At 40.9% G+C, this 72,089-nt stretch overlaps 3 protein-coding genes across 3 annotated transcripts; 1 reads left to right on the forward strand and 2 right to left on the reverse strand.

Moving 5' to 3' along the window:
* Positions 1–9,806: 9,806 nt before the first annotated feature.
* Positions 9,807–27,578, forward strand: snphb (syntaphilin b; the record flags this gene model as incomplete). Its single annotated transcript, XM_083890846.1, has 6 exons — positions 9,807–9,856; positions 22,630–22,758; positions 24,268–24,369; positions 25,397–25,546; positions 25,625–26,770; positions 27,089–27,578. 6 exons carry the CDS (start codon positions 9,807–9,809, stop codon positions 27,576–27,578), a joined length of 2,067 nt encoding a protein of 688 aa, XP_083746972.1.
* A 7,828-nt stretch (positions 27,579–35,406) lies between these two features.
* Positions 35,407–60,571, reverse strand: sdcbp2 (syndecan binding protein (syntenin) 2). The gene is made up of 9 exons (XM_083891631.1): positions 60,434–60,571; positions 52,617–52,668; positions 51,223–51,319; positions 47,271–47,371; positions 45,081–45,245; positions 41,399–41,574; positions 40,544–40,715; positions 37,884–37,975; positions 35,407–36,786 (listed from the first exon to the last, which is right to left on the reverse strand). Exons 2-9 carry the CDS (start codon positions 52,665–52,667, stop codon positions 36,732–36,734), a joined length of 909 nt encoding a protein of 302 aa, XP_083747757.1. The 5' UTR covers position 52,668; positions 60,434–60,571; the 3' UTR covers positions 35,407–36,731.
* Positions 60,572–62,454: 1,883 nt separating this feature from the next.
* Positions 62,455–68,675, reverse strand: LOC310928990 (peptidyl-prolyl cis-trans isomerase FKBP1A-like). The gene is made up of 5 exons (XM_083891672.1): positions 68,561–68,675; positions 68,401–68,448; positions 65,885–65,997; positions 64,583–64,739; positions 62,455–63,539 (listed from the first exon to the last, which is right to left on the reverse strand). Exons 1-4 carry the CDS (start codon positions 68,595–68,597, stop codon positions 64,611–64,613), a joined length of 327 nt encoding a protein of 108 aa, XP_083747798.1. The 5' UTR covers positions 68,598–68,675; the 3' UTR covers positions 62,455–63,539; positions 64,583–64,610.
* Positions 68,676–72,089: the final 3,414 nt, after the last annotated feature.

Consider the following 72,089-nt stretch of genomic DNA (forward strand, 5'->3'; position numbering starts at 1 on the left):
TATATCTTTTGTAGTGAAATTCTGTCTCATCTGTGTTGTCTCTTATTTGTAGTCTTTTGTTTGCTAGTGTGTGACTTTTTGTAGTGTTTTGTGTCTCTTTAGAGGCGCATCAAGTGTTGTTGTTTTGTTGTTTCTTATAATGTTTGAGTCTTCGTTTTCTCTTATTTGTAGTCTTTTGTTTGTTTATAGTTTGTTAGTGGACAGTTAATCAAATCAATATAAAAGTGACACAAACAGTCACTTTAAATGGATGTTTAGTCCTTGTTGTCTCCTGTCCATGTGACAGTGTGTGCCCATCGGCCTGTTTTCTTACACTTTCATACAGTTGAGGCCAAAATGATTAGCCCCCCTTGTGAAATGAGACGAAACGCTTGATTTCTCTCTTGAAATGACCATTAACAACAAGTGTTCATACTGCATTTATTTCCAAAATAACAAAGACAAAATGTCCACAAAGTTTGATTAGAATATTTTATTGATACACTGAATTGAAACAAGAAAGGGCAAAAATGAGACGTCCGAAATTATTAGCCCCCTACCCATTAATAGTTAATAGTGAACCCTTTCTGAGCCACAACTGACAACAACCTCTAAGATTAGTTCTTTACTAGGTTGGCACAGACCTCCTGAGGGATTTTGGTCCATTCTTCCATTCCAGCTGGTCCAAAGTGCGTGGTTTCCAAGCATCAATATTCACCTTGAGCACCCGCCACAGATTCTCAATAGAATTGAGGTCTGGGCTCTGTGCGGTTCCACTCCAGGACCTTGGTTTTGGTATCCTTCAGGAACTGTTGGACCAATTTCGATGTGTGCTTCGGGTCATTATCTTGTTGGAAGACCCAGAGACGACCTAAGGACAGACTACGAGCAGATTTCTGCATGTTATTCATACTTTTTTATTATCATTTTCTTTTTTCATGATGCCATGCACCTGAACATGGCTCCCTGTGCTTGAGTCTGCAAAACAGCCCCACAGCATGATGCTCCCACCACCATGTTTAACTGTGGAAGCTGTGTTCTTTGTGTTGAAGGCCTCTACCTTTCTTTGCAAAACATATGCCACATCCGTATGCCCAAACAGTTCCAGTTTAGTCTCATCAGACCAAAGCACAGACTTCCAAAACTCATCTTTACCTTTCAAATGTTCACGGGCAAACTTCAGTCTTGCTGTGATGTGCCGCTCTTTGAGTAAAGGGGTTCTTCTCGGACGATGGCCGTGAAGCCCACCACGATGAAGAGCCCTCACAACTGTGTTCCTTGAACCATCAACTCCAGAAGAGGCCAGGTCAGCAACAATCATATTGGCAGATGTCCAGGGGTTCTTGCCGACATCTCTGACGATTTTCCTATTCAGAGTTCTTGAAATCTTGCGTTTACGACCATGCCCAGGTTTGTGTTTTCCTGAATTTGTCTCCTTGTACTTGGCAATGACGCAACGTACAGCGGTTCCAGACACTGTGAAACACTTCAAATGGCAGTATAACCTTCCCCCTCATGAGCCTCCACAGTCTTCTTTCTGAGCTCAAGACTGATTTCCTTTGTCTTGAGCTCATAGGTGTGGTTTGAAACCTGATTGGTTAATTAGGTGTGTTTTGAAAACAAAAATACACATGGGGGCTAATATTTTTGACCACCCTATTTTTTACTATATTTGATATAAAGCAAGCCTAAAAATGTATTTTATATCCAAAATGTACCAAAAGCTACTAAATAGCACTGGTGAATGTTTGATTATATCAAGTTTTATCAATGCTGCAAACACTGGGAAGAATCTTAGGAAAATGTACCATAATTCCTGCGGGGCTAATAATTTTGGCCTCAACTGTTCATATAAAGATTTTTCCACACCACACACAGACGTGTGGAGGCTGTGACTCCACACGTCTCTGTCCTCTGGTTCAGGGTCACTTTTGTCTTTTGCATCAGGGCCATCTTGTCAGCAGCAGTTTCCTCCATCCTGTCCTTCACTGTACACAAGCAATGGCAGCTGTCCTTCTGCTCACATTCCTCACAAGTAGGGACTGACCGTCGCCATGGCGACTTGGCAGTTGTTTGCACAGTGTGGTGTTGGGTGTTGGTAAAATCCTTTTTCTCCTCATAACTGTTACTTTCATCACTTTATTTGTGCAAAGTGTCCAAATGGTTGTTGAAAGGCTGGAGCCTTCAGTCTCCTCTGGGCTGTTGTTGCTGCTCAGACCATTTTCAATTCATGGCTTCATTGCTGCCAGCGAGGAGCGTCATTTTCAACTAAGTGGTTCATCTAAGAGGCAACGCACACACACGCACACACATGCACGCACACACACATACACACGCACGCACACACACACACACACGTTTGCACTTTGTAGAATCAGAGATGATGGTGTTACTCTGAGCTGAGCAGCTATAGAGGAAAGAGTGCTTGAAGGTGTGGTTATTTTGTATTTATCTTCATTGGTCAATTATTATTATTTAATCGGCCAATTGTCACAAATAACACATTTTTGTTCTCAGAATCTTGATAAATGTTGCCAAGTCACATTTTTTCATCCAAAAGGCAATTTACTTTTAGTTTAGGAGAGGCTGAAATTTACAACAAAGAACTGCTCCTCTGCTCACCCCCTCCCTTCCCTGAGCGATACGTGTCAGCAGATGAGGTTCTAGTATTTATTCAGATGTATAAGTGTGTCTTTTGTATATCGCATTAGCACTAGTCTTAGACATGTACGATAGCGAAATTAATTGATATATTTTTTTTCATACTGTGTTAGCGTTCTAATGGCTAATAGCGAGCTAGGTGCATGTTCACACAAACTGTCACCGCAATAACTGGTAATGATAGTTATTTCACATAGCCATTTCGAGTTGAGGTTAGCAGGGAACGTATTTACATTTGCAGAGCCAAGATACGTCCGGTGCTGCTGAGGGTGAACAGACAACGAGAGGGAGGGGGAGAGGGCGAGGGACAGCTCTTCGTGGCCGCGGTGGAGCTGTCAGAAGCCGGCGAGGGAGAGGGCTAGCTATCGCGACCGTAGCAGACGAAGCGGAGAGAGTGGAGGCGGGACTTGCACGACAAGTAAAGAGACGCTTGATTTGTTCTCTCGGGTTTGTCCTTACAGGCTCCCGTAGAAACATGGCGTCTCGCTGCTAACAGTGGCAATGCAGTAGCGGCCCGTGACCATGTTATTTTACATGACTTTTTGAAACACTACGAAAATGAAACAAAAACTATTATACAGCGACTCGACTGCAGGAGCACATAATATGTATACAAAAGTGGATTTTGGGTTATATAAACCCATACATACTACACAGTGTCCCTTTAAGGAGTGACAGTAGCTCAGTGGTAGAGTGTGAAAGTGTGAGTGAATGGCAAACTGTCGTGTAAAGCAGCTTTGAGTGGTCATCAAGACCAGAAAAGTGCTTTATGTATACAGACCATTTACCATTACTGCTGTGCAGACATGACATTTTTGTTTTGCCTTTTATTGCTTTTGTTTTATTATTTATATAATCTTTTAGTTTTGTGCTTTTACCTGATCTTACTGTTTTTTTTTAATCACAGATTTGTTAGTTGTCCTTTATTTGTAGCTGTGTAGCTCTGTTTTGAAAGGCGCTGTATACATAATGATGCAGTACAACTTATATAATCTGCCAATGTTGGCAAATATTGGCCAAATTAATCAGCCCAACCGATTCATGCTGTTATTTTTATGATTATACTTTTTCATAAATGTGACTATTTTCTGGGATAAACAAAAAAACATTTTGTTGCTTATCGTATCCAAATGCATCACATCATCACGCCTTTATGGCATAGATTATGTATAGTAATTCAAGGCTCTTGCTAATACACATCCCTAAAAGGTACCCATTTCTACTGTGTTTGCTATAATTGCTATATTTTGAGGTTATGTAACTATTTTTAGTAAATAATATTGCTGCATCTTCATTCTGAATGGAGTCTGATGTATCGAGTGAAAGAGATGAATGTGGGTTTCACCTCCTGTCTCCTACCATGTGGTTTTAAAGTGATTGAGAATATTGATTTCCTGTGTTTATCTTTGCCTTAGAGGGGAAAAAAGCTCACACAAGCAGTGAAGCTGCAGAGTGACTTTTGCTGCTGCTGCTCGTCTCACTAATGACAAACCAGTGACACAGGATATTTTGAGCCTTTGCCCTAATTAAACGCAGATATGAGGATGTCATTAACATCAGACAGGAGAGTCGTGTAAAAGGCAGTCATTTTATGCTTTTTATCTTGAACTTGCTGCTAAATGAGCTGCTAAATGTTAATTCCTGTCACAAAATCAGAATATATGTTGCAAAAGTCCAAATAAAAATTGTTCACTGGCTTTAAAGTCAAGTAGAGATGATTTGTTTTACAATGTGTTGTTCTGTTTTCCTCCCTCTTTATTTCCTTCAGTACTCTGTCACTGTTGTTGACTGTTGGCATAGTAAAAGCTGTGTTTGTGCTTTATTGCTTTGCTCCTCTGGATCAGAGCTAAGCCACTCTGCGTTTGCTGCAGCACGACGGTGACTCTGCAGAATCTCTGATCTCTGCACACTGTGAACACTGAGTCATTGTGCCCTATGTTTGGCCTCTATTTTCAATTTCAACCTACATTTAGGATGGAAGTGATGAATGTGTGACTATGATGCTCTTGACTTTAGGATACACTCTTTATTCTGCATGTCCACAGAGCAATAGATGCTCAGGAAGGAAAGTGTTTCTCTTGTTACCCATTAGACATGAAGCCACTGTGATGGCTTTTAAAATAAATAAGATAAATTGATTTTCGTCAGCTCAAATTACCACGACCACGGTGTCCATATGTACCAGCATGCATTGCACGACAGCTACTTAAAACCAAACATTATTACCCTGGATTTCCACTGGACGCGTTACAGCCGCGGAAGGTGAGCAGCGCGGTCGCCGTTGCAAATCGCTTCCATTCTAATCAATGAGAGCATTTCCACCAGATGTTCTTGACTTGGGACATAGTGTACAGGAGAAGAAATCCCTCCCTGTGTGCCTATAAACCAAATCTTCATCCAACCAGAGGAACACAAGGCAGAACTGAGTGTTGTAGAGATCCTGAACTGAAGAGATGATGACATAGTATCATATTTACAAATGTAGACCACTTCACTCTAGGGCACAGGTGTCAAACAGGCAGCCCTTTTGACACCGGTGGATATATTTTATTTATGAAAAAAATGTTCACAAGCTTCACAAGCCCTTTGTTGTTGATCGTGTATGTAAATTCCTATGCTAGAAAAACACCTTGAACACACCAGTAACGTGCCTGCAGTTAGCGAGTGACGTGTGGATCAATAATATGAAGAGCACACGTTTGAAAGCACTGCAGAAAGATGTAGATGTTGTCCTACATTTCTTCTCAACCAAAGGCTTCCTTTCTGTCGTGTTTCCACGTTCTCTCCTCATATTATTGATCCACACACGTAACTTTCAGCCGCAGTAACACTGGTGCATTCAAGGTCTTTTTCTAGCATAGGAATTTACATACACGCCGCGCGGTGCGGCACATTAATCGTTTTTCTTCAAGTAATTAATACAAAGAAAAAAGTGGACTTATTATTACTTCAATGTCATTTTGCGATGAGTTTACTGGTCAGGCCCCCTTGAGGTCGGATTAAGCTGGATGCGGCCCCCGGACCAAAATGAGTTTGACACCCCTGCTCTAGGGTAAAAATATGGGGAAGATATATTTTTTAGAATATTTTTTCCAAGTCAATTCACTTTTAAAGAAATTAAAATATTCATATTTAGTACGTAAAGAAAAAAACATTTAAAATAGTATTTTTTTTAACAAGCATCATATTCCAGGTTACCTCACAGTCGTTTCTGAGTGACGTTCCTTGTTGCTCTTCTCTTATGTAACACTGGACGGTGAAAGCAAATGGTCAGGCAACTAGCTCATGACAGGACACTGTTGTTGCAGAGATTTGCGTTTCATGGAGTCAGAGATGATTTAATTTGAAAAATCTTCATTGGAAGCAGCTCAGATCTGAGGAGAACATAAAACAAGTATGTTAACAGTCGGACATCTTCTGTCAGTCTGCCTGTGAGTCCCAGAGTCAGGATATTTAAAGGTGCTTTCTCTGCTGATACATGGAGCTGACCTTGGGGAGGACTAGTGTTGTCAGCCGTCTACCCGAGTCTGGTCAGGCTCAGTGAAAATATGAAGAGACAAATTCTGTAGACAACAGACTGGAGCCAGTGCTGTGATTAGATAGTTGCAGCAGGCACCGTCCTGAGATGTTTAGGCTTGTGCTTAACTTTAGAGAAGGCAGAATAATATGTTTTTCCCTTACACACTGCACTAGTGCACAGCTCTCCACAGCACCCTGACTCCGCACAGTGACTCAGCACATTGTTGTATCCCTGCTGACACAGGCAGGGGGGTTACAAATTCAACATCAGTGTTTGTTTTTCAAAAACAGAGCCAGTTTTAAAAGGTTATAGTTGAGGGTTTTTTCACTGAATGTCCTGTGTTCAACACTGAGGACACAAGAAAAAAAGAATATAGACCTTGTTTGACCCTTTATCTCGCTGTTATACAGCCTTTTTTGACAGGAAACTTAAGTCGGTAAACCGTGTACGCTCCTCCACCAAACTCCATAGAGAAAACCGTTATTTTTAGCTCGCAGGGACATGGGGCTGCAGTCTACTGCTGCACTCTTTTGGAGAATTTGTGTCACTTTTATGTAGCAACTATATTCTAAAGATATTGTAGACTAAAGTGGCCGTATATTTTATCAGGTCAGGCTTTTGTAAAGTGGTTAAAAATTAGTTTTTCCTTGTGTCTCCACCATGTTCAGTGTCTCAAGCTCAAGTTTCCAAAGCACTGGGGGCTCACTTGAGGGAGATTGGGGGAATGAATGTGCGTGTGTGCGTGCATGCATTATCGGGGGCGTTTTATGTAAGCACACTATAATAAAACGCCTTAACCGCATCGCCTACGCCTGCTTAAAGACTGAAAAGCATGCGTCCGATACACGTGCATACAGACACACGTATTGCGACACCAAATAATGAAGGGTGACGGGTGATAAGTGTCATGCCAAGTGTGAACGCACCTGACGCCTGTGCGCACGCTCGTCTCAATGTATATTATTTAAATGATTATTGTACGTGCACACTGTCCTAAAAAACAAAACAAAACAAGAGAGTAGAGTAGAGTTGTTTACTACTGTTGCTAGGCTGCGTACGTTTATCCGGCAGCACAAGTTGAATATTTTGGTTGTGCGCCCCCTGCCGTCTGCGGAGCCCCGCGCCACATCGCACGTGCGGGTATAAACAAGGCTTTAATCAACGCGAGCTTTTGAGCCGTGCCCGTTCCTGTCAAACTAAAACTCATGCACTGAATCAAAAATGTTCACAGCCTCAAACGTATGGTAACAGTGGTAACATACGGTAACAGTAACAGCTAACAGTGTTGTTGTTACAATGTTAAAATGGTTAATGTACTGCAATTGACATTAAATATTTGTGTTGCAGTTAAATATAATTCTTATAATCAGACTTCTTTGTTGGTTTTGCTATTGACATTTAACTCTGAAGATTACCCTGACAGATGACCAGAATTGTAAGTCATCATTATGCAAGTACTTTTAATACTTAAAGTACAATTAAAATCAGGTACTTTTTACTTTTAGGGTTGTCATTTTGGTACTTTTACTAAAGTAAATATTTCTGTGGTTATTTGTACTTTTACTTAAAGGTGAAGTAAGTAGTTTATAGTGCCATCAAGAGGAGAGGCTGAAATTTACAACAAAGACCTGCTGCTCTGCTCACCCCCTCCCTTCCCTGAGCGCGACGGTATCCGCAGCTGGTCAAATGTCGTCCTCGTCGTCTTTCTCCGTGTCAGCAGATGAGGTTCGTGAGGCGAGGGAGAGGGCGAACTACCGCAGCCGTAGCAGACGAAGCAGAGACAGAGGAGGCGGGACTTCCGCTACAAGTAAAGAGACGCTTGATTTGTTCTCTCGCGTTTGTCCTTACAGGCTCCGGCAGAAACATGGCGTCTCGCTGCAAACAGTGGCTATGCAACCGCGGCCCGCGACCATGTTATTTTAAATGACTTTTTGAAACACTACGAAAATGAAACAAAGAATATTATACAGCGACTAGACAATGCAGGAGCACATAATATGTATACAAAAGTGGATTTTGGGTAATATAAACCCATAAATACTACATATTGTCCCTTTAAATACCTCACACACAAAAAGAGTACAGTAAAACCACCCAATAAAAAGGAGTACTTGTGTAGAGAGGTTTGTGCAATTATTGTCCTTCAGACAATGCAATGACATTCATTCATTCATTCATTTAGACAGCCGTGACAAAACCTAACCTAACCTCGACCTGTCTCCACCTGCTCCATGTTTTTCTGTCTCGTCAGCACAGGCGCTTCTGCCTCCATCTTGGTGACATTGAACGCTTTTGTTAGAGGCTAAACTTATTAAAGGTGAAGTAAGTAGTTTATAGTGCCATCTAGAGGAGAGGCTGAAATTTACAACAAAGAACTGCTCCTCTGCTCACCCCTCCCTTCCCTGAGCGCTACGGTATCCTCAGCCGGTCAAATGTCGTCCTCGTCGTCTTTCTCCGTGTCAGCAGATGAGGTTCGTGAGGCGTGGGAGAGGGCGAGCTACCGCGGCTGTAGCAGACGAAGCGGAGAGAGTGGAGGCAGGACTTCCGCTACAAGTAAAGAGACGCTTGATTTGTTCTCTCGCGTCTACAGGCTCCGGTAGAAACATGGCGTCTCGCTGCTAACAGTGGCAATGCAACCGCGGCTCGCGACCATGTTATTTTACATGACTTTTTGAAACACTATCAAAATGAAACAAAAACTATTATACAGCGACTAGACAATGCAGGAGCACATAATATGTATAAGAAAGTGGATTTTGGGTTATATAAACCCATAAATACTACACATTGTCCCTTTAAATCCTGAATGATGATCTGCGTGTGTGTGGTTTCATCTGTTGTGACAGTGGGGCAGAGGTGAAGGACAAGCCGCCTCCATCCAGTTAAAATTAACATTGAAGTTTTTCAGATCAACTCCATGTGTCACAGTTATCAAACACTGATTTTCTCTGTGGACATATCAGTCAAACTGTAAACACAACCATACATCAGCAGCTACTGACGCTCCTCCTCTGTTGTGATGTGGATTTTGGCGCCACCTACTGCTTATTCCAGGCTTTCTGGCAGCCAATGGAAACACAGATAAAATGCACATTTTCCTTTGACCAAAATCTTTGAAAATATACCTTACATTTTGACATACATCTTACAAAGCTGTGCCTCAGCAACCCCTCCTCAAAACAACAACAAAAACATAATTTGTTTGTTGTTAAGGTTGAAAATGTGGATTTTTTTTTCAATTTCTCTGCCATACATTTTAATGGAAATGGTATAAATATCTGTCCTGAGCTGGAAACATGGATGTCATCAAAATAACACAAGGTTAAACAGATTTAAAAAGCCTCAAGAACTGGTGATACGAACTGTCCATGCAGTGCTATATGAACGTTCACAATAATAACACACCAGGTTTTCCAGCTGCCTCTAACTCTGTGTGTGTCTGTTTCTCAGGACGTCACTGCTCCTCGTGTCCCTCGCTCCATGCTCTCTTCATCCCCAGTGGACGTGGTCACATCATGTCTCTCGTCTGTTTCGTCCTCCAGGCTCCAGGCCGTGACCGGACATCTGAGGAACAGAGAGAGAGCGAGAGACAGACAAAGTGAGGACGAGACGTGAGCTTGTGCACAAATAAGGCTGTTTTGGGTCGATGTCTGCTCCTGCTCCAGCCAATCGGAGGTCTGCGTCGGGCTCTCGCCGGTACGTGGACAGTGTCGAGTTGTTATATTACAAATATACAAGCAGATAACTTTTGGTTTTTTTTAGTTACTAAATGAAATGTGTGTTTCTCTGTTTTTGTTTCAAACATGTCCTGGTAACTTGAGTTTCTTTCCTGGTATTTATGGCATAGTTTTAGAGGTTCAGGAAACTCAGAAATGTGTTTACTTTCTGTGCATTTTTCAGTTTCTTTCCATGGAATATTTGCTGAAAGAGCTGTGGTATCATTGCCCAATGAGCTGCTCTTAAAATAACCTGGATACTCTGAGTGGTCGACTGCAAACTGCGACCTGAACACATGTTTTTGATTGTACTGTATATGGATGTGTTTTCTCCCACAGCTTCTGAACTTCCTGGTCAGTTTACTGGACCAGGATAAAGGATAAGACTGATGTTGAGTTTTTATGGACTGAAATGGAACTGTGATTTTTCCAACGTCCATTAAGGCATTTATAGACTCCGATATCAGTGTGAGGGAAAGTCAAATATTTTGTCCCACATTTTATAAGTATATAGAGTTCAGTCTTGTCTATCGATGCTAGGTCCTACACTTCCGAAAAACAAAACTTGTGACTAAATAATACAACTTTATTATTCAACAAGTCGCTCGTAGTTAGTTGAGTTTATGGCAGTTGTGATTTGTTTGCCATTATACCAAAGGAATTCTAATGGTTTAAGGCTCCAGACTGGAACCCATGACCTACATTTGTTTCTTCTCTCACACAGACACAGAAAGAGATTTTTAGGGCTGCAACTAACAATTATTTTCTTTGGTTATTCAAGTACTAGTTTAACATGATGTTCTCCACTGTCTTGTTTTGTCCACAAACCAATAAAAACATCAGTTTTGAAAATATTTACATTTAAGGAGCTGAAAAATCAGAAAACTTTTAATTGAAAAAAATAAATAAATAAAAGATATGTACATCGATAACTGCCATTACAATTGATTTGCCTCGGGTGCACTGTGGAGTCGGTGTGAGTGTTTTTAATGCCATGCTAACTTGTATCATTGACTTGCGCTAGCCATAGCATCAGCGAACTCGGCAACTAGAAGAACTGAATGAAATTTCTTGAAAAACGTCTCCAGACGTCTCCATCACACCGGCTGAATTGGAAAATAGGTCTTATGTTCAAAATTCCGAACTATCCCTTTAAGCAGGTGAGCAGTCAGATTATTTATGCTCAGCTGTGTGACGTTGAGACAGGCTACTTCACCACAAAGACAAATAAATGCAAGTTATAGCTTGGCAACTGAGGCTCAGGGGGCAAACAACACACTCGACTTTATTCATTTACTGTATGTGTTACTTGGCTGGTGGGCAGGGGAGGAGTTGTGTGCGGGCTACAGGCTGTGCACTGTCTGTCTGCTGCTATAATAACGCGTTTGTGTCCGCTCTGCGCGTTCACGTTGACAGAGGTGTGTGTGGGCGGGGTGGGGGATGGAGGGAATATTAATTTGGGCATTATTATCACACGCTTTTAATCGACAAGCACTTATAGATGATCATGTCAGCATGGACCACAAAAAAAAAAAAACTTTCAAAAGGGCACTTGCTTGGTCCAGAGGGCAAAGGGCAGTTGCTTTAGGACCACCTAGTGCAGGGGTCTACAACCTTTAGGGCGAAAAGAGCAATTTTTGTCGTCTCTCCACCCAAATAAAATTCTTTTGGAGCCACAAAAAAACCCACAAAATGAAGATAATAACACGTATAAAGGTTTTTATACAGACATACTATATACAGTAGCAATAGTCTCTTTCATTTATGACATTTAAGAACATGTTCAGTTTATACCCAACATCATATAAAGTGGAGCAAAAACAAAACACATATTGGCGTAGACCTGGTTCTTCCATTGTTTCATTGTTTGTGGCAAATTAAAGAAATTAAAATGAACCCATTTTGAAATAAACGAAGCAAATATTTGGATTGTATGTCGTTCATCTTTGGATCTTTTCGATCCAAAGATGGACAGGACACATCCAAACGTGTACTTAATATTGCATTTTACATCGACGTTGGATGTGATGCACAACATATTGAAACACTTTTATTTGTTGCCTTGATCTCTAAAGCTACAAGGAGCCACTGCAGAGTGGCTGAAGAGCCACATGGCTCTAGAGCCGCAGGTTGCAGACCCCTGACCTAGTGTCTACCTGTGCACGCCACTGACCCTCAGTAGCAAGTATGTCAAGTAATGCGAAGTGTTTTAATATCTAATGGAACCTTGATACTACTTGTATGAACTTTTGCTGCTGACTTTACCATTTAACATTTTGTGTTTTACCTTTTTTGAGAATATGCCGTCAAGTGTCTGCATTTTAAATGTGCAAGAAAAGACGAGATATCCTCCAAGTGTTAAAAGCCAAATTAGAGTTTGTTGATCACAGGAAAAAAAACATTAGAAACAAGAACTCAGAATGGTGGTTCTGGTGGTTTTTTCACCAGGGTCGGCTCAGTCTGTAGCTGTGGTGTCCTCTCTGTCATGTCTCCTCCTCAGATTCAACCCTCTGAAGGTGCTGCAGCCCAAACGCCGTCTGCAGCAGACACTAGCGTCCTCGCCCGTCCCGGTGCCCAAGCCGGCGTCCGGGTCGGATGCTGAGCCAGCGGCTACAGTGGCTACTACGGCTACGGTGGCTACAGTGGCTACGGCGTCCGTGGCCGTTCCTGTGCCTGCGCCTCCTGCGTGAGACACAATTACTGTTCCATGTCTCAAAGAGCATGGTCCATAGCTGAAGCTTTAGCTCCAGCATGCTATGTAGCCACTAAAACAAGGCCATTGGCAACATTATGCTGCCTGTCTGACTTGGACCAGGACTTTTCTCATTTGTAAGTAAGGGCAGCCCTTACTTACAGTACCTCTGCTACACTTGTCAGGCTTTAGATTTTAGTGCTGCATGGCTGCGGTTTATAACAAGGGTGAGTGCAATTTTCCAAAATGAAATTCACGGCTCTTTCTGAAATGGCCGTTTCTTGATTTCAGACATAGAAGCTCCTCGCTTGTCAGTTATGCTAAGTAAAGATTGATTTGTAGTGGCTAAGGAGCTCATTTAGTGTTTTTCTTACTAGAGTTCAGTGTATGAAACTTCAGGTTAAGAAATTTTTTTTTAAAAAACTTATAGGAATACTTCACCGATTAGCATTTAGCTTTGTATCACTAGAATAGGGGTAGTATTTATGAAAAATTGTGTTTCCCAACCTCCCACTCCCAGAATGTAAACAGTGTCCGCCATCTTTGCTAACCGGTACGCTAACAGGACAACGTGTCACTGGTGGTGAGTTGAGAACTAGCTTCATTCTTTTTTTTTTGTTACGTGGCCAACAGTGACACTTGGTCCTGTTAGCGTAACTGTTAGCAAAGATGGCGGACACTATTTAAAGGTCTGCCAGGAGGTCCCGTCCCCTTAAGTGTCAGTCTAAAACGTTTGGAATTAGCGTTGCAGTTTCGACTCAGGGAGAACTGAGGTTGGGAAGCACAATTTCTCAAAAATACTACCCCTAATCGAGTAATACAAAGCTAAATGCAATAGGTGAAGTATTCCTTTAACAGGTTTGTTGTTCCAAAATACAGTAGCTATGATTGGTTTAGTGAGTGATTTAGTGGACAGCTAATTTGTTGACCTGACCTAAGTTCTATGTCACTTTTTATATTTAAAAAGTATTTATATTTATCAGCAAATGTTACTGCCGAACACACCATGTACATCATGACAGTATTTGTAGTAGATTTGTATACTAAAATACTAACTATTTGGTCCTGGTTTTGTGTATCCTTTGGTAGCATGGAGTTGTGTGTTAGCGGCTACATGCATGCTACAAATAGCTCTGCTATTTCACTGTGGAAGCATACTGTGATCACAAGTGATCACTGGTTTCACTACAGCTGCTTGATCAAAAGAACCATGTTTTGTTTTTTTGTTTTTTGTAGAAGGACTAGTTCCAGTCTCACAGCTGGTGACAAACAATGGAATGACATTACAATGGAATCTACACTGTTAAAATGTCCAAAGTGTTTCTCAAACTTCTTATTTGGGGACCCACTTTTTAAAGATGGCAAACAATTGTGACCCAAATTACAATATAAATTGTGACAAAAGCAGATTTATGCATGATGTAGAGACTAATTGGTAAACAAATGATTTCTTAAAAAATCTGTCAATTTGTTTGGGTCCTGACCCAGTCTTTGGGAATCACTGATCACGGATCTTCTCAGAAAAGGAATATTTCTGCTCACAGTTACCAACACCTGACTCCTTGGAAACACAATCACAAACTATATCCACCACATGGATTGGACTGTCACACATTCAACCAGGGGTTTTCAAACTTTTTGGAGCCAGTGGAGACACTCCAACTCACAATCGTAACATTAATTTTGTTAGATTGAATAAAAAACATCAGAAAATAGATGTCTTTTTTTTCTCCTGGAAAAACCCGCTACAAAACTTCAACAGCCATCGCACTTTAGTGCCTCATAGCCAGCTTTCATCTCTCTACAGATTTGTCCCAATAAAAGTTGTCCCCAACTTTACAAAATAAACTGCACTCACAGCTTTTTCCAATCCAAGTAAAGATTAAATAAAGAGAGTAAGTGGAGTTTGTTGCAGACTCACTTGTCCAATCCCCATGTCAGTCATGGAGCTGCAGTGGCCATCAGAAAGAACTTGCTATGAGCAATATGTCTGTAGTAAGGTGGAAGCATCTTTTCTACCGATATCTCTTGCATTCTTTGCCAAGCTACAGACAGATATATTGACGTATCACAATATGATTGAATTATACTGATTATCACAGAATTGTTGTATTGTGATATTATTGGTATCGTGGGCCAGGTATCACGTATTGTATCGTGAGGTACCCTGTGACTCCCACTCCTAATATGTAGTATATTACATTTCTGCCAATAAACACTTCCAAAATGTTACACACTGGATCATAACTCCTTAAACAAACAGCCAAGCATTTTTACCGACTCCGTTTCACATCAGTCACACAGAAGTCTAAATATCCCTTCAAACATTTTTCTGTCTAGTTTTGTCATTTTTTTGTGAAATCATAAAACATTTGTCCCTGGACCCCAACTTTGAGAACCACTGTCCTAAAATCTGTTTATTCTGTCCTTTTCCAGATTCACTGCTTCAGCTGCTTTTTGATTTGTTATTGTCTTGGCTTGTTGTCATGTATTGATCATTGGCGAGCTACTGGGTAATCAATATCTGGCCTCCGTCCCTCCCTCACACAGGACACATGCACTCAGCAAATCTTTTGGCATAAGTTTTGTCAAAGTATGAGATACAAATCTACAGTAGATGTGTGAAAATTTGACGTCATATTTTTCTGCAGAGTAATCGTATCCTGTGTGCAGATCCTCCGTGGCTGCTCTGATTGGTCCTGCTTGTCTCCTCCTCCCACTGTGTAGGCCAGTGAATGTGTAGGCCAACAAGTGATGTCTTTTTAGAGTAAAAGATCGTAGAGTTGGGCGGTATCTAAAATCTGACACCATGAAAACCCTATCCACATTTTCCAATAGTAGTAACAATAATATTAATGACACAACAGAATATAAATACAACACAATAAAATAGCAATAAACAACAAAACCAGTACATGTTCATTTTTAGGATCAAGCAAGGAAAAACCTATGTACGGCACCAGTGCCAATGTCACTAGAATATATGGCGTCCTTATAGTTCCCCCAGGTGATTTGCACGAGTGTGGAAACTGCTGGAGCGAACGTTATTCCAGACCTGCAGCATTAACCACATCTTCAACATTCTGAAAAAGTTTCCTTCATTCTACTCCAGAGAAATTGAACACATCAGACAAATAAACCAACTTAAACTTAAAAAGGACATTTTGGGGAAAACTTCACTAAAAAGATTGTGCCCCTAACCATTTCTCACCAGTATCGTGCACTTTTGTTGTAAGTTGGTTTCCCTTAAGTTTCCCCTTTACTGCCAACCAGGCAAGTTGATTCTGTATCTGATTTGAAGTGACCGCTCTGAGTGGAATCCGTTGTCCGTAGATTCCCAACTCTCGGTCTTCTGCGCTCACTTTGAGTGTTTGTGTTTTATAGCAGTGATCCACATCTGCTGTCCTCAGGTTCTTTGGCGATCCGGTAAAATGTTCTCCTGTTAGCTTAGCCTGTCCCCGACTGTTTCATCATCTGTTCACCATCCTGTGGTTACCTGACATAACTGCCTGGCTAAGATGTTAATACATTAGTTATATACTGTATATCTGTTACGGTTGGTGGCGTGGACCCGAAAGCAGACGATGACGACAGGTTATTTCAAACAAAACTCAGGTCCGATTCCTCCACCGGTTTCAGGAGGGAGACGTGGAAGGTCGGGTGGATCTTTAAGGACCTGGGGAGTCTCAGGCGGGCGGCGGAGGCGTTGACCATCCTCTCCACGACAAATGGACCAATGAACCGGGGCGCCAACTTCCGGGACTCGACCTGTAAGGGGAGGTCTTTAGATGAAAGCCATACCTTCTGGCCGGGTCTGTAGTCGGGAGCCGGGGCGCGGTGGCGATTGGCCTGTCTCTGGCTTCAGTTGGAAGATCGTTGGAGAGACCGGACCTGTCTCCAAACAGCGTGGCACCGTCGGAGGTAAGTCTGGACGGACGGGACGGCCACCTCTTCTTCCTGGAAGTCGAAGAGCGGCGGTTGATAGCCCAGAGTAGCCATGAAGGGGGAGACGCCCGTGGAAGCAGAGACCAGGGAGTTATGGGCGTATTCCACCCACGGCAGCATGGAGCTCCAGGAGGCGGGGTGACGGGCAGCGACACAGCGGAGGGCACTTTCCATGCTTTGGTTAGCACGTTCAGTTTGGCCGTTGGACTGTGGATGGTACCCTGAAGTGAGGCTGGAGGATGCTCCGATCGCCGAGCAGAATGCCTTCCAGACCTGGGAGGTGAATTGGGGACCCCTGTCGGAAACGATGTCCAGTGGGAATCCGTGGAGCCGGAAGACGTGTTCGACCAAGAGTTCCCCCGTCTCTATAGGCGTAGGAAGCTTGGGAAGTGGCACATAGTGTACAGACTTCGAAAACCGGTCCACCACCGTCAGGACCGTGGTGTTGAGGCGAGACGGCGGTAGACCGGTCACGAAGTCCACTGCTATGTGGGACCAGGGGCGACGAGGAATGGAGAGTGGCTGGAGAAGACCTGCAGGAGGATGGTTAGAGGTCTTACCCCGGGCGCAGACGGGACAGGCACAGATGAACTCGGTCGTGTCCTGGATCATGGAGGGCCACCAAAACCGCTGACGGAGGAATTGGAGGGTGCGGTTGTTGCCGGGGTGACCGGTGAGCTTGGAGTTGTGTGCCCACTGTAGGACCTCCGAGCGAACCGCACCGGGCACGAAGAGTCGATTGGCCGGACCGTTCCCCGGGTCCGGTTCCTCCCGTTGGGCCCGCCGAACCCTCTCCTCCACTGGCCAGGAAGCAGCCCCCACGATACAGGAAGGAGACATAATGGGCTCAGGGGATAGAGAAGGTGGATCAGGTGAGAATATTGTAGACAGTGCATCAGGTTTAACGTTCCGGGACCCAGGTCGAAAAGTGAGGGTAAACGAGAATCGCCCCAGAAACAGGGCCCAACGTGCCTGCCTAGAATTTAGGCGTTTAGCGTCTCTTAGGTAGGCTAAATTCTTATGATCGGTCCAGATAATAAAAGGAAGGGACGCACCTTCGAGCCAGTGTCTCCACTCTTGTAGGGCCAGAATGACCGCCAATAGCTGTTGCCCACGTCATAGTTGGCTTCAGCAGGGGATAGGCGACGACTGAAGAAGGCGCATGGGTGAAGCTTCTGGTCGGTAGTGGAGCGTTGTGAGAGGACAGCTCCAACTCCAGTGTCGGAGGCGTCGACCTCGACGACGAACTGTAGAGAGGGGTCAGGGTGTGAAAGGATAGGTGCGGAAGTAAATCGTACCTTGAGTTCTTGGAAGGCTGCGTCGGCTTGGCAGGACCAGAGGAAGGGTTGCCGGGGGGAGGTGAGTTGGGTGAGAGGGTTAGCCACCTTGCTATAGTCTCTCACGAAACGACGGTAGAAGTTGGCGAACCCCAGGAACCGTTGTAACTGTTTGCGGTTGGAAGGTGTGGGCCAGTCCCTCACCGCGCTGATCTTGGCTGGGTCCGGTGATAATTTTCCTCGGTCGACTATGAACCCCAGGAAGGGCACCGAGGAAGCGTGGAAGGTGCATTTTTCTGCTTTGGCATAGAGTTTGTTCTCCAGCAGTCTTTGCAGCACCATGCGGACATGCTGGACGTGTTCCTCCTCGGATTCGGAAAATATGAGAATATCGTCCAAATACACGAAGAGAAATTTGTCCAGCATGTCACGCAGAACGTCATTAACTAGGTGCTGAAAGACTGCTGGAGCATTAGTTAGACCAAAGGGCATGACCATATACTCAAAATGTCCGACAGGGGTGTTGAAGGCCGTCTTCCATTCGTCCCCCTCCTTTATACGAACCAAGTGATATGCGTTGCGTAGGTCGAGTTTGGTGAAGATTCTAGCCTTACAAAGCGGGCTGAATGCGGCGTCCATGAGTGGTAGGGCAAACTTATTATGTACAGTGATCTCGTTGAGACCCCGGTAGTCAATGCAAGGCCGCAGGGAGCCGACAGGGGATGAAGAGGGGCGGATGAGGCCAGCGGCCAGAGACTGGTTAATGTAATCCTCCATGCAGGTACGTTCGGTCTGGGAAAGATTGTAGAGGCGTCGAGATGGTAGTGTAGCCCCCGGAAGGAGGTCGATGTCACAATCATAGGGACAATGAGGAGGAAGGGAGAGAGCCAAGTCTTTAGAGAAGACCTCTCCGAGGTCGTGGTAGGTGGCAGGAACTGAGGAGAGATCCGGCGGCTGGGGACTCGGGACAGGAACCATCGACGGAGCCGGCAGGGCGGAACGGAGACAGCGAGAATGGCACGGGACGCTCCAACTGGATAGCTGCCCAGACGACCAGTCGAACCGCGGGTTGTGGAGCGACAACCAAGGCAGGCCCAGCAGGACCGGAGACGATGAAGACGGAATCAGGAAGAGTTGGATCAGTTCGTGGTGATTTCCAGATAACACCAAGGCGATGGGTTGGGTTCGGTGGGTAACTGTGGCCAGGATTCTGCAGTCGAGGTCGTGGATCTCTTTGGGTCCCTCGAGTGGTGTCGTCGGTATCCCGGCCTGGAGTGCAGTCTCTTGGTCGATGAAGGAGTCGTCGGCGCCGGAGTCCACCAGGCAGGAAAGTGGAAGGGACTGCTGGTCCCACCGGAGTTGCCCAGGGAGGATCACACGCTTCTGGGAGGCACAGGAAACGGCACCGCCCGCCAACACTCCTGCGTGCGTTGGTGGGCTTAGTCTTTTGGGCGAACTGGGCAGGTGGCACGGAGGTGGCCCAGTTCGCCGCAGTAGAGACAGGCTCCGCTCCGAACTCTCACCGTCCGTTCTGCGGAGGTGAGTCGAGTGCGCACCAGCTGCATAGGTTCAGGTGAACCAGGAGAAGTAGGAAGAGAAGGAACCGGATTAGCGGGGCGTGAGTGGTTAGTGGGGTGACGGGCATGAGCTGCTCTTTCGCGGTCTCGTTCCTGAATGCGGTTATCCAAGAGAATACAAAGCTCAATCAGGGAATCGAGATCGTAGGCGTTATTTCGCGTCGCTAACTCATCCCGTATCTCCCTCCTTAGATTGCGTGTGAACATCGCACGTAACGCCGAATCATTCCAGGTACTTTGTGCCGCGTGAATACGAAATTGAATGAAGAAGTCAGCCACAGATGAACGGCCCTGTTCGGTGTTAATTAGTTTAGTGGAGATATCTGATTCTTGGGGTGAATGGTCGAAGACCTTACATAAATTATTGGTGAAGGATGCGTAGCTAACGGAGCCGGGTGCCGCATTGGCGAGAGACGCCGTGGCCCACAGAGCGGCTCGTCCAGACAACAGATTCACAACGAAGGCGATTTTAGCGTGATCATCCGGGTACGTGCGTGGTTGTAAGTTGAAGACTAGAGAGCATTGGAAAAGGAAGCTCGAACACCGCCCTATTTCACCCGAGAAACGCTCGGGAATCGGGACGAACGGCTCCCGTGGCATGCTAGTGGGGGGAGCTACCTGGCTAAGGTTAGCAGTAGTAGCCTGTTCGGGAATAGCGGAAGCGGAAGCAGCTACCGGGGAATTAGCCGACCTAGCGGCGTTAGCAGTTAGCTCTCGGAGGGATTGAGTGATCTCCGAGAGGGCCTGACTATGGCGCCCGATTAACACGCCTTGAGCGGAAATGGCCTGTTTTAAAGTGTCAAAGTCCGCCGGGTCCATTTTGGTCAGATCGTTATGTTACGGTTGGTGGCGTGGACCCGAAAGCAGACGATGACGACAGGTTATTTCAAACAATACTTTTATTACAAAAGGGGGGTAACACAAAACGACTTCCCAAACGGGGAAGTGATAGTGGACAGTGCGTAGAGTGGAAAAGAATAAAGTCTTTGCAGCGGCTGCGAGTGGGAGCTGACTCAGGGCGCAGGGAGAGTCCAGCTTGAGGAAGTCTTAACTCACAATGTGACTTGGAGATTCCAGGGGAGAAGGAAACCAGAGAAGCCAGGAGAAGACGACCGGCAGGAGACGTGACGACCTGGAGCGGAGACGGAGTGGTGAGTATCTTTTCAAGGTAAGTATAGCGAGCGAGCAATGGCATGACTTTACCCATGAAAGTACGAGAACGATCTGACACCGGTGAGGAGGAATGACTCCGCCTTTAAGCTCCGCTGATTGCTCATCCGGAGCAGGTGAGGCGGAGCCGCGCAGGTGTAGACGATCACCGGTGTCTGGCAGTAGATCAGTCACGCCTCCTGCAGAGTCAGAGTGGGAAGGAGAGCAGCAGCCACAACAATACAACAATAATAATAAAATTGAGAGGAAGGTGCAGGTGAGATCGTGACAATATCTTTAGATGTGAATAGCGCTGCTTCCTGCCAAAATGGCTTTGTTTTAGTTCTAAATGTTTGCTTTCACATTCTTGTTCAGCTTGAATCCTTGAATGAATATATATATATATATATATATATTTTGTAGCAGATTTGTATTTTTTTTTATTGAAACTATGAGTATTTGTAGATATGGTGTAATACTGTGTTCACAGATAACACTGCACTGTCACCCGCAATAATGTTATTTCAGCAGGATTGTAGCACTGATTAAAAGTGTTTAAAAGTAGTTATTTAACTTAATTTTTTTTATTTGCTTAATTGCTTTTACTGGTTTACAGAGACCAAATGTTGAAACGCTGAAACAACAGGTGTGGGGGGTTTTTTGTGTTTTTTTTTTTTGTTCTGTTTTTTTACGTATCCACATTCACTACCAATAAATTATTATCATCATACTTATTTACACAAAGGGCTTTACAAGATTTAAACACTTCCATGTAAATGTCACAAATGTGTTCTTTACAAGCTGTACTTTAGTTGTATATGGTTTATTTAAATGTTATGTGCACAATTGTATTTATTTAACCTTGATTTAACCAGATAAAACCCATTGAGATCGAAGGGTGACCTGGCCAAGAGGTCAGCACATGTCATGGAAGTAGTACAGATTTAGGAGACGATTATTTTAGACAAAACACTAGTTTAACACTCTGCAAAGTTAGTTTGACATTTAAAGTGCAGGAGTTGAGGTCACAGTAATAATTAAAAAACACAGGCACTGTTTAACTCCATACAATTCTGTTCTAACACGGAGAACAGACGATGGAGAACGACACACGAACGAAGGACATAGGGCAGTGGTTCTCAAAGTGCGGCTCGGGGGCCAATGGCGGCCCGCAGAAACATTTATGGCGGCCCGCAATGAATTACAGTTGATTGTTTTAATCCAGGAGCTACTAAGGTTGTTAAATGTTTATTGGACATTACTGGATACAGACAAATAAGTGTAAACAAAAATACTGGGTATTTACCTGGTTTCTATATGGTGAATTTTAGTGTATTATTGGGTTATAAGCTGGTAATAAGCAGGTAGCTACAGCCCCCAATTACTAGCTATTTACCCAGTAAATATATGGTAACAGAAATGTGTTACTTGGTATTAACCTGTAATTAGAAGGTAAGAACAATGGCCAAAATACTGGGTAATTACCCAGTAAATTATAAAGCTTTATTATATTAATGCTTAAATTATATTATATTAACGCTTATATTACTTAATATTTACTTAGACTGTAAAACTGAAATCTGGTCATTAAAATGATTAATATGGGATTTCTTTCAGTTTTTTCCCTTTTTTTTTCCTTTGGCGGCCCTCAGTCCAATGTTGGGTTCCTAAATTGGCCCTCAGGTATCAAAACTTTGAGAACCCCTGGCATAGGGGCTTTTTGTTCTTTGAAGAAGAATGAAGCTCTGAGGATAAATGCTAAATGTGTGGCTGGCTCCACTAATCATTGAATCACAGATCATTAGACAATTCTGAAATATATCTCAGGATGCAGTTTTAGTCAATTGTATTCTGTGCCAGTCTCTACAAATGACTTCAGCTACATCCGTTTTATATGAGAATCCATTGAGAAGCCTGTGATATGAAAGCACCATGTCTTTCCTCTGGTAAAAAAACAGCGTTATCGTGTCTTCAGTCTGTGAGTGCTTGTTAATTTTTGGCATCTGCGCTGGCTGCTGCTCAGACTGAATGAATGTGGTTCACACTGTGCACGACGGCTTTATCCAGGCATTCTCCTCTGTGCTTTAACACCCTGTTGTTTCTACCTGGTCAGGTTTGACTACTGCAGGTTGATTGAGCTAGACTACGTTCCCATGGAGACAGGCTATATGGTCTCAATGCGTCCGACTAAAGGCTTTCCATCATCATCGTCGTCGTCAAAGTCGCCAAGTAAAGGATACACGTCCACTAAGTCTCCGGACCGACATGGCCGCTCCACAAACTCTCCCTCCACCTCTCGCTCTCGGTCTGTTCTGAGTCGCTCGGTGTTGTTGATCTTCTGAAGCATGGGAATGATGAGACACTGTTGTGGAAAACAGGCATGGGACGATATCAAAATGTGCTGTCATGATTGTTCGGCACAAAGTAACTGCAAATCATTTTTATAAAGTAAAACGTTTTTGACTGTGCACAAAAATGAATGAATGAGTGAAACTGAAGAACATCAGACAAACATTGCTAAGTTGGGTTCAACATATAAAAATGTTAAGAAACATAATTCAAAATATTTTTCTAACATGACAAAAATTACTTGAGTTAAAAAATGTTAGAACAACATTTTGTAATGTTATAAAAACATGTTACTAACTACAATATTGACAGAATATTCACACAAATGTGTAATGCTACAGGAACATGTAATTTACTTATGTATAAAAAAATACACATCACTTATGCTGCAAAGACATTACTAGCATTACCAAAAAATAATACACCAATTTGTGTTCTATTGTTAAAACACTATAAAGTCACTAATATTCCCTACATACACCCCAATGTTTTGATAGTCAATTATTCAGTTTTCTTTTTTCTTTCACATTTTCCAGCTTCTTAAATGTGAATATTTTCTGGTAACACTGATCAACATTTATCAAAATTTTTTGACAAAATATTTTATGAACAAAATAAGTACTCGATTAACCGAGAAAACGATCGCTAGTTGGGGCTCTAAATGTTACAAAAGCACAATTCTACCAAAAACTTAACAAAAAGTTATTCAGAGTTTTGAGTGAACATTGTGGTTAAAAACAAGAATCTTAACATATATTAGATAACTGTAATTTAAAGATGCAGCTAAAGTAAATCAATAGGCGTTTATATTGGCAAGCAAGACCGCATTTTGAATTCAAATGATTTTTCTTCATGCACAATTCTCCTGATAATGGTTATTCTACAAAATGCACTTATCACAACTATCGCGATACATGATAACATTGTATATTGTCCCATCCCTCGCTGTGATTGTTCCATGATGTTATGAATTGTCTCCACAGCATCATCTAGTCCGACCCATCGCTCTTCTTTTATTTGTTTGTTCACTCTTCTGCTTTTCATTTTATCTCCTGATGAAAGATTTTATTTTTTTTTTTGCTTATGTCACTGAATGTGTAATTTCTACTACTTGGTTTGGTTTCCATCTTTCTCCATCAGAGCACATTGACTTTCTGTGTGTGTTCTTGTTTCTCAGACAGAAGTGTTTTTGTCATGTGTCTGTTAATGGTGTTTGAACATGCATGTTTGAAGATCTGGACAGAAATTGGCTCCATTCATTCATGTATTTATTTTTTTATTTTTTTCCTGCTTATGGACAGCGTTCTTCATGGTGGTTTGGAGTTCAGTGTCACCTCAGTGTGTGCTTCTCTGGTGTCGCTGTGAACAGATTAACATGTCTCTTCCTCTTACTTTGGACCAGGCGGACGCCAGCCACACCCAGCAATAGAGATCCCCATGGCAACGCCTCTGTCAGCAGCAGCTCAGGCTCTTGTAAAGGCAGTGACTGCAGCCCCACCAAAGGGTGAGACATTAGCCTCCTCTGCAATGAACACATGATTTCATGCTTCCAAAATGCAGGATTTAGTGTTCACAAAAACGTGGCCTAGAAATATAAACCATGCTTACAAAATACTGATACTTGGCCATGAAATGGTTATAAGCCGAGTACTAATTACTAATTTATGTATCAGCTATTTTGACCTACTTCATTGAGGGTAAACAAAGCTGCAATATTGGACAGACCGGGGAATGAATGACAAAGATATTCTCAGAGATATATCCAGACCAAGTCCAGACCAAGTTATTGCTGTGTTACATTTATTTCTATTCAGTTCAATTTTGAGCATCAGTGGAGAGAAAAACTCCCCTTAAACATGAAGAAATCTCTGACAGAAGCAGACTCAAAAATGTGCAGCCATCTGCCTAGACAGGTTGGGGTGAAAGGGAAAAAGGGAAAGAACATCAGAACTGAGAGTGACATCACCACGGGGGTGACTAGCAATACCAGTCGATAACAATGCTCTATATTAGTGGTTCTCAAACTTTTTATACCAACTACCACCTGAGAAAATATTAAGCTCTCAAAATAAAACCATTATTATTATTATTATCGCCAATGTTTTATTCCGACATGTTATGTCTGGGGATCTGTACATTTCAAACCAAATGTGAATATATTTCTCTTCCCTTGTGAATTGAACTAGCCTGATAATCAGACTGAAGTGCCTTTTACTTAATTATCTGAATCACTGAACAAGATGTGGGCAGCAGTTCAGAGACCTGGATTATATTACACAAGCAAATGATCTAGCACACGTGTTATCTTACTAAGTGCCCTGGTGTATTTTGTCTGGTCAACGTCAAGTTCGTGATAGCAGCTTTAGCCATGGCTAAACAAGTTATTTGTGCATTACCAAAAATGATGAGTGCGCTTTGGTACCCAGATGTAAAATAGATCCGTGTACCAAAAAATATTGCATACTGATATATGACACAGTTGAATTCAGAGACATGACATATCTCAAAATATCCTGTCCTGTGTGTCCTAGACGCCACCAGAAGTACACATCATGTACAGACAACCATGGTATTCGGCCTCCTCCACCGGAGCAGTACCTCACGCCCCTGCAGCAGAAGGAGGTGTGTATCCGACACCTGCGGGCCAGGCTAAAAGAAACCATCACCACACTGCAAGACAGGTGAGCTACGGAGACTGGAGCAGACATAATCATGAAACATCTTTCACCCTTGTCTCATGCCCATTCCTTCTTTCTCAGGGACACAGAGATAGATGATTTGAGGGGTCGGCTGTACAGGATGCAGGAGGACTGGGTTGAGGAGGAGTGTCACCGTGTGGAGGCTCAGCTGGCTCTGAAGGAGGCGCGTCAGGAGATCCAGCAGCTCAAACAGGCTGTGGACACGGTCCGCTGCAGGCTCAGTGATGCAGGTGGGCTCAGTGGGGACGTGGGGGTTCAGAAGTACTTCCAGGATATCAACACACAGAACCACAAGCTGGAGAACCTCTTGCTCAGTATGGATTTAGCCCAGGCTGGATTAGCCAAAGAGGGGGAAGCCATAGGCTTTCGGACCCGTGTTGGCGGTTCGGCACCGGCGTCGGTGTCAGGGGAAAGTCCTGGAGCAATACCCAAACTGGCAGTAGGAGGGAGAGGGTCTTGTTCCTGTGAAGGTTCCCCTGCTCGGTCTCTTACCCGGAGCTCCACCTACACTAAACTCACTGATCAGGTGTTGGCAGACCAGAATGGCAATGGGCAGGATTTCCCCTGTCTGTCTGGTGATGGCACCCAGGACAGTGGGTTTGTGTGCTGTGGAGAGAGTGGCATTCCCAGCCGGGCTGACCTGCTGCTGGAGGCCGCCTTCCTCTCTGAGGAAACGGCATCTTTACTCAACTCCTACACACAGGCCTTCTCTCAGTCCTTACCCCACTCTCTACCCAACTCTCTCCCTCACACCTACTCCCATACCTTACCTCGTTCTTTCCCTCACAATTTGTCCCAGTCTGTTCCCCACACTATGCCACACTCCTCCACCTATGAGAAGCTCTGCACAGGCGAGCGGCTGGTGCCCTTGCGTTGTGGACTGGGTGGAGTGAGCTGCATGAGTCACCCATGCCTATCTCACCACCACCTGTACCTGCACCCCTTGAGGGAAGCAGGCATTCAGACTGAAAGCTGCCCGATCCCGACTACAGCGGGTTACCCATCTGATCTGGACACCATTGCAGAGCAACGCACTTTCCGCTCCCAGGGCTGCAGCCCCACCTCCACCTGGATTTCTGATGATGGGGGTGAGGAGGATCTGGACTCCATCACCACCACAACTTCAATAACCACAGCGACAATAATGAGTACGGCAACAGAACCAATCCCAGTTTCCAAAACACCTGTAGACCCTCCGTTACCACGGTCTGCTACTGTGGCATGTTCCATGGAGAGACCTTTGTGTAAAGAGATGGAAGACGAAGTGGAGGAAGAGGAAAAACAGGAGATGGAAGACAGAGAGAAAGAAGATGAGGCAAAAGAGGAGAAGCAGAGTGAAGAGTTAGTGATCAATCTGGAGGATGAAGGGCAGCAGAGACAGAGGGACGGCCCAGTGGATGGTGATGAGGTGGAAGATCGATGTGCAGTGGAGGAAGCAACGTCAGTAGAGCTCTGCGATTTCGCAGAGACATCACCAGGGATGCAGGGTGAGCTAAACTTTGCAAATTGTTGTGGAGAAACCAGGCAGAATGGAACAATAATGAGAAACCTCAGCAAGGAAGAAGTTGATCCTTCAGCAGGATCATCTCAGGTCGAGACAATTATTGGAGTATCACCCAGTGTAGAACAGCCTCATACTTCCCAGCCACAAAGATCTACGTCCCACGAGGAGATAGCTGGTGTCACTGTAGTGGAAGTGCACGATGAAGATGAAACTCAAGAACAGGGCACAGCAGGGGGCGCCGCAGCAGAAGAGTCAGAATCAGATCCTGGGATGATCCAGAAAAGCTACTGGAGTCGTCACTTCCTCATTGACCTGCTCGCTGTGGCCATCCCGGTGGTGCCAACGGTGGCGTGGCTCTGCCGCGGTCCGGTCCGTGGCGGTCAGCCCATGTACCACATTGGGTCGCTACTGCGAGGTTGCTGCACTGTGGCACTGCACTCACTGCGCAGGGGAGGAGGGCTGAGGCATTACCCCGCAGGCGGGGGAGACTTGGGCGGATCACTAATATAAGAAAAGAAGCTGTTCAGCAATTCCTTGGTCCTTAAAATGGAACCTGTCCTGTTTTGACTCTTTATCTTCAGCTGGATGGATGCGAGGAGAAGAGGTTGTGGTTGTGAGTTGAGGAAAATGATGAGGCACCAGGAACAGGAAATGAGTTTTTATGATTAAGATTTCTGACCACACCTTAACCTGTTGTCATGTGTAGGGAAGTGTAATAATCTCACGTCAGAAAAATATAGATTAATCAGTAACACATTATAATGTGAACGGTTATTATTTTACACAGAATTCAGTGAGTACAAAGCAATACTAAGAAAGACAAAGAGCATTAATCCACAGGAACAAATGTGCTATATAATGGTCAATCATTTCCGGACTAACATAGATCGGTTAAACTAAAACAAATGATAATAATGGACATATTTTCACATTTCTCTGACCTACCACGTTATAACAAGTACCTAAATAACCTCACTATAGCATGAAATGTTTCACATTATAATGATGCTGAGATGAACTCACCTTTATATGCTGTATTCTGCAGTTGTGAACTAGCTCTTGACATTTTTACAGTGACTTGGTATCAATGTGACCAAAAAAAATATTCCACTGTTGAGATTCACAGTAAATCACTGCGGTCGGACTTTCTGCTACAAAAAAAACACTTGAGATAGTTTCTTGTTATAATGTGATAACGGTTGTGAGTGTTTACAATGTGAAAAACACAGTTTAAGCTCGAAACCTTTCACCTTATTGTGTGACACTGATGAAGTTTTGTTTTTCTGGCGTGGTTGTGATGGTCCTGCTATTGTTGCTAACAAATGTCTGCTAACATTTTATGAAATTAATGATCTTTGCTTGGATGTTTGACGCTGATTGTCTTGTTTTTAAGTCCAGGGGGAAATGTTAATGATCAGGCAAATCCATAAGTCTAGGGAAGAGGATTAGGGATATTGTTTTTTTTGCAAACAACATTTTTAAAAAGACAGAGTCTTGAAAAAAAAAAAAAAGTCAGAATTTTCAGAAAAAAGCCTGAATTGAAGAGTCAGAATTCTGAGAGAAAATCTAAATTCTGAGAAATAAAGTCAGAATTTTGAGGGGGAGGAGTCTTTGAGAAAAGTCTTTATCTCATAAATCAGGCTGTTTTCCAATAGTTTTTTTTTTTTTTTTACATTTGGCCCTAATCCAAATCCATACAAGTCTGACTCAATGATCATGTTGACATGGAGTATGTGAACTATGGGTGTGTGTGTGTACACGATATGTGTGTGTATGTATATGTGCACATGCATGACTAAATAGTCTTGTTTATGTTTGCAGAAAATGTGGGTTTTTCTTTTCTTTTTCGTCGACACAGATGAGGTCATGCCGATTCTTTTTTTTTTTCGTGTTGTGTGTCACTCTGTAAATCGTTTTTTTAAAACACATAATTCCACGACTCGGTTGTGCGTCAGGATTGAGGGATCATATCTGGGATCAGGGTGTTTTTTAGTGCGTGCATGCGTGCGTTTGATGAATGAAGTGTTAGTTTGGTGATCTGATGCAGAAGTTGAACTTTCATTCATTTTCAGGGTCACAGTGGTTCCTGGGGCTAGTGAAGCTAATCAAAGTCTGCATGTGTTGGGACTGTGAGGAGGAAGCTGGAGAAAATACACCCACCCCTGGGATTTAAAAACCGCCGTATAAAAATCAAAAATTTCCGCTGACTATGAAAAAACCTGCAAAAATAATGTTAATCATTACATTTCGCGAGATAATTTTATGTTTATTTAATGTAGTATTTGTTTGGCCTATTTGCACTATTGTTCACTTTAAGAATTTTTACTTGATGTTGAGATTGTATGGAAATCCAATATGTGTGTGTTTTTCCACTGAGTTCAAGTGAGTTGTGTTGGTCTGTGGCGACGAATCACGTTTGAGGCAAAAACGAAGCAGGTTTAACTTAAATAAGACATTTCAGGTAGATAAACATGTACATATATACTATATATATATATATATATATACAATGGATATACAGTAGATGTAAAAAGTAGGACAATAATTCATGTCATTATTTCTGTGAATATTGCAAAGCAGCTGCCTTTCATCTGTAAAACGAGCTTCTGATCCAAACAATTTTGTCCACAGAAAAATGCTGAAAAACTGAAAAACCTAAATGTTGTACATAATGTAAAATCACACATGATATAATGAACAGTGTGTTGTTCACGAGAGATGGGACAAGATCTTTATTTCCTGTTTAAATATCCTCTTTTAAATATATTTTTTAAATGTTTTAATTTAATTAAAGAAAGAAAACAGATGAACCATATGTGAATGCTGTTAGGAAAAGAAAATACTGATGGAACCTAAAATTGTCACACAATGTTGTAAAGGTTCAAAAACATCTTACGAAATGTTGTAAAGCTATAAAAACATCTTACGAAATGTACCGTTATAAAAACATCTTACAACACGTAACATTTTAAAAACTTCTAACAAAATGGTACAAAGTTATAGAAATGTCTTAAACAATGTTGTAAAGTTTCAATAACATCTTACAAAAATGTTATAGTTATAGAAACATTTTACAAAATGTTATTGAAAAAAATACTTACCAAACAAAATCTATATAAAATATAAACTTTACCAAACATAATTTTTAATGAGCATTTTAAAGCGAATCATTTGAATCACCAGTGAGATCATTAAACATCATGTGCTCATAATATCACTGAAAAGGTGAAAAGCTGATTGTGGCATTTTCAAAATAAAGGTAACAACAGTCTGATATGGTCTAGTGCTCCCTGGTTTTCACCCATGTAGTCTGGGTTTGACTCCTGGTGTGGGAACTGAATTGGAACAATGCATTTAACATCCACTGTGCATATGTGCATTCCTTTGCAAAAACATTAAGAGGAAAAATTTGTTAAGAAACGTAACAAATTACATAATGTTTTCTTAATGTTTTAGCATTTAGCATTGAAATGCTTCGGGTAAATTTCACAGTTTGACTGTTATAACATAACAAATCCTCGGTCATTAACATGAAATATTCCTGCTTTTTCCGTCATTATTATCCCAAAATTGTAAATCCATCATGTTTTTCTATGGCAATGTGTGGAAATATTGTAAGAATTGTCCCATCTCTAGTGTAAGAAGATGTGCGTCAGATCCGTGTGATCAGTCAGTGACAATCGTGACGACCCCGTCGTCTGTGTTTGATTTTTCCGCGTCACTAATCTGAAGGAGCCACAAGGACAGAAGCCAATGAGACGTGAGACGAAGACGGACAAATGCCTTACAGCAGCGATACAGCAGCGATTCCCAGACTGGGGATTTGATTAGCAGCAGACACACACACCAGAGGAAGGCCTCTCCTCCACCTCCTCACGCTTCACCCACAGTCAAAGCTAGGAGCTGTGTTTTTCGTCTACTCACTTCACTGCTGAAGAATTACAGAGGTTTCATGTTTTGACAAAAAAAAGCCATATAATCCTGTGAATGAAGTGGTGTGAGAGTGTTGTTGTTGTTGTTGTTGTGGTTGTTAATAATCCCAGTGTAAAATGCTTCTGTGTATCAGGACTGCAACTAACTGTGATTTCGGTCATTTCATCGATTAATCTGTTATTTTCTTTATGTTTCCCAAACTGTTTTGTCCACAAACCAAAGAGGAGAGAAAGTAGAACATGTTGAACATGCAGATTTTAGGGGCTGAAATCACAGGAAATGTGTTCATTTTCTAAATAAAAGCTTCATCTACATTAATCGATTATCAAATTAGTAGCCCCAAAGTTAAGAATACTATGGCTCATTTCAAATGATAGGAAATATCCTTTAATTATATTAAAGGTTTTATGAAGAAATTGATTTCCTAACTAATAAGTCCAGTGTGTGAAATTTGGTTGAAATTGTTTAATTTGGCAGAAATTCAAGATAAAATGAACAATTTTTAATTGAGGGTACAATCACATGATCGTATGACCTGATCTCATTGAAGTAAAATTAAAATGAGACTTTTATATTTATATCAGGAGCAGAGTTGGCTCAACACAGGTGGCCATGGACAAACTACTAATACAACTGTTTTTTTTGTTTTGATGCTAACTGAAGGCTACATAGTTTCTCCAACACACATGGAAGTGAATGGTTTAGTTGCAACATGAAACTTCAAAATTTCACACACTGTACATTTGAACTCTTTTTTTATCTCAAGATGTATGTAAATGTATTTAAATTGTGCTAAAGTGTTCATGTAAGCGTAACGTCTTAATGCCTCTCCTGCAATACTTTCACGGCCCACCAGAGGGCCACAGCCCACACTTATGGACTCACCTTTGTAGTTGATATGGAATGAGTGAATGAATGAATGAAAGGATGAGTAGTTGCAGCCCTGCAATAAATCAGTGGAAGTGTTGAGACTGTGTTTATGTTTGTATCTTCTTCTCCTCAGTGTTTGAGGAGCAGAAACGATGGATGAGGTGTAGTCGTGTGACGTTCAGACACAGATCGTCAAAATCCCCCTTCATTTTTTTCTCTATGCAAAAAAATCTAGATTATATCGCTTCATTACACATTAAGTGTCTGATCAGCTTAATCTGTCGCGGCTCTTCATATAAAGTCATGTACATGGAATGATGTGATTTTTTTTAATGTCTTAAGTTTGCGTCTTGTCTAAAAAAATCTCTTGTATTTTATATTGATTGGTGCAATCGAGTGCAATTGGTTTTCACACATGATCCGAGTTTGCATGAGATTAAAGGGACAGTTCAAGTGTTTGTCAATGAGGCACTAGCACAGTGTTTCTCAATCCTGGTCCTGTGCATGTTCTCCATGTTTCCCTGCTCCAACACACTTGATTCAAATAAATGGGTCATTAAAAGGCGTTTGCAGATGCTTGATGACGAGCTGACCATTTGAATCAGGTGTGTTGGGGCAGGGGAAAACAACAAAAAACATGCACGAAGGTCAGTTCTACAGTTTACACGTATTGGTCTGTATCCAGTAAAGTCCAATAAACATTTAACAAGCTTAGTAGCTCCTGGATTAAAACTATCAACTGTAATTCACTGCGGGGCCGCCAGAAATGTTTCTGCGGGCCGCCATTGGCCCCCGGGGCCGCACTTTGAGAACCAATGATCTAGGATGTCTTAAATAAATAAATAAAAATGTAACAATGTAACAGCCTCATTCTGAGTGGAAACTGAAGTTTGTAAATTGTTCATATTCTCCTGCACCAAACTCCATTGAGAAAATCAGCGATTTTACATCACACCATCCGTGATTTATTAATCCACGACCTCCTCCATCAGTTACTTCAAACATCAAAGTCACAGAATAACACTTTTGAACTAAGACGTACTAAGATTTTCTCAATTACATTTGGTGCTGGAGGGTTAGCAGTAAACAAAGTTCACTTTCCAATGTTAATGTCTGTCTGATGTTCAAATGAAGTTGTGAACTTTTAATTTTTTTAATTTTTTTTTTACATATAATACACTTGTTGGTGTATATTTTATTCATTTAGACTTCATTCAGTCACACTTAGCTATATAGCTACATTGGGGTCTTCAGCTTGTCGTCTTTTGCTTTATCACGTGATGTTTGCTGGAGTTTCTGAACAATGTTTATTTGCGCATTTTAATACCTGTATGTTTTTCACTCACTGGTCCTGACAGGGGTTTGATAAACCATCACATTTCTCATGATTTTTGTCTGCTACATTTTCATGAATAATATCTGATCATACTTTGATAATGTTAATAGTTGTCAATACTTTTCATTTGTGTTCTAGCAAAGGTTTTACACTCATCAGTGTGTCTGATTCATGGGTCTCAAACTCAAATGACAGTGTATCACAATATACCGTCAATAATAATATTTGTGACAGAATTTCCAAATTAGAGTGTTTGTTTTGTACGGAATGATAAATACTATCTAAAAATAACAACAACAAAAAATGACATTTAATGTTAACATTAAATAGCAGGGCCGCATGAAATTTATCGAGGGGCCACATGTGCAGGTTTGAGACCACTGGATTAACTGATACATTCATTCGATTTCAGTTACCTCTCGTTCAGTTTTTTACAGCACAGCACTTTATGAAAAGATTACTTGCGGCGCCAAAAAAAAAAGAGGCCACTTTTCCGTTTCTGTCCCATAATGCACTTGAGCTTCCTGCTGTGGTGTGAGGTCGTCAGTGTAGAGTGTGCGGTGGTGACTGGTTGATTATATACTGCGTATATCCTCACACACACACACACACGCGATGCTGAATATTTGTGGGCGGGGTTAGGAGGAGGTGGGAGGCATGTTTTCTTTTCCGTTATTATTGTTGTTGTCAATATCGAGTGTGTACAACGTAATTTCCTGCTTTACTCCTCGTCCGACTGTGTGTGTTCCATAGAATATGTAACGATAATTAATGTATATCAAGTCTTTGAACACGTGGCGACCATTCAGGGCATCTGATGCAGTGGTTCTGCTGACATCATTAGATAATATACAGTGAGTGAACGTATAATATTGTAAATGAACTATTTTAATGGCAATATTAGCGTGTACAGTAGACGACGTCACAACACTCCCACCACTATGTATAGAGAAAGAGCAGAAGCCCCTATATATTAAACAGCATGGAGGAAACGTCTCTGTTGTCGTCTTCTGTGTGTTTGTCTCTGAAAGTTGTTGTTGTTTTATGTTGTGGGATGTGGTCGGAGCAACGTGGACGGCAAAGCACGTGATTATAGTATGGTAATGACATTATATTGTAATAATATCTTATTTTCAATGTAATATTCAGAGTTAACAAGGTAATAACAATGTTTTAGTGTGTTTAAACAAACCAGAAAGATAAACATTTTCAACCCTGATCAAATATCACATAAAAGAAGATACTAGAACTTCATTACATGTATTAAAGAATGAATTTTGACCTTTATAACTCACGTACCAAGCTATTATCCCTAGAGCTGAAACAATTGCTCAACGTATCAATTATTAATCAATTACTAAATTAATTGTCAACTATTTTGATAATCGACTTATCGGCTTGAAGCTTTTCTCATTATTAAAGCAAGATTTCTTATGGTTTCAGCTTCTTAAATGTGAATATTTTCTGGTTTCTTTGTTCAGAAAGAAATCAAGACATGAATCATTAAAACGGAATCATTTTGGTTTGTGGACAAAAACAAGACATTTGAGAACATCATTTCCAGGTTTGAAAAACACTGATCAACATTTTTTTATGTTTTCTGGACCAAACGCTTACTCGATTAATCGGGAAAATAATCACTGCAGCTCTAATTATCCCAAATCCTCGTCTTTGGTTTGAGGTTCGGGCCCCAAATCCCTTAACCCTTTAACACCGAGCGAATCACATCCGAGACATTTGTACAAGCACATTCTGCATTGCTGCGATTTGTGTTATAGGAAAAAAATTTCAACGGTTTCTCAAAGCTGAGAAGTTGCAGGTCAAAGCCAACATGTTGTCATTACGGTAATTTCAACCGTGCTGTTGCAGGAAGCCGGCGAATCAGCATCTTTGTCACCAGAGAGGAGAGTTGGAAAAACGCACATACATAAGTTTCCATTTTTTATACTGTTTTATACAGTTCAAATGTCATATTTAACATACAAAATCTGGTTTTCATGTACAACTATAGTGTTTTTTTCTCAAAATCTTATTTTAAATTGTTAGTATACTATTTTAACATGCAGTAAATTGTAAGTAACTGACATATTGAAAGTTATTGTGGAAAAATGGGCAAAAGCACTTGGACACAGGGCATTTTCTGTGTAAAACAGATAAATGTGACCTTGCAAGTGAAGGCAACACAAAGTTAATGTGAACAGAAAGGTTGTTTATTTTGTTTTACAATATTATCGGTTACATTCGTATATAAACTTTGTTTTTTTTACAGAATGACAGAAATGTTTATCAGATAACGTAACTAGAAAAATCAAAAGTAAATACATGCATCCAAACATGAACAGCATTTAAAAAGGAAGCAATTCGTATAATTTGACGTTGAAATTCACAACCTGATCGGTCTCACAGCAGGAAGGAATTTCTTTCATAGCAGAAGTTTTTCAGCGTGAAATCTGAGCAGTAACGCAGGGGGAGAAAATCTCATAAAACATGAGGCACCACCACTGAATTTTATCTGTTGAAAGGGATACGGGAATAAACGTCGACCTCAGAGAAAAGGTAGTGGGAAAAAGTGCACTTAGTGGGTCTGTCCATGTCAGACCCTGTCCCAAACAAAACCACAAGTCCCAGGAAGTTTGAAACACTACACCTCAGCGGAACCTGCTCTCCCTGCACGTCTGATTCTCTACATGTTTATGGACGGGGCTGAATCGCAGCTGCATAGGACAACAAATGTCTACTGCCGCCCCTTTTTCCCTACACTTTCCCCTAAAATGTGTACACACATACACAAACGCACTCTTCCCGGTGTCTATAAATCGAACACTGTCATCATGACACTTGCGTCACCACCTTATGGAGATGCTGTATGTCTTATGTTAGAATATCTGGTCTACAAATGTCAAAAATGTCAGTGGTTATTTAGCTTAATGCGGTATCAACTGAAACTACTTTTACTGGCCAAAAAAAACCCCAGAAAACACTGGCATCTAGAAGAATGTCAGCAAACGTTTTCACGTGTAAGTTCAGCTCTCATTGACGTTCACACATTTTATGGGCAAAGTGCAGCGAGGTTAGCGAGCGCAGCAGTCGTGATCTACGCGGTACAGTTTACAGCATTTTGACGATATGAAATGACGACGAGCCAATGATTCATTGTTTTTTGTTTTTTTTACACAGAGGAGGAAGCTCTGGACTCAAGATCGTAGTTCAACAAAACTAAAATAAACAAACAAAAAAAAATAGACCATCTTGTCCTGTCGTTGATCTCAAATACCAACCAAACACATCTCAGACTAAAAGGTTAACATGTACATATTTAAGAAGTAAAGATGAGAGGAATGTAGAAAAAGAAAGATAAAAAATAAAAGGCATTTTTAAGATTATGTGAAGGATGAGGAACAGGTGATGATGGCGATTGTGAAGCAGGAGGTGATATTGGTATGAGGACAGAGATGAGTGAAGAGAGAGAGAGAAGGTATCTGTATTATAGATGTCCAGACTTTGTCTCATCCTCCTCCTGGTACTCACACCTCTGGGACAGAGTGATCCATGGATGACCTCAGGAGACCAGTGGACATCCTGGGAAAGAAAAACACACCAATATGTTTGATATAAATATCTTAACAATATGTTTAACCTCTTCTTCACGGTTAAAACCTCTGTAATTTCACTCGCTCACTCGCTCATGTCCACATGTTGTTATATGACCTCCATGTGTTTTTAAGCTCCTACTGCATATTTTAAAGGTGATATTTGCTTAAAAATGCAATATTTTTTTAGGCGAGAGAAAAAAATCCTTCAGTTATGCTGTGTTCCATGTACATTTACTCTGACACAGTGGCAGTGACACCTCTGGTGGAATCTCACAAGTGTTATCTTCATTTTGATAGCATGATAATCCACATGGAGCTTGTAACTGCAGAGGTTTACTCTATTTAGTTTGGGCATGTCATTTTCGAGCAGGGACTCCAAAAAGAGGGTCAGGGAAGAAGAGGTTAAGCTTCATCTCCCTCTTTGACAGCATTGGGAACCACTTATTCTCCTGAGCCAAAATCAGCATTTTAAGCTCATGAGAACACGGAAGATGCTTATTCGTTTGGTCAGTTTGTGTCACTGTGGTAAACACTGAACATACAAAATAACACTCAACTTACTGATGGAGACATCAGTGGATCAACTACTCCTGTGTGCCGTTAAAATCGCTGATTTTCTTTATTGAAACAAAGCAAGTGGTTTCCAAAGACGGAATAAACTTTAGTTTCCTGTTAGAAAAGGCTGTCAAATGAAGACATAAAGAGGCAACTATATTCTTAAAATATCTTGACTTTAAGCTGGAACACATTTTCTTTAGGCAAGTCCCTTTTTCAGTGGCTGAAATCAAGCTGGATTTCAGCACATGAGGTCAGGAGGTCAAGTCTGTGCCTCATTCAACCACAAATGTACCTAATTATCAAGTGTTGCATCACTGTGCATCATTTGTTAATCTTACTTTATAATTATATTTGTTTATTTAAAGGTCATTCAATGGACTTTTTTAATTGATAGTACTTTAATTCAAACAGTAAAGTAAGAGTGTAATATTGTACAGATGTGAGGAGGAAGTGGACTGAACTGTTTTTTTCTCACTGATATGAATGATGAACTTTTGACGTCATCAGCTGTTTTTCAAGTCTCACCTCTTGATCATGTGTTCGTAGATGAACTTGGGCATGATGGTGATGGTCATTGCAGTCGGAGAGGTGGTCAGAATATCCTTGATCTGAGAATCCTGCAATTTTCAGACAGTGACACGTCAGCAACTGGTACTCATGATTAAATCATATGTTGTTACATACAAGAATTTGGGAGACAGTTTTTCTCCAGTGTGTTGATATAAAAAAAGCCAGAGTCCTGAGGTCTGATGAGGTGTGCCCTAAAAATGTGCTCTCAAATTATGAAACATTGTTATATAATTTACTAAAATCTAGCACATCAAACCTGCTGTTTGTTAGATATATACAATATTACAACATATATTTTGTTTTCATGAAACAACAAAAACAGATGATGGAAAAACAGTGGTATGCAAAAGTTAAATATATCATATAGGAGACAAACAGTGATATTTGAGAAGTGAAATAAAGTTTATATGATTTACAGAACGTCTGCAATATCAGAAGATTCTGGAGAACAATGTCCAGGAATCACTGACAAAGTTGAAGTTGTGCCAGGTCAAACCATCAAACCTGACTGACTGGAGATGCTTTGTAAAATCATGAAGATTTGCAGGGGTGCCCAAACTTTTGACTACACAAATGATAACAGAATAAGCCCCCCCCCCCCATATTTTTTTTAGGTTATTTCATTTCAAATCTTAAAAGGATATTATGTCCAGTTTTTTATGTATTGTTCTGTGTAGAAGCGTAGCTCACAACTATAGTATCTGTACTCATACAGAGCAGGATGTGGTTTCACTGACAGCTTAGACCAGGAGGGGGTTGTGCTATGTAAATGTGATTATTCTGTCTCTTGGCTCTCAGAAGGTGTAAATCTTTGAGGCTAAAATTCTCCCTAAAGCAGTTTGAGGAGTGCCTACATTCAAATGGCCACATCTTCTTCAAATATTATCATTTACATGTTATGATTTACATGTGTTTGACATTGTTGGAAAGCTTAGAAATCACACTTTCAGAATCTGTAAATAACTCCAAATGTCCCTAAGTAGACTTGTGACCGGTTTTGCCATGGCTGGACACATTTGTTTTTGTGTTTCTGGTGTTCGATTTCATGACATCATAAATGACAGATTAAGTTGCACAAAAATTTGCACATGTGAATCGGCAAGGTTTGGATTATAGTCTCAAGTATTGATCAACAATGCACCGACCCTGGTTCCAAAACCCTGTCACCACCACACGATGGCAGCACCCTGTCATTTTCACTTCCTGGTTCCCTTTCTGAAAAGGCAAATTTGGTGGAAATTCATTTAAATGCCAGCAGGGGGCGACTGATGGCAAAAAGAACAAAATTTGAATGGAATTGTGAGGAAATTAGCTTCTTACTAGATGTATAATATTTTCAGTAAATATTTTCCTGATTCCATGATTTTGTGAATAATGATGCCATTTAGAGAAAAAAGACGATAGAGTACAGCACATAATTGGACACCAGTGTGATTGACAGCTGGGATCATCCAATAGGTTGAAGATGAAGCCTCCGAACTTTGGCCAAATCGTGACTCTTCAAAACAGCGACATCACCGCTGGTTGCCAGTGGATTATTGTGCGGCCATATGTCTATTAGATCAGCGGTCCCCAACCACTGGGCCGCGGACCGGTACCGGACTGTGGGTCCTTTGGTACCGGGCCGCACAGAAAGAATAAATAACTTGAATAAAATTAACATTACTTCGGTTTTATTTATTATCGGGGTTTGAAAAATGACCGGATTCCCTCTGTACATCCGTCCATGACTCACTCTTGATGCATCCCGAGGGAGATCGCTGGCCAGAGTGTTTGCAGCGAGAGCCGCTGCAGCGATTTCTCTCAGAAAAGAAGTCACCGCTGCAGAACATTTCAGTGACAACGAGTGAGTCGCAAAACTTGCTTACTTGTGCGACATTTTCAGGGTACACACCTACACAAAAATAATAAATGAACTAATGGCCAAGACCTCACTTACTCGCACTCGTTACTGTCTCTCTCCCGCCCGCTCGCCCGCACTCTCGGCGCATACTGATTTTGATGAACAACAAACAAATGCTGAGTGCTGATCAATAGTTTTGTGCAATAATTTAAGGTCCCGACTCTTGTTCCAAACATGACAGGCTTCATTCAGCGATTGAAACAAATATATCAACATTAATGAAACGTTTACAGCTGTTTTGTGTATCTTATTTTGAAGGCGCGTTTAAGCGTTACCATAGCGACCAGAGAGCGTTAGGGGACTGGTCCGTGAAAATATTTCCTGATATTAAACCGGTTGGGGACCACTGTATTAGATTACGGTGGCATGAAGTATGTGGTGTTCGAAAAAACCGCATCAAACCAAAGGAGAAAAACGTATGTCAGATTTAGACTAAATACTGAGAGAAAACAGGAACTACATGACGAACACCACAACTGTTATTGACAGAACGCTACATATTTGTAGAGACTTGGGAGTTGGTGATTTCTGCACTTACGTTTATTCTGCTGATATGAGAGCAGTCATAACTGCAAACTTAAAATCAGCCACCAAACATTGTATGAGAATCACACAATTCAATTGTATAACTTTAACTTGTGCAACCTTCTTCTTTGCTCTGTCACATAAAACAGTTTACACAAACAAAATGACCTGACATAAAGTGTCTGACCTTGAGTCCGATAATGTTTTGTCCGTTGATTTCACAGATGTAGTGATCAGTCACAAGGCCGTTGCGAGCAGCAGAGCCGTCCTTGACCAGGGAGGTGATTTTGCCGGACTTGTAGATGAAGCCCACGTGGCCTGAGCTGTCTTTGTGCATAGTGATAGTGCGCTGAAATGGCCTGCACACAAACACACACAGAAAGGATTGGAGATTCATAGGTGTAAAAGTGTGACACTGAGACTGGAACTCTGTCAAGCATTACCCATTTTCAGTGCAGTTTCCTCTTAGCTTTTTCTCTGCTAATGCAAAGTAAAGAATTACTTCAATTAGTAACAACTAAATTAATTGAGTTCAAAGTAATTAAAACTAAAGTCTTGTCTTCATATAACATTTTTAGATTGAAAGAACTCAATTCATATAGGCGTTACCAATTTTTTAAAGGTTTGTCAACCATTTTCTATTTTCAGTGTATTTTATAATGTTTAAACACAAGTCAAGGTGAGCTGAGTAGCAAAATGCAGATAATGGAGTATCCAGCAGAGGGAGCCCCACATTGACTCAACCTACCGCAACCACTGTAGCACAGATCAGTGTCTTAACACCTGTAACCATGGCAACTGTACATCTTATAGTTCATAATAGAAACTCTTTGTTGTCCTAAAGCAAAAAGATAGAATGACTTTATGTACCATCAGTTAAGTTGCATCCACTGCTGTCAAGGGGGGGAATCCTTGTCCCCACCAGAGATAAAATTAATTTAGCAGAGATAGGGATAGGAAAACCAGACAACCCCGTACAAATCGCACCCTGTGCACATGCTGTCACATGACACAATGTTTTGTCCCGCTCATCAGTGCTCACCTGTCCCTGATCACAAGCTCGATGCGGGTCTCAGCTGCCGCCTTCAGGGCCTTGTGGGCCTTGTCGACGCTCCAGCCGGCACAGTTCTGACCGTTGATCTGAAGGACCTGGTCCCCGAAACGCAGCCCGGCCAGCGACGCGGGGGAGTTCGCCTGCACCAGCTGAATGAACACTCCCTGTGACAGGAAGAGGAAACAGATTACAACATTTAACACAACTCCAGGGAAGAACTCGGGGAGTAAGGAAGAGATTATTAAAATAAAAAAATATATATATTAAAAGAAATGAAGGAAATTACACAACATAGAGCGACATATTCCAGTTTTTCATGGTGTGTTCTGAGGACTTGGGGTGAATTCCAATTCCTTGCTTAACCAAAAATGCATGCTCCCGCTAGTGCAAGTGCTGTCCCGATTCTCAGAAAAATTAAGTTGAGTGGCGAGTTTAAGGGCTGTATCGCCCTCAATATTCAGATTTTCCGAGACCACCCTTGGGAGCAAGGGCTACCCAGAATGCATTGCGTGTTTTCACATAAGAAAGATGGCGTCAAAAGCAGCGAAGCGAATTTGATACAAATTAAGTTTTTTCTTTGTTAATAGAGATATAAAATTGATGAAAACCATTGTATTATCTTAGTTTAGGCCCATATTATGGATTACTGACGTCATTGTTGTGTAACATTTATTTTTATTTTACAATATTTTGTCAATAGCCGGCCGGTGCGCACACGCTATCGTTTGCTATCGTTTACTTTTCAATAAGCCGTGGTGTGTGGTAACTGTCAGCTGAATATGTCCGTGGTTGTGGTATTTGTATGAGTATCATCTTATAACTAACTGACAATCTAATAACTTGACTGAAATAAAATAATAAATAAATAATCGTGACGTAAATGTGTTCTTCTTCTTCTTTTTTGAAGTTGACAGACTGGACGCAGCTTTTCGTTATTCTGCCCCCCTACAGTCTGAAGACGTATCTGCATTAAAGGGGTGTCCCATTTCTAAGTGACAAAATAACCCTCAACACTTGGTTTTGAGGGCCAGTTAAGATAAGGGTTGAGCTTGAGGGTTAAGATTGAGGGTTAAGATAGGAATTGGAATTGGCCCTTGGCGTTATCTCGTTTAGTTGGTGTGTTTACAGCAGACTGAGTGGGTTTCTGTGTCTGTTTCATTGAAAAAATAAATCCATTAACAATACACTGCATCTCATGTATTTGCCAGCTCATTACAGAGATTTGAACCCTGCCCACTCTATTAATGAAACTGAATTATTAACTGCAGTTGCTTCCAAAACGTCAGGATGGGAAATTGGTCTGGGATGTTTGGACTCCACTCTACTCAGGAATTTATACTCATCATTAAATTGCATCAAATGTACGGCTGCAACTATCGATTGTTTATATCATCAATAAATCGTCGTAATGTCTTTTGTTTTGTCCACAAACCGAATTATTTTAGTTTTAATGATGTCGTTGTTATATGGAGCAAAGAAACCAGAACATATTCACATTTAAGAAGATAAAATCTGACAACTTTTACTGTTTTATTGAAAACTTGAAAAATTGTTACATTTAAATTTATGATTAAGTGCATATCTAATCTTTTAACTACTAACTTTAACAAGTTGCCATAATTATTTAAGAAAAACAGCTCTTTTGCCAAACTATAAATCATTTTAGAGTGTTTTCAAAAGCTGGTTGAGTTCTAGTAGTAATTATTAACTAAATGGCAGGAGGATGTAAGGAAGGGATTAAAATTAACACCGTCCCGTCGTCCCGGGGACATCATTTATTGTCATCGGGACGATCAATATTCTCTCTCGGGACGACCACGGGACGAAAGAGAATTTTGACTGACTAAATTTTTCTGTTTAAGTTTTCAACACTTTCTGTGAACCAGAACGGGTTCGCAGTCGGTGGGAAATACTTATGTGAAAAGGTTAATGACTGGGGCGATCGCGTTTGCGTTGTTCAATGAGACGCAGAAACTGCTGCTCTCTCACTGCTGCCGCTCAGCTGAGATACCGTTGCCGCTCGAGCTCAGCTGAGACGAGACGAGGATACTGTCGCCAAAGGTCTGCTGTCACTGTGCTGTGTTGCTTTATGATGTTGCGCACAGACATTCTGAGGTGAAAATTAATATTGAATGTGGAAAAACACATTCGCACAGCCGCGGCGCTGCTGTCTGCTTTGCGAGTGGGTGCGCACTGCATGTAAACGTTTCATTAATGTTGACATATTTGTTTCAATCACTGAATGAAGCCTGTCATATTTGGGACCTTAAATTGCTGCACAAAACTCTTGATCAGCACTCAGCATTTGTTTGTTGTTCATTTAAACCAGTAAGCGCAGAGAGCGAGCGAGCGAGGGAGTCTGCGCTCTTGGTCATCAGTTCATTTACTTATTTTTGTGTAGGTAATGTGTTGTGAAATATGTTTAAACTTAAACTAACTACCTATACAAGTAGTTTTGTCTAGTTGTATTAGTTTGTCCTGTTATTGACGTCATGCTGTCATCACCTGACAGTCTGGCTGATTGAAAGCCCCCCGATGCAGCGGATGCAACGCACCCCAGATGCGCGTCATTGATATCATGCGCAAATACAGATATTCGAATATGTGTGTTTTTTCAAACGTCATTTTTGAGCAATTTTGACAGCTCTAAACAGCCTCATGCAAATCTCAATGCATGGCCCTTCTCATGACGACTACAACCCACTAAATGCAGTCACTAAATGGTGGAGTAGTGGCATAAGGTCAGGTAGGCCACAGTTCTGTGACTGAGCGTGTTGTTTGTCATCTACAACAACACAACAAATCTAGTCTGGAAATAAATATATTATTTATTATCAACATAATGTATTGTGTTTTTATTATATTATCAGTAAGTAACAACTCAAAATGTAAAAAACATTTTCGGGACGATTCAGGACGGTTCAAAATATTTTTCGGGACGTTTCCGGGACGGTGGTGAAAAAAGTTAGTTTTGATCCCTGATGTAAGGGCCAGATCATACTTTCCACATCCACGAGTATGCAGAAGTCCTGCTGACATGTTTCCCTAATTTTCTTGATATGTTCCAATGAAGTGATTGAGAAACTATCATACTGTAGTGGATAACAACAAAGCTAATATAAGCAGTGACATACTTGGCTTATTCTGATTTGTAACTGGAAATTAATGTTTACATGACTTCCCTGAATCGTATCATAGTAGGGCTACAACTACTCAAGTAATCAATTATTATCCAATTACTAAATCAACTGCCACCCATTTTTATAATTGATGAATTGATTTCAGTGTTTTTTTTCATAATTAAAGCAAGTTCTCTCATTTTTTGCTCCATAGAACAAAGAAATCATTAAAACTAAATCATTTTGGTTTGTGGAAAAAACTACACATATAGAGCATCATCATTTTGATGTTTGGGAAAGACCAATCAACTATTGAAGCTCTGTATCATATCAGCATGTTTTATCAAATGATGCTATAGATAGAGACCGAAACAAACACAATGACTGCACAAGATGAAGCAGACTGACTCAGATCTCCCACCTGATCTTGTGTGGTAGGGCTGAAGAAGTGGGTGTGGTCTGCATGGAGTCTAATGGATGCTTAGAACAGTTGGTTTGTGATGCAAAATGAATGTAGGTTCCCAGTCAAAGAGTTTATGATGCTGACTCACGTTGTCGATGGCCCTGAGACGGAGTCCCACTTTGCCGTCCTGGTCCTTACAGAGTATGATCTCCCGCAGACCCGGGCGGATCTCTGCCCTCTTGATGCCGACGTCTGACCCGGTCACAGGCCGCAACATGCCCGCGACACCTGAGGTGGAGGGCAGTGCCACTTGCTGAGGAGAGAGTGACAACAGATAGACAGCAGATGGGGGAGGGTTGAAACAAAGAAACAAAGATAAACATTAAAATGCAAGGATAAAAGTGAGAGGATTCAAATAAATATCCTCCTCCAACAATGAATGAGGTCAGGGACATTTCAGGTTCTGCTTTTAAAAAGTCCATCATCATTTAATATACATTTCCCTAACAGGGAAGAAATTAATTAAATCACTAGCCACTTTATTAGGTACACTTAATCAAAGTCTTATTAATGCAAATATCTACAAGATTCAGGAGGTAGGGGTGAGAATTTGACAAACATTTTACAGAGTCTTTGTTAAAAATGTTTTTAACTTTTATTTAGTGTGCTGCTTTGGCAAAGCAATAGAGGTAAACAAGCACACTCAGGAAAACAGTCACCACTGCTGTAAACCACCCGGCATTAGCCTGAGAAACCTTGAAAAAACTCTTCAGTCACCCATTTTTTCTTCTTTGAGTCACTGCCTTTTAGGCCACAGTTACCATTATCCAGAGTTTTCAAGAAAGGTGATCATGTATACCATAAGTGATTAAATCCCCTGAATGAACTGCTGACCAGCTGAACAGTAACAACTTTTTTTTTTAATCGAAATTGTATTTCGATTGACTGAAATGTTTGGTTTTGAAAAGTATTTACAGATAGTTCTGTACTGTACTGTATAATGAATGGTTGAAGTGTCTTGTAGTTTTACTTGTGTATTATTGTTATTGACAAGCCATGGCGTGACATTACAAGTTATCCTCATAAATAAATAGTTTCCCTGTGAGGACAAGAAAGTTTTATATCATTATTTTCTTAGTATCACATGAAAACATGGATCCACCATGCCAGCTCTGACTGGTGGCAGTGGTATAATGGTGTGTGGATACATTTTCTTGGCATACTTCAGCCCCTGAGCAGCATAATCTCCTGTAAATACTTCCAGCAGGAAAGCATGCAATTTTACAAATCTGCAATGAGCTCAAGCTTGTTTCTTGAACATGACAAAGAGTTCACTGTACTGAAATGTTCTCCACAGTCAGCAGATCTCAATCCAGTGGACAAAGCACCTTTGGGATGTGGTGGGAGAGGATGATCAGCTGACAAACATATGGACCGAAAACTCAGGAATGTTTACAGCACCTTGTTGAATCGATGCCACAAAGAATTAGGGCACTTCTCATTTAGACGGGTTAAACCTGGTACTAACATGGTGTACCTAATACAGTGACTGATTAGTGTATCAATAACAAGCACGGATGATGAACTATCAGCTGACAAGCTCAGGTCCAGCAAGAGCCTTGACATCTGCAGGACACACACACACACACACACACACACAGAATTGCAGGGGGAGTGAAGAGCTCACACCCTCCCACACACAGCTCCAGGCCTGCGATGAGTCACTCACAACTGTGGCTTTTCACAATCCAAGCACGAAACATTGTTTTTTGATACATCTACTGATCACGCCTCATTCGATCTACAAAACTAATTTATTTAATTTTCCATTTGGAGGCAGCGGACACATACAGAGTGTTGTGGTTATATACAATATATTTGTGGTTATCATTATTATGGCTGTCACTTGTTCAGATATCTGTTCAAAACTCAAAACTATCAGTTCAAACTCAAACCTTTAAAATGTAAATTTCACTCCTGCTTTAAACAACATGAAGTATCACCAAGTTGTCCAGCAGACGGTGCATTAAGCACAGCTTGGCCTGCATTATGTTCTCTTTGCTCATTAAGAGAAGACAACAGTGATCTTGTGTTTTGTGTGTAAACAGTCAAAGACAAAAACAAGCCCCAGTGTCCTCCTGAGAACCAAATCGTGACACTAAATCATACAAAATCAAAATGTGGCAAGTATTTCTGGTTCTACACCAGAGATCGCAAAGTAAAAAACAAATCTGCGAGAAGTGGATGCATTACTTGATTTTTGGAAAAAGTTTTCAGTGTCCCTGCCGGCAAAATAAACTGCTACTGACTTTCATCAGAGTTGTAGAAAAATCCTTACATTTTCAGCCACAGGCATCAGGGCCAGGTTCCTCTGGACTTCATCGCTGTTGAGGGCCAGGCCCATGTAGCTGCCCAGCTCCTCTAGATTTGGGTACAAGCCTGGGATTTGGGTAGAAAAGGAAGTGAGCCAAAGGAAGAAATTTGTTGTGGGGAACAGATGTAGGGAGGACAAACAGGTCAGAGAGGAGGAAAATGGAAGACAGATGGTCAGAGAAGAGGAAGGAAAATGAGAGAACTTGTTAAGCATTAGTGTACATGGTTATACAAATGGGTGATCCTACTTATTTATATGCATTATTACTATTAATTTTGTAATTATTCACAAAAGTGAATAAGTGGCAAAACTGCTGTAATCATATGTGGGTCACTCGTTTTATTGACTCATTATTCTGTGATATTCCTTGTTTCGACAACAGTGACTGTGCATTTATTTGTCCAAATAAAGTCCAGTCTCAAGTGAACATGGATTGAGGCACTTTAACCAAACATGAACTCAGCCCACATGATCGGAACCTCAACCTGTTTCTTTCCCAGTGTTTAGGGTCGCTGTCTTGTTGAAAGATCCAGCCCCGGCACAACTTCAACTTTGTCACTGATTCCTGGACATTGTTCTCCAGAATCTGGTGACATTGAGTGGAATCCATGCCACCCAAACTTTAACAAGATTCCCAGTCCCTGCACTGGCCTCACAGCCCCATAGCATGATGGAACCACCACCACAGTTTACTGTAGGTAGCAAGTGTTTTTCTTGGAATGCTGTGTTCTTTTTCCACAATGCATAACGCCCCTTGTTTTGCTCATCAGTCCACAGCACATTATTCCAAAATGAAGCTGGCTTGTCCAAATGTACTTTAGCATACCTCAAGCAACTCTATTTGTGGCCGGTGCAGAGAAAACGATTTTTCTTCATTACTCTTCCATACAGCATCTCCCTGTGTAAAGTGTGTTGACTAGTTGAACAATGCACAGTGACACCGTCTGCAGCAAGATGATGTTGTAGGTCTTTGGAGCTGGTCTGTGGGTTGACTGTGACTGTTCTCACCATCCTTCACCTCTGCTTATCTGAGATTTTTCTTGGTCTACCACTTCGGGCCTTAACTAGAACTGTGTCTGTGGTCTTCCGATCCCTCACAATGTTCCTCACAGTTGAAACTGAGAGCTTAAATCTCTGAAATAGCTTTCTGTATCCTTCCCCTAAACCATGATGTTGAACAATCATTGTTTTCAGGGGCCTCATGTATAAAAGAGTGCGCAGCTTTCATTCTGAAGATGGCATACTCACAAAATTTGAAAAGTACGTATGCAAAGAAATTCTCAGATTTATAAAACTGTGCGTAGAACAGAAGGAAAGTGCACGCTCGACACATCAATTTAGGATGTATACATTTGAAAAAATATATATATATTTTGTTTATTTGTTTGTTTTTGAACTAAATGTCAGAGACCCCACGGCTGCTCTCATGTTAATGTTTTTTAAAAAAACTGGCTGTGCATTGATAGTTGATCCTGTAGGTGTTGTTTTTCTGATGTAACATGTTTGTTGAGACATCACTTATCCATGTGAGCTGAATTTACAGATCATTTCAATAATCTATAAATGTGTCAGTGTCACATGTCACCATCCAGTTACCCACACGCATTACACACAGAATAAGCAGATAGAGCTCATTGACTTAATGTATAATGATTAATTACTGTCACTGATTGTGTTGTGGACCCTGTGGAGGGAGGAAGAGGGAGGAAGAAGATGCCAGTGTGCCGGTGTCTCAGGTGTGGGCCAGGGGGCCAAATGACTTTTTTGCAGTTATTTCGTTATCGTATGGATTAAAATAGGATAAGGAACTGTTCTTCTCAACTTTTAAGTCCCATTTTCTTACAACAAATTAGTTTGTAACTTTATTTTGGAACGTTTAAAACACTGTAGACTAACGTGTGTTCATGTCTTCACGTCAGCAGCTGTGTGTCTATTTACATAAAGAAAAGATTAATTTGTGTTAAATCAATTTCAGTCATTTGCTCAAACTAAGACTTACAGAAACCAGACCGCCGCGGTCAGCAAGGTTCCACGCCAAGTAAATTTTTATAAATGCCGCGTGCGTGAAAGCAAGCGTACGCCATCTTTTTGTGCGTATACAAGGTTTATACATGAGGCCCCAGGTCATTTGAGAGTTGTTTTGAGGCTCCATGTTGCCACTCTTCAGAGCAGATGCGAGAAGGAGAGAGAAGAAACACTTACAATTGGCCTCCTTGAATACCCTTTCTCATGATTGGATTCACCTGTGTATGGAGGTCAAGGGTCTCTGAGGTTACCAAACCAATTTTGAGTTCCAATAATTAGTGCTAAAGGTAGTGAAATCAATAAAATGACAAGGGGACCTAAATTTGTGCACATGCCTAATTTTGTTTAAATAATTCTTACACACTTTCCGTGAATCATAAAAACTTTATTTCAGGAAAATCATGAAAATTTACAGAGCTGCCCAAACTTGCATACCACTGTATGTACCACAGTGACCATTAGTATAAAGCGCTGGCTGCAATATCCAGTGTAATATACATGTTAATGCACATACACATAAACATCTCGCACCATCTGTCTTATTTTTTTAATCACTGATGCTATTTCATTCATTTTCAACTGACCATAACTGATAGCGAGTGAGAGTGAAAGTGTGTCTGCTCCATCAGCGGAAAATTATGGGGGGAATATATAAGTGATAATGACAGACTGTAGAAAGATTATATATGTTAAATATCCACCGACAAAGTGTATGGGGGAAAGAGGGGGGTTTAGCGAACCGTGGGCTGGAGCTCAAACGCTTTTCTGCCCAAGAGAAAATGATCAACATCAGTGTATTTCTTCATTTCCCTCTCCACTTTGGACTACATTTTAAAGCATCTCAGATAGAGACCTTCATCCTTCTTCTCCTCTGTTCATAATAATTTTAAGATGACTAATGAGGCCTTTTAAGTTAGTAATGTTTGCTTGAGAACCCCTGAGGTTGAGGTACCGTAAGAGTTATTTGGTGATTGATGGTGCAACACACAAGAGTCAGTATCTCAATTAAACATGTCTCCTTTATCTCATAGTCATGTTATGACTTAAAACAATGTATTTCTTAAATGGTACCTTTATGAACATGTATGTCACTGTATCCCCTTGTTAGCCTTTTTCCAAATTGAAAACATAACCTTTTCTGTTGTTTGACACATTTAAATATGTGGCTTGAGTTTTCAAAACATACAAGTCTATGTGAGGCTCTAGCAGACAGAGAGGGAGGCAACTGCTCTGATAAACATGTGGCAGCTTGTTCCACCATCAGGGAACTACAATTAGCAACAGTCTGAGCTGTGATTTTCTTGGATGCAGGAATGGTAGTGAGGGGGGAATGTTCCTTGAGGGATGGTGTGCTGTCGTCCAGCACCGATGTCAACCAGGTTGTCTCCTTTCACATCTTTCTCTTTTTCCTATCCTAACCAACAGGGAAATGTACTCCTCCTCTTACCACCTCTACCCTTCCTCCCTCCATTTCAATCTCCTCCTCCTCCGTCTCATCATGCCCTATCCCTGCAGATACTGCCAGAGCTGGTCTCCATAGTAACTTATGGCCTGGACTGCTGAGGTAAAAACAAAAGCCCAAAAGACTCTGAATCCAAGCAGAGAAAACAGAACGAGTCAGAGAGTGAAAAGAGTTAGAGAAAAGAGTGAAAAAGAAGAAGGTTGTCTCTAATGGGCACCCTGCTCATCTTTTAACCATTCTTATTCTTTGCTTGGAGCCTAAATCAGTGCCTGGTTTACAGAGTTTCACACATAAAATACAAAGAGAGAGAGACAGAAATGAAAAGTCACAAACACAGAGGGTTATGAGTGAGGGTTTCTGTGAAGGTTAATCCAAAGTAATGGAGGAATAAGATGTTCCTCTCAACAGTGCAGTATAGATGACACTCACTTGATCCTGACATCTCAGCAACAGCAGCCTGAGGCTGGTAGGTACCCTCAGTGATGGCTGGCATGGCGGTGGGTGCCTGGGCAATCTGGGCCTGGGCCTACCAAGTAAGTACATGCAACAGTCAGTGGAGGATGGGCAGTTGTCATCAATACAATACAGATAAGTAGGAAGTTTTTACATGTTAATGGATCCATCCACACTACATTTTAGCTTTAAACACTTCACACCTGTCACCCTGGATTTCCACCGGGCACGGTACAGCAGCGGAACGTCAGTGGCGCGTTCGCCATTGCTGATCGCTTCCATTCTAATCAATGTGAGCATTTCCACCGGGCGCGCTGCGGCACGTCTCAGCAGCGTCCCAGAAGCAGCACTATCGATAAGTAGCAGTTCTATTTTTGCTGTTGCCGAGTCGCGCCAAGCTCAACAGAGCAGATCGCACCAGACAGCAAGTCCGACACAGAATCAATTTGCGCCAGGGGGAGTGTACACGTGCGACCCAAAGCTGAGCTTGCCAGGCGAGCATGCCTGTGCATCGTTGACACGGGGAGGAAAATAAATACATTCATGCCTATTTGCAGTCAAAACTCGATGGACAAAATTTAATACCTCATGAGATTGTGATTAAGAATTTTTAATACTTTTTAAGGGCCTTAATTTTCCCAAAATTGATTTATTAACTCTTAATACCTTTAAATACCTGGTGGACACCCTGTCATGTTTTGCTTTTCTAGTTTTGTCTTTCATTATATTTGAATGTAGCGTAACCCACATTTTTTTGTATAAAAATTAAGGGACAGTTTCCTATGTGCTAGTGATGCACAGGTTAGGGATTTTTATAACCCGCGTATTCACCCAACCTGTTATGAAAGCTGAACCCTGGCAGGTAAATACGTTAATTATGACTAAAAACTGACTAACGACCAGTAAACTTAGCAACTGCAATTATCAGGATGTCTGACTTGGAGTGCTGTTCTGGCTGCTCATGTTACTCTTTATACATCCCTGCCACACATGTAGTAAGCTAGTGATAGAAGTGCTTCATAGTTTATTTATAATGGTGCCTCCTTTACCGTATTTTGACCGACCTGACCTATCATCACACTGTATTTTCCGGGCAACGAAATAAAGGTTAGGACAAAACTGAGTGAGGATGTTGGACGAGTAAGAAATGTTAAGAAAACGTGTTTGTTGGTGGCACTTTACTATGAATGTAATTAGCTTAGAATTAGCCCCAGTTGAGTAGTCTCCCACAGCTGCATGAGGAATCTTTAAAGCAGTCATCTTTTAAAAAGCACTTTTAACAACATGACAATAGATATGTCACACTCGCCCACATAACATTAACTTACATTGTTATTCAAGCCATTAAAGAAGTGGCAACAAAAACTTACCCTGATGACCTTGTCGACCTTTAGGTCCTCGAGAGAAGGATACAGAGACATCCTAAAGAGAGAAGACAAACAGCAGTGAGTGGACCTTCAGAGAGCTGCAACAGCCCAGTCAACTCTGTCTCAGCAGCAAACCACTCAGCAGGATATACTCATGTTACCCCAGTGTCATCCATTAACATTAGACTCCATTAGGCTGCATTTTACACTAACACAGCATCCAACGATGCTTTACTACCGAGAATCAAAAACAGGAGAATGCGGAAGGTGCATTAGTCAGATAGTATTTGAGTCCAAGAGAATTAAGCACAAACAGACTCTCACATGAAAGACTGAGAGGTCTCAATGAATAGAAAACAAATGAAAATGTTGCTCCTCTATGACAATAAATTTAATATTTTTGCTTTGCAACCAAAACACACCATTTTGAGGATGCCATCTTTGAGAGGTTTTGTGAAAAAACATCGGTCAAACTTTTACACCATTTTCTGCAAATTATGGACAAAACAACAAATGGATCAACAGAGAAAATAATCAACAGATGAATCAGTTACCAAAAATAACCTTAACCTTTGCAGCCCTAGATGTGATGGAGAACAGCAGCAGTGGGTAGGTGAAATCAACAACAGACATACACTAGATGTGTGGATTCTGGAAATGCTGACTCAACATTCCCAACCAATTAAAGTATAATTTATTTTCTTTATCTTCTGCAAATGATTGCTTCGCTACTGCCCAACCTTAGGCACAGCTACAACTACATACAGCGTGACAAACATAATGATCACCTAATGCTTAAATAGTCTTAGTATGCACTGCAGTTAGAAAAAAAAACAGTTTAGCATTGGCTGCAAATTTTCACAAAATGCCACGACACATCAGCTAATAGATGAATGCATGCATTACCAATGTCAGTATGTGTTAAGTACAGTGAGAACACAAGGGGCACTTGATGGTGTGACTTCACAATACATCAATTCACCCTAGCACCACACCTTCAGTACGAGTCTTTACTCTGGCACATTCTGTGTGTGTGTGTGTTCACTGTTTTTTTCTTAATGATTTGCTTTTGTGTTTTAAGTCAGTTCTTGCCTATATATTTATATATTATTTTTACTTTTTTACAAGTTCCAGGGAAAGTGGAACTTCTAAATTGATTTGGTCGATTGATCTTATTATCTAATCTGGTTCTCACATTGCAAGCACTTGGTCTGAATGTGTGCAATGACTGAACATTGCAGCAAACCTGTGGACAGATGGTAAGTATGTTATGCAACTGTACTTCCTCCCTGTTGCTGTGCTGTGAGTTGTTGAAACATGATACATCATTCAAACACAGTCGTTAAAGTCGTTAAACCTGTACCTGTACACAAGTAAGCATGGGTGGAGTTTTCCAGACACATGAGAAATACCACCAAGCAGAAGACGGAAGAGTCAGTACTCCATTATGTAACAAACCATGATGTTTATGTGCGACAATGAAGAGAACTGCCAACCAAAACTAGACTCATCATCAATCAGCAAATAAAACAAGCAGCAGCTTGAAGCAGGAAGACGAAAATGACAGTCACTCAGGCATTATACCCGCAGTACAAAACAAAAACACACACAGTAATGTTATGACAGCTAGTAAACACCATATATGTTGTATGAATCTAACTCATTTACACATGTACATGCACATGGGGTTGAACATTTTGGGGAACATATTGAATTGCAAATCCATTTATGTTTGTGTCGACTGTCAAAAACAATGGTGCAGTTATACAGATTCGTTTCCTGTTTTTATTTTCTTGTCACCCATGATTTGACTATGAGCTATGAACATAAAGCTCTATGAATGCTAACTTTCAGTTTCACCTCACAGTCACTGTCACAAGAGAAATCCTTGCTCTGGCTATTCACCATCCTTTAAACCAGGGGTGTCAAACATACGGCCGGATCCGGCCCACCAGTGGCTATTTGCATAAAATCAAACGGTACCCGGAACGCATCCTTGTAACATTATCCGTTAAACGGAACGTTAGATGGGCACACGGACGCGTCTTTTAATACATATAATTTTATAATTCTTCTTCTTTGCAGTAATTAATACAAAGAAAAAAGTGGACTTATTATTACTTCGATGTCATTTTGCGATGAGTTTACTGGTACAGCCCCCTTGAGGTCGGATTAAGCTGGATGCGGCCCCCGGACCAAAATGAGTTTGACACCCCTGCTTTAAACACACAATCCCAAATCCATTAGGCGACTGGGGTTTGATGAACTGAAATAAATAACTGCAAAGGAGAGAATCATTGAGTTTACACCAGCACGTGCACACACAGGGCAGCTGCATGATAACATGATACCCATTTCGTGAACAGAGATAATTTCAGGTTCAGACCTGAAACATTCTTCTTAAAGCAGTTCGTTTTTTTATTTGGAAACACCTTTTTCAGAATTTGAAATCACATCCGTAGATGTTATTCCATGAAAATTTGTAAGTGTGGATGTAGCAACAATCCTAAGATAACTTGGGTGTGTCTTGTGTGATTCATTAAAGTAATATACCCATTGTGTAAAAAGCAGCTGACTGCCTTTACTCAAGGCTGACTCTTTACTTTAATGCTCTACTTCCTCAACCCTATGTATCTGTGCCAAGCATGCACATTACAAATTCACTTTAAATGTCTTTCCCACAGTAAACATTAAAACCTATTTTAGGCAACACAAGAACAAACTGAGTTGACAACCCACCATGACGAAATGAATCAGTGAATTAAACATGATAAAGAGGGGTATTAAATATTGCTGTGGTCATAAACACATAGTGTATCAGACTGTTGAATCCATAAAATAGTTAAGAAAAAATGATAAGTCGTGGAAAGTCCTCCAGTCTTTCCACGACTTATCTACTTTATAATGGAACAATCGATAAGGATTTAAGTGTCACTGATTCATCAACTACTTTCTTCACCATACTGTGACAACTCCATGTCACTATCACAAGACATGTAAACACATCACATGCTTTGAAAGGGGAAGAGAAAAAGTGATGAGGATGCCAGGAAGACAAAAATCACTCGATTTTTTCACAAATGTTAAGAACGCAACTGCTGACATGACATGATAATTTAGTAATCAGTCAACTATTGCAGCCCTGAACATACTGTATATACGGAAACAATTTGCTCTTCCAGCCAATTGAGGTGAAAACGTGACAGTGGTGACGCCATATTGGTCCAGGCAATAAGAGAAGGTAATTGTGATTAGCATTTACTTTTTTCCCAATGATATAAATGTGTCTTTCAAGTATTTAGGGGTTTGTTATATCCATGGAGTAGGTCTCCAAAACACAGTGATTTGTCGATTGATCAAATCAATTAGTTTCTGTATGTTTTTTACAGCAGTAAAAGGGTAAATCAATAAAAAAATGACTATTTGTCATGGTAAAACTAGATATTGTATGGTATTAAGTGAACAGTGAGATATTGTAGAGCTGCAAAGTGTGTATGAAAACAGTTTGGAACAGGAGTGTAACATTTAAAAAAATATTTTTTTTTTTAAATAAATTAAAAAATACACTACCGGCGCGGTGTGTGTACGGATCACACCCAATTTAATCACTTGTTCCTGGTCCCATTGTGGACATTTCCTGAAGATTTCATCGAAATCCGTCAGTGACTTTTCAAGTTATGTTCACAGACAGACAGACAGACAAACAGACAAACTCCAGTGAAAAACTCCTGGCGGATGTCAATCAGTACAATCACAGTGTAAATAATAATAAATTGAAGCCACTGAAGTCCAATGGTACAACGGTAAGTAGTGAACTGCTAGACTCTCAGAAACTTGTCTTCTGATTCTGTTGCGGCTTTGGGTCTGCCAGACCACTTCCTGTCAAAGTTTCTCCCAGTTTATGAGTGCCTTTTGATGAAGAAGGAAACTGTACTCACTGACACCATGACTTTCTTCTTTTCGTTTTGGGCAACCTTACCTTTTTTATAACCTCTAGCAGTTCACTACTTGAATGGCTTGAATTTCAATTTAAAAAATGTAAAAATTGGGGTGTTCTAAAACTTTTGACCGGTAATGTATGGTGGTTCGAAAGTTTGTGACTAAACCCCGCTGTAAAAGCTTAACTGCATGTTTTCCCATAAGTAACCAAAATCTCCTACCTCAATCACAATACTGCGACATCTCACTCTCCCAGCTACTCCAACCGCCACTCTATTCTGATATTCTCAGTACTCCTCACAGACAAGTGCATCATTGTGCCAGAGGACACAGCGGGGCATTTCAATACCTTCTACTGTTTATTTTTCAGCTGTGTTTGTTTGCTCCCTTTATTAACCCCCACCCCCACCATCATCCCCACCACAGTGCTTGGACGAAGCCTGGAAACAATAGTAATTGGAAGACTGACATACTCAAATCCTCACAGTTATTTCTGCAACTGAAGCTAAGATGAAGGGGACGAGTGACATTCAATGACGTGAAAAATGGGAAAACTTCATGTGGGAGCGCACAAACAAGTTTTATGTCACTTGTTACTTATCGCAGCCAAGCTGCTTTGCTCCTCCTGAGGCCTCATAGTGTGTGTGGCCAGCAAAGTGAACGCTTTTGTGGAGAAACTGAAATAGGACAGAGCGGACTAACTTCAACAATCCTGAACGAATTGGTTAGATACAAGAATGTGTCCTTGGTGGAGACTTGTTCCGGTCTATTCACATGGTTGGGAAAGAGACAGAGGGTGTGGGGAGATGGGGGAGGAGGGAGACTGACAACTGTAAAAGAAAAAAAACACAAGTGATCCAAGCGCTCCCCCTCTTAATGTACAGATTAAATATTTTATTATACTTAATAGGTTGGATGCTAAAAGTTGGATTTCCTGTTTTGCCTGTTTGTATGCACATGTTTTACGCCTGAATGAAAACAGCAAAAAATCTAAACAAATAGAAATATAAAATAAAATATTTTACACTTGAGGAAGTTAGAAAAATTGATGAATCGATAAAAGGCATTTGTTCCTCTGCATGAAAACCTTAGTAGATTTTGAGCAGTATTCCCAGTCCCTGCACTGGCCACACAGCCCCACAGCATGATGGAACCTCCACCAAATTTTACTGTAGGCAACAAGTGTTTTTCTGGGAATGCTGTGTTCTTTTTCCGCCATGCACAACGCCCCTTGTTTTGCCCAAACAAACTATTTTAGTCTCATCAGTCGACAGCAAATTATTCCAAAATGAAGCTGGCTTGTCCAAATGTGCTTTAGCATACCTCAAGCGACTCTGTTTGCTGCGGGTACAGGGAAAAGGCTTTTTCTGCATTACTCTTCCATACAGCATCTCCTTGTGTAAAGTGCACTGAATAATTGAACGATGCACAGTGACACCATCTGCAGCAAGATGATGTTGTAGGTCTTTGGAGCTGGTCTGTGGGTTGCCTCTGCTTATCTTAGATTTTTCTTGGTCTGCAACTTCAGGCCTTAACTAGAACTGTGCCTGTGGTCTTCCAATTCCTCACAATGTTCCTCACAGTTGAAACTGAGAGCTTAAACCTCTGAGATAGCTTTCTGTATCCTTCCCCTAAACCATGATGTTGAACAATCATTGTTTTCATGTTGCCACTCTTCAGAAAATAAACACTTTCAATTGGCCTCCTTAAATACCCTTTCTCATGATTGGATTCACCTGCGTATGGAGGTCAAGGGTCACTGAGGTTATCAAACCAATTTTGAGTTCCAATAATGAGTGTTAAAGGTATTGAAATCAATAAAATGACAAGGGGGCCTAAATTTGTGCACATGCCTAATTTTGTTTAAATAATTCTTGCTCACTTTCTGTAAATCATATAAACTTTATTTCACTTCTCATATATCACTGTTTGTCTCCTATAAGATATATTTAACTGAAATTTCTTATTTCTTATCCAAACAACCAATGATTTATAAAGGAAAATCATGAAAATTTACAGGGGTGCCCAAACTTTTGCATACCACTGTATTTACATCATCAACCTGCACCTTCTAATCTTAAGCGGCGACCTGTCTTTAAATTGTGCCACACCTACTTACTGCTGATTTCATTGAAGTAATACAATATTTGCTGAAAGGGATAGTTCAGGTTTTTTGAAGTGTTGTTTCAGTTATTGACGCATTATCAACACTGGCGTTGCCATGTGTTGCTGCCAAGGGTTCAACCGTGAACCAACCTGAGACGTGGACACTGGCCTTGACTGATAACATGGCTGCAAACAGGGACAGAAAGCACATTTTAGCTACTTCAAAAATTGCTCACCTGTTTAATATTGTTATTATTATTATATATATATATATATATATATATATATATATATACTGTATATATGTATTAGTATATAAGTATTAGTCATAAAAAAAATATCATTATAATTATCTTGATGAGGACAATAAAATATCTGAATATCTGTGTTGTGATTTCAGTCTTCAAAATCCTTTATTGGGGTGTATCTAAGTGGCACAAGTGAATCACATGTCACAGTCACCTGTCCTCATGGATTTGTCATCTGCACATTTTCTCATGAGCCAAAAATGCGGATTTTTACAATGGACTCTGGTAAGGGAGAGTGAGTCATTTAAAACAGTGGTTCTCAAACTGTGATATATGTGCCACCAGAGGTATTAAAATAATGTTCTACTGTATAAACCAGGGTATGTGATCGGAGTGCAGCTGAGAGATTATTAATATCGGATATGTCCTCCATATGGGGATCAAATATGCTTGGGTAGGTGTAAAGCAGGGCAGTCCATGGCCAATAGGAAATGAATTGGGCTTGCTGGTTCAATCCTAGGACGGACCATGGGCTGGGGTGGCTCCCAATCTCCCATTTCTGCCCAAAGGCCCGGTCTGTGTGTGTTCACTAATTGTGTGTAATTAGGATGGGTTAAATGCAGAAGACAAATCAACAATTGAGTGTAAAAAAAATGTCCTGATTCTAAATTATGTGGAAAGTCTACTTTACTTTGCTCAGCCTGTTTATATCACTGTATTTTAAAATAGGTTATAATGGTGTTGCGTCAAGAACTCAATATTTTCTCAGGTAGTACAGGTATAAAAAGTTTGAGAAACACGGATTTACATAATTCAGTTTCCAGCCACAAAGTGCAGTTTAACAGCAGACCACCATACAACTACACCAATAAACCTGAAATATCCCTTTAACAGAACAGGCTGGAAAACACGTAAATGCCCATTTCCTTGTACATGTTTATTTATTTATTTTATTTTTTGAACATTATACTTAAGATACATACGCATTTTAACATAACCCTGCAGACAGATATAGTTTTGTTCAGCAAACACGCAGGATGTTGTTGTTACGCTTTAACAACACAGCAAGCCCACTCAGGCAAGAGAGATACTACGCAGGTATTAAAACACTTTAGCTTAATTACAAAACATTAGACCTTTGCGTAATGCTGCAATGTTTAGTATATATGTGTGCTATTTCAAAGTCGTATAGCAGCTGTGAATGTGTCATTCTTCCGTCTCTCTCATTAGCGTTGTTAGCTAACGTCATTAAAAAATAACCAGACGCTATTAGCCAATGAAATAGTCAAATAATAAATGCTGTGACACGTTAAGAGACACGCGTAAAACGACCACGCACTGGTTTTTTTATATTGATATATAAAATTATATGAATAAAGAGAGAATATATCAAAGCAGTGGGTTTTTGTTCCGACACTAACGTCAGGAAGAGCTAACATTAGCCGTAATGTTAGCTTGTTAGGTAAACGAAACCTGGACGAGACCGTTAGCCGCCGTTAGCCGCCGCTTTGGTCAAATACAACTCACCTTTAGTGTCGCTGGTTTTTCTTCAAAGAGTCGCTCGTGAAAAGCAGACAGCGGAGCTCTCCTGTGTGCCTCTTTGTACGGTTGTGCTTTTTTTCCTCTTCGGTGTTGTTGTGTCTTTTCGACGATGTCCAGACAGCAGTGAGTGAGGGGAATTCTGGAAAATGATGTCACTGTTGGCTTCCTAGTCATAGTATCCTCGTCAATCAACGTTGACGTCGTAAGCCACACCTCTCGGCCTGGACCACAGTGGCCCTCATTAAACTGTAAAAGTCTAATATAGGACAGTCTTATATTAAGTACCTTAAAGGTATACTTGAGTAAAAGTAGAAGTATCTTCCCAAAAATGACTTTGGAAGAAGTTGAAGTCACCTTTTTGATACATTTTTGTAAAGTATATGACATTTACTGTACTCAAAAGTCAGTGTCTGGTGTAAGTGAGTTAGTTAAGTTAATGTATTAAAACAAGTGAGGAGTTAAAATTGAGTCGTGGTGTTGTGGGTTCAATTCCTGGTCCTTGAAAAAGACACTTGTGTCACGTGTGAGAATGGCAAAACTGTAGCGTAAAGCAGCACATCAAAACTATAAAAGTGATATTGTTATTTACAGGCCATTGCCAACTCTTCTCCTGATTTTATTAAAGTAACAAAGATAACAAAGTAACAAAGATAGTAAGGGAAAATGGAATAAAAGTAAAAGTTGCTAGAAACATTAATAACAAAGTACAGATACGTGATGAGGTGTTTTCCATTAAAACACTGAATAAAGGTGGATATGTTTTATATTCATATATACCAACATAATTATAGTTATTATTGCAATATATTTTACATATTCTATAGTTATATATATATATATGATATATCATATATATATATATATATATATAACTTACATCATATGTACACAAACATAAGTATATACATATATATATGTATGTATATATATACGACGAGGTGTCCATTCACCAATACACAAGCACATATTTATTTTGCATTAGCATGCTACTACTTTGCGGCTAACTTGGCGAACCTATTTCCAAAGGTAAGCTAGTGTAGGGCTAACATAATGCAAACATTGTGCAACCTCATTAATTAAGATTTTAAACATTTGCGTTGTTCCTAATGAGGTTGCACAGTGTTTGTATTATATTAGCCTTTACGTTCCGTATCATGCATTACCATATCTGAAAACTCTTCATCTCCCCCTATAGGAATAGATACTCCCTACGGGCACTGCACTAGTAGTGATAAATACAATTACTGTTGTTTCACTTTTTTTTGCACTTGAATGAAAGAGTTTAAGTTTGTGTGAATGTTAAACATGTTAAAAGCGGATTAGAATTGATGATTTAGGTTATTTTGATACATGTTGATAAGACGTGTGCTTCCCATTTAAGAACGTATACGTTGTTTTACATGATGTAGAGTCAGTGCTTGAGAGCTACGGAAGCAAAAGGTTTTCTCACCTTCTTCTCAGTTATCAGTAACTAGTTACAGCAAGTGTATTAACCAGCCACGTTCATTTGTAAGTCAGTGGAAACATAACTTTGAAACCAAGTAATAAATTGGAGATTTTCTTTTTACAACAACGTTTCTGAAGTGGACTCTTTTTAACTGAGCTTGCGAATGATACTACCTGTAGAATGTAACTTCTTGCTAACAACAGACAACCGAGTAAGCCGTTGCAAATCTCAAGACGATTCAAACCTCTACAATGGATTTGAATAGTGGTCAAAAATAGGGCTTTTCACTGTAGACCTTTGTAGCAACGTTGTTGTGTTGTTGACACATTTTAGTATCGGCTCAGCTCACTTGGAACCTTCACCAGAGCAGGTAATAAAAAAGTACCAGGTACCAAGGAATTATCCTGAATGGAAAAGCACAAAAAAACAGAGCTGGAACTGTGTTGTGGAAAAGCGTCGTTCGAGTAATCACCACTGGTGGGAACCCCTGTGTGGTTTAGCAGAGAGCAATGATTCATAGCCAGGTGGAGAGCACTTCTTTTTATTTTAAATATGCCATCATTGGTTTCGCTTGCACACAGTGACAAATCAGCACATAACTACACAGAGGTGGACTGCTGCCACACCAGCTGCAGCTTTGGCTAATATGCAACATTAAACAGCCACAGTCAGTACACTCTTAAAAATAAAAGTGCTAAGTAGAACCATATAAGGTTCTTCGGCCTGTCCTTTTTGGCTATAGCTAGAACCTTTTTATAAAGGTTCTACCAAGAACCCTTGTAAAACCCTTTATTCAGGAAAGGGGTTTTAAAGGGTTCTTACTGGAACCATTAGTGTTACCAAGAACCCTTGAAAAACCCTTTTGGTAAAGGGTTTTTCAGAAGCAAATGGTTCCAGGTAGAACCTCAGAACTTGTAGAAGAACACTTTTGGAACCGTTATTTCTAAGAGTGTATCTGAGACTGGGCCACTGGGTGTATCAGGGCCAGTGCATTCCTTAATTTAAACTCCTTTTAAAACTATCTTTATTTTGAGATATAAAACCGCTAAGATGCCTGTGTGTTTTCTGCACCCACACAGACTGTATGTAGTTAGGCAGCGTAGTACTCTGACTGACTCTATAAAATACAACCTACAAAAAAAGATACATACAGATTATACATGAACTTTGTCGATTCTCAGAAATAGAAAGTTGGCATCTGAAAAATTACATGATTGAAGTTGTGACACAAAAATAAGGTTGGGAGAAGTCACAATTTTACTGATTCATCATTAACTTCCCCCCTTTTTTCCCTATATTTCAAGCATTTCCCTTTATATATTTTTAAGACATTATAATAAAAGTTGCAGTCAGTAGAGTCTCAGCTGCCGAGCAACCACGGGTTGCGTCAGAAAACGAAACCTAAAAGACCTCGGTATTTTGAATTTGAATGCAGTAACCGTTTTTGGCCACATTCTTACATATGACACCTTTAAGTTTATGGGCCACACTCTCCAGGAGGACGAATATGATGGAAAAAATAGGTTTAACAAAAAGAACACAAACTGTCGTAGTTTGACAAAATAAGTAGAGGAACTATTAGACCCAAGCCTCTTAGAGAATCTAGTGCAGACTCCTCTCCAGGTCACTCAGGTAGGCAGTCACCTGTGAAGACAACCAAAGAGGGGAACATGTCAAAAATACATCAGTTTGGTGGAGCATGTGTATGAACCATAAAACTGACATAAAATCAACATAGACATCTGGAAGTTCACAGATGTCACCTACAATTGTCAATCATACTGGTGTCCACTTATGTGTGCTGTGTTTGAGGACATCATTTACAAAATTGACACCGTGTTCTATTGAAGACAACCCTGAAACAAAGTGATAGTGACACCACACTAACTTGTGAACCTTTTGAAATTAAGCAAATCTATGACAGAGGAGGAAATCAGCTTCCTATTTACAGCAGCGTTCCCACACCGCGTGATCTATGTTTTGTGAAGACTTGGAAAACTTGGACCAACACAGTAAAGGGATTTGCATTTTCAGTCGAGGCCCATTGTCTCCAATGAAGGACAATCTCAACACTTCATCATACCAAGACATTTTGGACAATGCTATGCTTCCAACATTGTGGCTACAGTTTGAGGAAGGCCCAAAGCAAGGACTATAAAGACCTGTTCTACAGAAAGAATGGACACAAATTCACCATAGAAGCACTTGTGGAAGCTGTCATAGCTGCAAGAGGAGGACACACTCCATATTAAAGTATATGTATTTTAATACATCATAAAAAACAGTGTTTTTCCGGTGGATTGACAGTCATGATGTCCCATTGTTTCTGTCTGAGCAAGTCTGAAGGCTTGTAAATCTTTTTCTCGAGGTGGCAAGAACAAAGTTAGTTCTGGTCAGGACATTTTATACTTCAAAAGAAACTCAAGTGCAGAACTCCTGGGAAATCCTCATAGGAAATGACAACATTTCCGCATTAACCAGTTGTTGGACACCACACAGGAAACAAGAACTCCCAAACGAGGGCTGCAAGAAAATAATGATTTCTCTGTTGAGTACAAATAGGCCTTTGATACAAGATGAAGTTATGTGGTATCTTGTCTTCTTCTGCTATATTGTCGTTCACACCGTGGTATTTTATTTTTTAAATTATTGCGACAGCTGCGATGTGAAACTAACTCATTACTTACACAACACAAAAAAGGCTGTGGGTTTGTTTCACTCCAGCGACAGTAGTTCAATTTCAAAGATGAGGGTGGAGTGGGGAGGGATGACGCCCGGGTGGCCTTTGCTTCCGTATGCGTAATCAGGCGAGCAGGTCAGCTTGGCCACTTGACCGACACTCATCTGTAGGTAAACGACGAGGAGGAGACAAACACAGGAGCAGAATTTTAGCAGTTCAACAACATACGTTTTCTACAGCTAATTTCACACTAAAGTTAGGGGATATACCGTACTAGGGATAAGTGAACTTGGGTGAGCCCACTAAAAAAAGGTGATTAACATATTTTCCATTGTCAGTGGTTCTGCCCTCATTTGAGCAAGAAATGTGCCAGAAACAAAATGAGTCAGAGAACAAAGAATATGGCTCACTAAAATGAATTAAAACTATTGAGCACTGTTGGTTACAGTCTCTGGTTGTAAAAAAAAAAATAAGGTTCACTAAAAACATTCAAGGCTAACGGCAAACCCCATTTAAACCCAAGATTAAACTGGTTTCTGGACCACTTGGATTGGGCTACACCATGTATCCTGTCAGTACCAGTGGCATAAATACAGTGAATACACTCTAGCATGTCAAATACGCCTTTATAATTGGTAATTTTATTTATTTAAAAAGGGACAGTGCACGATACAGTGTTAACCTCGTATAAGACAAGTAGGAGTGCATTGTATCTGCCTTTAGCAAAACCGCTGTATTCTAACTGTAGTCCCTGGGTAGGTAAATGGAACAATAAAGCCGGGTTTCCACTGAGTGGAACGGTTGGTGCAGTACTTATTTTTTCCGTTTCCATTAGCAATAGCACCAACATATAACCATCCTATTTTTCAATACCTTTCCTGGGTGGAGCTCGACCCATGACAGTCAGCTGATTGTGCAACAGGAAAGCATCACTCTCTTACGATCGGTGTTTCGTTGATATTCTTGTACAAAGTTTGACCTCTTGTTGAGACAAATGGACACAAACTGAGCAGGGAAAAACAAACTGCTGGATCTTCCTTTGTTGTCTGTTGGGTTCAGCGTCATTGTCGTCGCAACGGTGCGACTTCACGTTACATATCTCGCTGACACGGTCATTGGGCACAGCGTGCACACCCCTCCTTCCAAGTAAAGGTTGGAGTTGGAACACAAGCCTGACCAAGGGCTTTACCATTTCAAACTGTATTGTAATATGCCAAACAAAATGTATCCTCCTGTGTGAATAACCTGCAGAATTCGTATCATTTTACAAAGCTAAGAGAAACAGTGGACTTCCAGCGCTCAAGCCCACCTGTGCCACTCCCATGTCCCAGCCGGTGATAACTTGCTTTTTGCCGATCTTGAACCTGAAAGGTTTCTCCCTGTCACGAGAAGAGTCAAATTTGGTTCCATCCGTCAGGGAGCCTGCAAACAAAGAGACATAGAGAGTCGGCCACCAAGTCAGGACAGCAAAGGAAGCAGCGACACAACCCGAACGAGTAATTAATAATCAGCTGAACTTCATGTTTGTAACAGCCCTAGATAGCCTGTGCAGAAAACTGCAGCCTAAATACAGACCTGATATTAATAACGTTTCATTCAAAATAAAACGCCAGGGACAAATGCGTCCGCTGAGGTTATCTGGCAGCCATCTTTCCCCGCGGTGTGTGTATATTGAGAGCACAAATGAAGGGATTCCAAGGATCGCAGAAATAGCCGCTGCAGCGTGACAGTCAGAATAGGCATCAATCTGCAGAATAGCACGACTATTACACCAGCGCTATTACTGTTATTAGCTCTGAAAATACAGCATGTGTGTGATGTTGGGCACATCAGGGGGACCCTTTTATCCAGAGAGTGGAGTGGACGGCAAACGTCCTCTTATGGACGTTCTAGATCACCGTTTCCCAAAGTGTCTATATGGGGAGCCGCAATAAACATTGTGATGAGAGCAAATTTGTGCATAATGTAGCAACTTTACGCCACACGGTGGAGTAGTGGCTGGAACTGTTGGCTTACAGCAAAAAGACCTATGTTTGTGACCTGCTCCGACTGAGGTCCTTCCTGTGTGGAGTTTACATATGTGCATAGGTTTTCTCTGGATACTTTGGTTTCCTCCCACAGTTCAAAAACGTTGAGGTTCCAAGTGAGTTGACCCTATGTCAGCTGGGATCGGCTCCATCATCCCCACAACACTCATGTGGAGGATAAAGCAGTAGAAAATGAATGAATGAAGTGATTTATTTACAGCCATAACTATAAATAAATTGTAAAGAAAGAAATGTTTGGTAAATGCATGTTATTTGAAACATATACAAAGGAATCAGAATTATGTAAATATGCTTGGGAACCACTGTTCTCGATAATGTCCAGTGGAATCATTTCCCATATCACCACCAAACAGAGGTGAACTTTTTTTCACATCAGCTTCCTGCAGACAAAAGCCCCTTTAACAACAACACAAAAAAATCCAAGGTTTGTTCCATGGTTTATAATGGAACCATGGTAGCGCCTCATTTCAGATGTTATTTGGGCCAGTATTCCTGTCTCGTACATGGTTTGGACATTCCTGAAGCTGATCTTGGTCTTATTTTTGACGTTCAGGACTTCCACTTTCCTGTCAGTAGCTTCCTTTCGGCTTTCACTACTGCCAATCATACGGGTATCGTTCCATGACCTTGGAAGCCCATCCAACACATTAGCGTTAATTTCCTTTGTTGCTGTTTCCGTAACAAACCTTTTTTTTAGCTTAGCTCTAGGGGTCACTGAGGCACGCAAGCGCCCCGACCACGACAAGGTCTCGATCCTCCAGGCGAAACAACATCCTGACGTGATGCTTTTTTTTTTTAAATCACAACAACATCCTGACGTGATGTAAAAAAAAAATTACATTTTCTCTATGGACTGTGGTGTGGGAGAATGAGTGGTTGTCCAGACGCTTATAATCCGCTCAACTAATCCAACCAGCACCACCAGCACTCAGAAACTCTGCCAACAAAGAGAGAGGCACTGGAAATCAGACAGGATTTAAAACCATATGTGTGAGCTGTGTGTGTGTGTGTGGGGGGGGGGGGTGTGCGTGTGTGTGTGAGCTGTGTGTGTGCACGTGCAAGTGCACGTGCAAGCTGCCTGTCTGTCTAAATCTGTTTTTTGTCTGGTATTATTGTTTTCTTCATTCAGTATGTCTATGCACACGCACTTGTTTTTATGTCTTAGTGGGGACACATCATAGACATAATTCTTTCTCTAGTCCCCTACCTTTAACAACTAATTGCCTAACCCTTAACCTAAACCTAATCTTAAGCTTGGAAAAAGACATATAAAGTTGTGTGACCCAGACAAATTGTACTCACAAAGGTATAAATAGAAGTACAAACAGTTTTGTGCAGCTATTCTGTTATGGACACTGCCTTATGCCAAACCTGAGCCATCACCACACTTCAAATCTTAGCCATAAACACAACCAGTTCATCAGAACACTGCTGCTACTGCCACAGCTCCTCCTCACCAAACACCCATGAATCCAGCATTGAAATGGTTAAATGTTCACGCTCGCACACTCACAGACGATGAGACACTCTGCCCCACTGAGGAATTCACTTCTGTCTGCAGAAAAACATGTCTGTTCACATTTACCCTTTGTGAGCACACACACACACAAACTGCTGCAGCAGTGAGTGCTCAGTCACAGCTGGAAACAAACACACGCACAGTCGCCTGCAGTTGTCACTCGCTGCACTTGTGCAGCAGCAGCAGCAACATCAGCAGTGACAGTGAGCCTCAGTAAATCATGTGCAGAGCTGGATCCATGTGTGCAGAACAACTCACCCACATAATGCACCACACACGTCTGTCCTTCTTTGGGGAAAGTCCTTCCTGTGGAGAGAAAACACACACACACACAGTGTTGGATGAGTTTAATGCAATCATGCACATTGATATCATTGTTATTCATATTATTGTTGTTGTGTATGTGCAGTTGCTTTACCGTCTCCAGGGCTTATGGTCTGGATCTCGACTCCCATGTTTCTCTGCGGTGAGTGGTGAGCTGCACTGTCTGTCTGTGTGTGTGTGCGTGTGAGCCCAGTGACTCTTCTCTTCCTGCAGCCTGAGAGAGTCTGACACTGACTCTCCTGCTGCTCCTCCTCCTCTCTCTCCCTCCCTCTCTGTCTCTCTCTCTCTGTCACTCGATCATATTACACAACACTTCACTTCCTGCTCCCACTGATTAAAATTCAAAGGGGATTTATTTATATATTTGTTATATATATGTATAGGTATATGTATAAATATATACCAGAAACGTTCCATTATGTGTGCGACTGATTTACTGTGAAACAAATAAAACAGAAGTAGCATACAAAAGTACACTTGATAGTACAGTATGTAGTGTGGTCAATAATGGTGAGTGCCTGCAAAGCCTGTCATTGCACCACCTACTGGCAACAGTAACAATTGTTTCATGCACATGAAGCTTTTAAGGTGATGTCTATAAATCGGTAGCTTATCTCTAGTTTCATATGTCATTAGTTTCGTTTGTTTGTTTTCCTCTTTATATTAGATTTGATTTGTAATGTTTTTGTTCCTGTTACTTACTCATCTTCAAATTCTATATGGACAACTAAGATTATTAATATTTAACAATAATAATAAAAGACATATATACAGACGCACTTCTGGCCTTAACATCCTGCAGATAGTTTGCCCGCTCGTACATGTATATATATACATGTATATGTATATATATATACATATATATATACATACATATATACATATATATACATATACATATATATACACATACACATATATATACATACATATACACATATATATATATACATATATATACATACATATACACATATATATATACATACATATACATATATATATGTATATATATACATATGTATATATACATATGTATACATATACATATATATATGTATATATATACATATGTATATATAGAGTCAGGACGAGAAAAGTTCAGATAACAGTTAAGATCAGAAAGGGGGGGCTGGAGAGCAGCGGCAGCCAACAGCGCCAGCGTACGCTCAACCGGAAGTGTATACATACATATATATACATACATATACACATATATATATAACCAACATGAAAATACAGTGGTGTTAATCAGTCGAGCAAAGTCGGCTACATTCTTTTCACAGTAGGCAGATTTATTCCCAATTTGCTGGTATAGTGAGATTAGATTAAAATGGAACGAGAGACGAGATATCATTTTGTCAAAATTCCTCAGCTCCACTCCGATCACATACCCTGGTATAAACAGAATTTTTGATTTACCAGCAGAGGAAGCTCATGTACCACAGTTTGAGACCCATGGATGTAGAGGTAACAGAACTAAATGTGCCTTTTCTGTAACGGTAATAAAAACACAAGACGATAAAAGTTCTTTGTACATCAACCATAAAATGGATTTATTTTACCAGGAGGTCCAAACATTATTTCGGCGTCGCCCCACGATGCATAGAGGATGTCAGCGTTTCATCTCAATTCAACTTTCACTACAACAAACCAGTTTACAATCTATACCATCTAGTTGTTTTGTTTGACCTCAAAGCCACTGGTGTAACTTCGCCATATCAAAATCTCTAAGTGGGGACAACGGTACAATCTGTAAAATGAAAATGGGAAAAAAAGAAAGAATGGAGGAGGGGACAAAAGGCAGCTTAAAAAAATAATTCCATCTTAATTTCAATGAGGATGAACAAGTTTATTTGTGGTGGTGAATGAGAGTATAAGGCTACTGGTACACATGGTTTTTCTTGTGTTTTGTGATGTTTGTGAGGCATGGAAAGGAAATGTGAACAAAACCAAATGACTGAAATGTCCTTGTAAAAAGGGAAAGTTCAGGGTTTTATGTAATGTGGTTGTATCAGGAATGGATACTTTAAGATCATTCCATCCTTGTGTCTACCGCTTTATCCTCCACATGAGGGTCACACAGAGGGGCCGGTTACTTCAGAAATGACACAACACTAAAATCTGCCCGTCTCCCGTCCTCCCCCCCCCCCGTCCCAACTGGCAGCCATGTCTCAAGCAAGTTCCCAGTGCAGGTCATGTAAGCTGAGCGTGCATCGAACATCACCAAATTCGCAGAGAACAGACGTCTAGAGTGAATCTGAGGAAGAGGGGGATGAGGAAGCACCTGCGCTCTCGCACTTCCAAGTGGAATGGATAGTTACACACGTTCCATCTATGAAAAACCTGTGTTTTCACTGTGTAAACTGGGGACATAGCTTTCGCATGCTTCGGCTGGCGATCAAAGGTGGATTATTTAAGACCATGACAATAGTATATCGCCTGTCACTGAGAAGACATGCATAAAAAACACCTTCAACAAAGCAGTGCCAGTACAGCAGGAAGAGCGAACGCCTCTGTGAACGATAAGGTGGTCACTTTTTTATCACAAAGCCCAGAATCTGTTTTAAAGTGAGTGTTCAAAAAACCGCCTACTTTCTCACCAGACCTTTTGGAGTCATTAAGCTATGGTCTAGCAGAGGGTACTCTGAGTGCAGCTTGGCCTTAAGATTGACTTTGAATGTTCTCATGTTGTTTTGCTGTGATTTTGGAGGGCAATCACGACCCCAAAGCATCTGAAAAGTAGCACATGGAGATATTTCAGTGTCTACCACACAGACAAATCTGCTGATTCACCTCATCACGTTTGTGTGTGCGGATTATCTGAATATCTTCTAAAAGTAATTTGAAAAGGTGGTGGCAATCTTTATGGTCCCGCTCTACTCCATGTTGTGCAGCACAGTTTACCTCATACAAAAACCTGAACTAACTGAGGTGTGGTTGTATGATCTACACCCCATTAAGTCTACGTTATCTCAAGGATCTGTTTGCTACTTTTTCCCCATTGTTAGAGAGGTTTATCTGAGTGTAAATTGAAGGTTTTTTTTTTTTTTTTTAAACTGTTCACTCTTCTGCACCAAAGTCCATTGAGAAAATCAACAATTTTAGCTTTTACCTCATACAACCCACTTAAAAAAAGCCCTGACCTATCCCTTTAATAAGACTAGTATTCCTAATGTGGTTCTGGTTTATGCTGCCGAGAGACACTCATGTGGCCAGAGCTCCAGCACCTGATTGTGAAAGCTGAAGGGTCAACTCAAGGTTAATAGAAAAGGAAAAACAAAAAGCCAGTTAAGGGGTTTATAGTGAACGTGTCTGCGGCCGAGTTGCTCTTCAGAAAACTTGACTGTTCTCGGGTCAATTCATCCCCATCACAACCACAACCAGCAACAGCATCTGCAGCTTTCCACAAATCAGATCTCATCTCCATTTTGGAAGGTTTGTTTTTTAAGTTTCCCCCACGTAATAACTTCCCATCTCATACCACACAGGGATGGAGGGTGGGGTGGTGAGGAGAGGCAAAATGTTACATTTGACTTTAGAAAAACCAAAAAAATAATAATCAGAAATTAGAAGTCCATACATAGAAGTCTGTGTATTTTCTCCTCCCTTCAGAGGGGGCA

Source organism: Microchirus variegatus (assembly GCF_963457635.1).
Source record: "Microchirus variegatus genome assembly, chromosome: 6".
Taxonomy (NCBI): domain Eukaryota; kingdom Metazoa; phylum Chordata; class Actinopteri; order Pleuronectiformes; family Soleidae; genus Microchirus; species Microchirus variegatus.

Coding starts and splice junctions, on each gene's coding strand:
- sdcbp2 (XM_083891631.1), bottom strand. CDS start 52,667: ATGTCTCTGTATCCTTCTCTCGAGGACCTAAAGGTCGACAAGGTCATC. Junction 47,372..51,222: donor TGCTGAGATGTCAGGATCAA/GTGAGTGTCATC, acceptor CCCAAATCCCAG/GCTTGTACCCAAATCTAGAG. Junction 37,976..40,543: donor AAAACATTATCGGACTCAAG/GTCAGACACTTT, acceptor TGAAAATTGCAG/GATTCTCAGATCAAGGATAT.
- LOC310928990 (XM_083891672.1), bottom strand. CDS start 68,597: ATGGGAGTCGAGATCCAGACCATAAGCCCTGGAGACG. Junction 68,449..68,560: donor GACCATAAGCCCTGGAGACG/GTAAAGCAACTG, acceptor TTCTCTCCACAG/GAAGGACTTTCCCCAAAGAA. Junction 65,998..68,400: donor GTGTGTGGTGCATTATGTGG/GTGAGTTGTTCT, acceptor CTTTGTTTGCAG/GCTCCCTGACGGATGGAACC.